Raw genomic sequence first — 72,089 nt, forward strand, 5'->3', positions numbered from 1 at the left:
CTCCAGGAAGAGACTGTAGCCTAATTGGATACAATGTGCCTGCTGACTGTGATGTAGAGGGTCAAAATTGACCCTAATGGTGCACTATGGGGGCAAACCGAACTTCCAGAAAAGTTTGCGTTACATGGCGATTGCAGTTTTTCACAGCTCATCCGTGACACTTGGGACTGATAAGGCCTTTGAATTTATTTTTAATAGATGTCAGTCACTACAGATATATATAAAGATACAGTGCTTCCCATAATTATTCATACCTCTGGCAAATTTTGACTTAAAGGAATCATCAGGGGGAAAAAAAATCAGCTTTACTCACCTAGGGCTTTCTCCAGCCCCTTGCAACCGACTGCCCCACAGTGACTGCTCCGCTCTCCGCCACTGTCTTGGGCTCCTCGCACAGTGCAGAGGACAACCTCGAGGTCGTCCATACTGCGCCTGTGTGAAGCGCCGCTGTCAATCATGGCCATGTTGTCCACGACGCACTGTTTTAACAGGAAGTAGTGTGAAGCCCTTACAGATCGGAACCTCCGGCGGTGAATGGAGGTATGTAGAGCTGCCGCCGCTGCTGCCAGTGATAGATGCAAGAGGGGAACGCAGAGGGGATAGCCTGACCTGAGGGGGGACTGTCCCCCCTTCCCGCCGATGTACAATGCTCTCCCCTCTTGCTGTGACCCCTCCTGCCCCCCCACAACGGATCTGAGCGCCCCCCCCCCGCAGGCGCAGGGGCTGCTTCCTTTATTGTTACGTCCCTGTATATAAAAATGTGTACCACTGAGGCTTCATCAGAGCCTGGCAGAATATAGGGGAGGACATCATAATATGGCAACAGGGGGAGCACTATTTTGTATCATGACGTGGTCAAATTATCCATGTCATGAGTGACACAAAATTCTGCTCCCCCCAATGGCATGTAAGGACATCCTTCACCATATCCCGGCCGCCTCTCTGATGAAGTCTCGGTGATATGTGTGAGGCCAGCCTGGGGTAAGGTTCTGATGCTCCATCTAGCGTGTCTGCCGCTTCCTCATCCAGGCAAGTCATATTGAGATTATTGTCCTCTCTTTAACCCTTCACATGATGTGGCTCTTCGCATTTATTTATTTTTTTTTTTTACAAATTAATCTTTAGTCACTGACATCTAGTCTCAGTTCATTTCAGCACTTGTTTCTATTGATTCACGTGGGCGCTGTTTCTTTCTTGTTTATTGTTGTGTTTTAATAGGTAAAGGCACTTTATTATTTTTTGACAATGAACAATTGAATATTGACCTTTATAGTGATTTGATTGTTTTATACGCTGCTTTTTGCCTTTTCAAAAGATTTTATAATTCTGTACCTAGCATTTATACAGTAATGGTTCTTTTTGATAGACTTTCTTTTTTATTCCTTTTGATATACTTACTATCATATCTTCCTGATATATGTTTTATATATATATTATATTTTTTTTCCCTGAGACATAATTATACATTATTGCTTGTTGGGATGGAGTTCCCTCTTTTTCTTTTTTAATTATCTTTTCTTCCAGTCCCTTGTTATCACCTTTGTTGTTTCTTTTTATACAGTAAGATAATCTCCATTTAAAGTGTATGGTTCATGAAAAGTATCGTGACGCGTGATGAAGTAGTTATGACAAACTCAATATCTGTATTTAATAGGAACTTGAATGCTCTCCTTACATTAAAGGGCTTCCATAGCTATAATTAGTAGATACAGGATGATGATACTTTGATCTAGTCCAGGAAAAAAATTACTCAAATGGATTTTCCTCTATCTGCATTAAGGTACAGTGAGGCTTCAGAGGTTTATCTTAATGGGCACATGTCTTTTAAATGTGTGGGTATGCATTTCTTTTAGAGCATATTGTTTACATTGCTCAAACCTCTAGCAATCAATCATATGCAGCTAATCACTTTCCAAGAAGTCAGAAAAACATATGACATGATAACAACATGATATCGGGCAAATGCAGCAAAACATCTTCAATGTTGAGATTATACTTCAGTCCTTCATTTACAAAATCTTTATTTAATCTGCATTACACATTGCCATGTATGAGCACCTAAATGTCTATTTAAATTGTCTTTGCTCTTTACTAGAAATGGATTAACTACTTGACCACTGAGGGTTTTTTTCCCCCTTGTGGACCAGAGCAATTTTCCCCTTCAGTGCTTCTCCCTTTTTTTCGCCAATAACTTAATCACTACTAATCACAGCAAAATGATCTATATCTTGTTTTTCTCATCACCAATTAGGCTTTCTTTGGGAGCACCACCTGCTAAGAATAATTTTATCCTACATGCATTTTAACTGGAATAATAAGAAAAAAATTGAAAAAATTCATTATTTCTCAGTTTTTGAACATTATAGTGTTAAAATAAAAAGTTCTACTGTGGATTAGCTCTGTTTTATCTTACGAACTTTTTCTTTCACGGTATTCATATTGCCCAGTAATATTGTTATGGATTAAGACGTACAGTCAACTCAGTAATGAAACATGGTGCCCAGTGTTCAGTTGACATAAATAGCTGGCCTTGCCACGTATCGCTGTGCCTTCGGCGCCATCTTGACTGCCCTTGTGAAGGGTATACCCCTGTGGCATCGTTTAAACTGGATCTATTATAATTTTCCATAAGATTCCATTTAATCTTAAAGGAATAAAACCTCTCTCCCCTCCCATACCGCCCTTCATTTTAGCTTAACCAATTAGCCCTACTGACCTAAGGTTACCCGCCAGGAGAACCCTCTCCTATACACTTCTAACCTTACAGACAGACTAGGGTATTTAATTTACAACGTGACATCCAGGTTAGCTTTTCCTTTAACTAAATGCTTGGCTTATAACCTTGGCATGCCACAGAGAGCTATATATATGTGTGTTACAGCCTCAATGGGGGTCACCAGCTTTTCCGCGCTGCTGTCAATCCCCATGTTGGGCTCTGGGTTTGCCTGTCCATCTTTATCTCGCTCTCCTCTCATTGAAGGCAACAGCACTACACAGATATGTTTTCTTAGCACTGTTAAAATTTTATCTATTAAAATTGTTAATGAAGTTTTAACCCTGTCTCAAGGGACGGAGGTCCCTCTTTCCTTCCATACCACCCCCCACCTCAAGGCGGGAAATTGTCTCATTACTCTAAGCGTGATGGTTATGCCTATCATAAACCTGTGTGTATACTGTAGCATCTCTTTTGCTGCCTCGCACCAAACAGGGAACCGGGTTGCCATTATACCTTAATTAATATATCCTGCACCCTGACCCTCGGGATTAGCACTATTGTGTGGAGGATTACTCCCCCCGAGAATTTACTCCCCTTAATAAAGATCTACAGCCCGATAAGTCAGGGGACTTATTTTGTACCATTGCTCTTTTATACCCGCTTCAAGTGGCAGGTCACTAATCCCCCGCTCTCCTTTCCTAGAGGTCATAGGGTGCTATGCTACTAAACCAAGATCCTTTAGGGCAAAGGCAGATCCCTATCTCATCCCCCCGGTCCACTGTTTGGTGCCCGGGCAAATCTTAGGGACAGTTACACAAATGCTATCTGAGCGACCTGACATGACACCAGCTCCGTAGCTGACATCAATAGCTACATTAGACTTCGTGCCACTGCGCGCCTGGAGCCATCTCAGGTTGCTCCCTAGAGGGGATGGCAGCTACATACATCCACTCTCACATAGCACTAATTGTATTCCGTGCGGATCAAACCTTCATCGTCACATCCTCCACAATCAGATGAACTGTGATATTGATATCTATGCTATGTCTCATAGTTCACACTGGTTAGTGCACCCGGGTACTCTCACATACTAGGTGTATAAGGTGAAGAACCTCAATATATTTCTCCCCCTTCGTGCCTCATACTCTAGGAATGCTACCGCATTCCGCCCCAGTTACAAGGCCACGCGACTGGCGGAGGCGACCCCCACTATGACTCCCACTACTGACCACGAGTCATGCTGGGAGACTCCTCCACGCTTACGTTCTCTTCCTCCACCTCGAGCCCAATCTCCTTACTCTCTCTTACCCCTCTCCCCTCTTTCTGCCTTATTCCTTTCTTACCTTCATTTTCCTGAGTCCTATGGAACCCTTCACAAAATCAGTAGCTACTTCTACCTTACAAATCACTATGTCGTCTAACCCACTCCGTTTTATATCACACAATGTCCAAGGGTTTGGTGTACCACAAAAGCGTTCAAAAGCCTTTCAATACTATAAATCTTGTCACGCGGATATAGTCATGCTACAAGAAACCAGGTTAACCTCATCTTCCTGCCCTAAATTCCTGAGTAAACATTTTCCTGACTTTTACACAGCATGCGCTCCGAACAAAACTAGAGGAGTTATTACCTGCTTTAGAAAAGGCCTCCCCTTTCAATGCGATAAAACAATTACCGACCCCGAGGGAAGATACTTACTATTGATTGGTCAACTATTTGACCAAGAATTAATAATTGTTAACTATTACGCCCCTAATTCCCGCCAGGAACAATTTTTCAGTCACCTCCTAGAAGTACTATCCCATCATAAACGGGGCACAGCTATAGTAACAGGAGATACTAATGTAGCCTTAAATCATACCCTAGACAGATACCGGCCGAATGCCCTACCTCATTTTACATCCCAACCCTCTGGAGCCAATATTATACAGCAATTCGCAACACATACACTCATAGACATCTGGAGAGATTTGCACCCCTTAGCACGTGATTATACTTTCTATTCCAACGCCCACGATAGCTTCAGCCGTATCGACCACTTCTTCATCCCTCAAGCCATTATACCTAACACCCTTGAGGCTAAAATCCTGACAGTTCCTTGGTCGGATCACTCCCCAATTTCATTAACATGCTCCTCTCTTATCCCAAGAGGGTCTGGCTACTCTTGGAGGCTGAACGATTCGCTCTTATCATACCAAGTTCACAAAGACCAGATCAGGCAAAATTTAACACATTTCCTGGCAGACAACCTAGGTTCAGTTTCTTCACCATTCATCCTCTGGGAAGCCCACAAGGCAACCATGAGAGGACACTTTATACATCTCGCCTCCTCTCTTAAAAAGAATAGACTCCAGAAAATTAAAATCGCTCAAGACAAGCTAGAAATAGCAGAGGCCCAATGGAAATCCCTTCCCTCCTCAACCAACAGGGCCCTAAGGAATAAAGCTAGATCGGAACTAGACCTTTTACTCAGTGAGCAGGTTGAAAAGCAACTGCGCTGGAGACGCCAGTTTTATTACTACAATGCTAACAAACCTATGACTCTGCTGGCCCGGAGACTTAAAAATAAACCCCCCGTTGTCCCTATCCATAGACTCCGCACACATTCAGGCATGGCCACGGCCAACCCTAAAACTATAACTGACACCTTTGCCTCTTTTCTTACCAAATTATACTCACAAGACAAACCCTTTCCCCGCGACACCGCGGACAAATTCTTCTCATCCCTACCACTACCTACACTCCCACAAAGCAGCATTGACGCTTTAAATCAAGAGATCTCACCCACAGACATCCTCCAGGCAATCAAAACTTTAAAGCCACATAAAACCCCAGGTCCGGACGGTTTCTCAGGCATATACTACCGCAAATTTGCAGACCTATTAGCTCCCATCTTGGCTTCCTGTTTCAATGCACTACGTGCAGGCCGAGAACCCCCCTCCACCATGTTACAAGTAGTGTTGGGCGAACAGTGTTCGCCACTGTTCGGGTTCTGCAGAACATCACCCTGTTCGGGTGATGTTCGAGTTCGGCCGAACATCTGATGGTGTTCGGCCAAACTGTTCGGCCATATGGCCGAACTAAGAGCGCATGGCCGAACGTTCCCCGAACGTTCGGCTAGCGCTGTGATTGGCCGAACAGGTCACGTGTAGTGTTGGGCGAACATCTAGATGTTCGGGTTCGGGCCGAACATGGTCGCGATGTTCGGGTGTTCGAGCCGAACTCCGAACATAATGGAACTCAATGGGGACCCGAACTTTCGGGCTTTGTAAAGCCTCCTTACATGCTACATACCCCAAATTTACAGGGTATGTGCACCTTGGGAGTGGGTACAAGAGGAAAAAAAATTTAGCAAAAAGAGCTTATAGTTTTTGAGAAAATCGATTTTAAAGTTTCAAAGGGAAAACTGTCTTTTAAATGCGGGAAATGTCTGTTTTCTTTGCACAGGTACCATGCTTTTTGTCGGCATGCAGTCATAAATGTAATACAGATAAGAGGTTCCAGGAAAAGGGACCGGTAACGCTAACCCAGCAGCAGCACACGTGATGGAACAGGAGGAGGGCGGCGCAGGAGGAGAAGGCCACGCTTTGAGACACAACAACCCAGGCCTTGCATGAGGACAAGAAGCGTGCGGATAGCAATTTGCATTTTGTCGCCATGCAGTCATAAATGTAATACAGATGAGAGGTTCAATAAACAATAAACAGTAATTGGTGTTGTCCAGAATGCGCACAATGCGTGGGTCACGTTCAATGCAGTCCTAGGCCGAAGAGGTCATAGCCTAGGGTCACAAAAACCTGTTTATTTGGGCAATTTCAATGGTGGCGAGTCTGACGTACATAAATCGCAGCAATGGCCGTTAGCAACGTCTGAATCTCACGAAATGTCTCATGCAGGTAGAAGACATATTGTTAGACTTGGGCTCCAAAGATGGGTTCCCTACATCTCTGCAAACCAGAGTTACAGGGCTCCAAATTTGGTAAAATCCCCCATAGGCTTTCATTGGGCCTCCTATTTACAGTTCCAAAATCTCACATCTTTTCAAAGGGCAATTGCTCAGCAGTGGCAATTTTTCTAGCATTGTAGGGACCCTTAGGGGGAACATGACTGGTGAGTTTCGGGCCCCTAGGCCAAAGAGGTCATAGCCTAGGGTCACAAAAACCTGTTTATTTGGGCTATTTCAATGGTAGTTATGCTGACGTACATAAATCTCAGCCATGGCCGTTAGCAACGTCTGAATTTCACGAAATGTCTCATGCAGGTAGAAGACATATTGTTAGACTTGGATTCCAAAGATGGGGTCCCTACATCTCTGCAAACCAGAGTTACAGGGGTCCAAAATTGGTAAAATCCCCCATAGGCTTTCATTGCCTCCCTATTTCACTTTCCAAAATCTCACATCTTTTCAAAGGGCAATTGCTCAGCAGTGGCAAATTTTCTAGCATTGTAGGGACCCTTAGGGGGAAACATGACTGGTGAGTTTCGGGCCCCTAGGCCAAAGAGGTCATAGCCTAGGGTCACAAAAACCTGTTTATTTGGGCAATTTCAATGGTAGTTATGCTGACGTACATAAATCTCAGCCATGGCCGTTAGCAACGTCTGAATTTCATGAAATGTCTCATTCAGGTAGAAGACATATTGTTAGACTTGGATTCCAAAGATGGGGTCCCTACATCTCTGCAAACCAGAGTTACAGGGGTCCAAAATTGGTAAAATCCCCCTTAGGCTTTCATTGCCTCCCTATTTCACTTTCCAAAATCTCACATCTTTTCAAAGGGCAATTGCTCAGCAGTGGCAAATTTTCTAGCATTGTAGGGACCCTTAGGGGGAACATGACTGGTGAGTTTCGGGCCCCTAGGCCAAAGAGGTCATAGCCTAGGGTCACAAAAACCTGTTTATTTGGGCAATTTCAATGGTAGTTATGCTGACGTACATAAATCTCAGCCATGGCCGTTAGCAACGTCTGAATTTCACGAAATGTCTCATGCAGGTAGAAGACATATTGTTAGACTTGGATTCCAAAGATGGGGTCCCTACATCTCTGCAAACCAGAGTTACAGGGGTCCAAAATTGGTAAAATCCCCCATAGGCTTTCATTGCCTCCCTATTTCACTTTCCAAAATCTCACATCTTTTCAAAGGGCAATGGCTCAGCAGTACCAAATTTTCTAGCATTGTAGGGACTCTTAGGGGGATCATGACTGGTAAATTTTTGCCACTGCTGAGCCAATGCCCTTTGAAATGGAGTGAGATTTTGGAACGGTAAATAGTTGGCCCAATGAAAGCCTATGGGGGATTTTACCAATTTTGGAGCCCTGTAACTCTGGTTTGCAGAGATGTAGGGACCCCATCTTTGGAATCCAAGTCTAACAATATGTCTTCTACCTGCATGAGACATTTCGTGAAATTCAGACGTTGCTAACGGCCATGGCTGAGATTTATGTACGTCAGCATCACTACCATTGAAATAGCCCAAATAAACAGGTTTTTGTGACCCTAGGCTATGACCTCTTTGGCCTAGGGGCCGAAACTCACCAGTCATGTTCCCCCTAAGGGTCCCTACAATGCTAGAAAATTTGCCACTGCTGAGCAATTGCCCTTTGAAAAGATGTGAGATTTTGGAAAGTGAAATAGGGAGGCAATGAAAGCCTATGGGGGATTTTACCAATTTTGGACCCCTGTAACTCTGGTTTGCAGAGATGTAGGGACCCCATCTTTAGAATCCAAGTCTAACAATATGTCTTCTACCTGCATGAGACATTTCGTGAAATTCAGACGTTGCTAACGGCCATGGCTGAGATTTATGTACGTCAGCATAACTACCATTGAAATTGCCCAAATAAACAGGTTTTTGTGACCCTAGGCTATGACCTCTTTGGCCTAGGGGCCCGAAACTCACCAGTCATGTTCCCCCTAAGGGTCCCTACAATGCTAGAAAATTTGCCACTGCTGAGCAATTGCCCTTTGAAAAGATGTGAGATTTTGGAAAGTGAAATAGGGAGGCAATGAAAGCCTATGGGGGATTTTACCAATTTTGGACCCCTGTAACTCTGGTTTGCAGAGATGTAGGGACCTTATCTTTGGAATCCAAGTCTAACAACATGTCTTCTACCTGCATGAGACATTTCGTGAAATTCAGACGTTGCTAATAGTGGTGCTCAGTAGAGCTCGAATATTCGAGTAGCTCGAATATTCGAGCTCTTTTTCAGCTATTCGAGCTCGGTATTCGAGCTCCGAATAGCTGGAGCTATTCGAATGGGCTATCCGAGTACACTCGAATAGCCCATTCACTATTCGAGCTATTCGAGCAAACCGGCGCTATTCGAGCTCGGTACCGAGCTCGAATAGCGTCATAGCCCAGATTGATGTCCTTAGAGCCAATCAGAGGGCTCCCAGGCCCTCTGACGGCAGCCAATCACAGAGGGGGACCCTGGCCAGCCCCTACCCTATAAATAGCGGCCGCCATTTTAGGTTTTTCCATGCTTGCCTGAGACTTGTACAGAGAGAGAGTTGCTCCTTTGTGCTTTGGCTTAGCAAGTGCTCTATTGTGGTCATTTACCTAGCGTTTTTGCTCACCTACACCTGCCATATACACCTATATTGTTGTTAGTTAGATAGACATTGTATTTTAGTTAGTAGCTTGTGTGTTACATTAGAGAACTGCAGGCAGCTGCTGCAAGCTTACAGGTTTAGGCCTCAGGGGGGCCTTGCCTCTGTGGGCAGCTGTCCTCTGTTTATTTCTCTCATCTATACCAGTATTTCTGCTGTCCTTTACTAATAGTATTGTAGTTATACTGTACTAGGAGTAGGACACTCACTGACTGTCACTGTTTATAGGCTACTAGCTAGCTCCTGCGTGTGTGCACTCACTCACTGTCTGTGTGTACACACACTCTATTTCCTTCTGATTACTGATTGATTATTGTTAGTTGTACTTACTTACTACTTACTCTTACTGTACCCGTAGGGACACTCACTGTCACTGTTCATATAGGCTACTAGCTCCTGCGTGTGCGCACTCACTGTCTGAGTGTACACACACAACACACACTCTATTTCCTTCTGATCGCTGATTGATTATTGTAATTAGTTAGTTCTACTTACTGTTATTACTTACTCTTACTGTACTAGGAGTCTAGGACACTCAGTCACTGTGTTCATAGGCTACTAGCTCCTGCGTGCGTGCACTCACTGTCTGAGTGTACACACACCCACACTCCATTTCCTTCTGATCGCTGATTGATTATTGTAATTAGTTAGTTCTACTTACTGTTATTACTTACTCTTACTGTACTAGGAGTCTAGGACACTCAGTCACTGTGTTCATAGGCTACTAGCTCCTGCGTGCGTGCACTCACTGTCTGAGTGTACACACACCCACACTCCATTTCCTTCTGATCGCTGATTGATTATTGTAATTAGTTAGTTCTACTTACTGGTGTTACTACTTACTCTTACTGTACTAGGAGTCTAGGACACTCAGTCACTGTGTTCATAGGCTACTAGCTCCTGCGTGCGTGCACTCACTGTCTGAGTGTACACACACCCACACTCCATTTCCTTCTGATCGCTGATTGATTATTGTAATTAGTTAGTTCTACTTACTGTTATTACTTACTCTTACTGTACTAGGAGTCTAGGACACTCAGTCACTGTGTTCATAGGCTACTAGCTCCTGCGTGCGTGCACTCACTGTCTGAGTGTACACACACCCACACTCCATTTCCTTCTGATCGCTGATTGATTATTGTAATTAGTTAGTTCTACTTACTGGTGTTACTACTTACTCTTACTGTACTAGGAGTCTAGGACACTCAGTCACTGTGTTCATAGGCTACTAGCTCCTGCGTGCGTGCACTCACTGTCTGAGTGTACAAACACCCACACTCCATTTCCTTCTGATCGCTGATTGATTATTGTAATTAGTTAGTTCTACTTACTGTTATTACTTACTCTTACTGTACTAGGAGTCTAGGACACTCAGTCACTGTGTTCATAGGCTACTAGCTCCTGCGTGCGTGCACTCACTGTCTGAGTGTACACACACCCACACTCCATTTCCTTCTGATCGCTGATTGATTATTGTAATTAGTTAGTTCTACTTACTGGTGTTACTACTTACTCTTACTGTACTAGGAGTCTAGGACACTCAGTCACTGTGTTCATAGGCTACTAGCTCCTGCGTGCGTGCACTCACTGTCTGAGTGTACACACACCCACACTCCATTTCCTTCTGATCGCTGATTGATTATTGTAATTAGTTAGTTCTACTTACTGTTATTACTTACTCTTACTGTACTAGGAGTCTAGGACACTCAGTCACTGTGTTCATAGGCTACTAGCTCCTGCGTGCGTGCACTCACTGTCTGAGTGTACACACACCCACACTCCATTTCCTTCTGATCGCTGATTGATTATTGTAATTAGTTAGTTCTACTTACTGGTGTTACTACTTACTCGTACTGTACTAGGAGTCTAGGACACTCAGTCACTGTGTTCATAGGCTACTAGCTCCTGCCTGCGTGCACTCACTGTCTGAGTGTACACACACCCACACTCCATTTCCTTCTGATCGCTGATTGATTATTGTAATTAGTTAGTTCTACTTACTGTTACTACTTACTCTTACTGTACTAGGAGTCTAGGACACTCAGTCACTGTGTTCATAGGCTACTAGCTCCTGCCTGCGTGCACTCACTGTCTGAGTGTACACACACCCACACTCCATTTCCTTCTGATCGCTGATTGATTATTGTAATTAGTTAGTTCTACTTACTGTTATTACTTACTCTTACTGTACTAGGAGTCTAGGACACTCAGTCACTGTGTTCATAGGCTACTAGCTCCTGCGTGCGTGCACTCACTGTCTGAGTGTACACACACCCACACTCCATTTCCTTCTGATCGCTGATTGATTATTGTAATTAGTTAGTTCTACTTACTGGTGTTACTACTTACTCTTACTGTACTAGGAGTCTAGGACACTCAGTCACTGTGTTCATAGGCTACTAGCTCCTGCCTGCGTGCACTCACTGTCTGAGTGTACACACACCCACACTCCATTTCCTTCTGATCGCTGATTGATTATTGTAATTAGTTAGTTCTACTTACTGTTACTACTTACTCTTACTGTACTAGGAGTCTAGGACACTCAGTCACTGTGTTCATAGGCTACTAGCTCCTGCCTGCGTGCACTCACTGTCTGAGTGTACACACACCCACACTCCATTTCCTTCTGATCGCTGATTGATTATTGTAATTAGTTAGTTCTACTTACTGTTACTACTTACTCTTACTGTACTAGTAGTCTAGGACACTTAGTCACTGTGTTCATAGGCTACTAGCTCCTGCCTGCGTGCACTCACTGTCTGAGTGTACACACACCCACACTCCATTTCCTTCTGATCGCTGATTGATTATTGTAATTAGTTAGTTCTACTTACTGGTGTTACTACTTACTCTTACTGTACTAGGAGTCTAGGACACTCAGTCACTGTGTTCATAGGCTACTAGCTCCTGCCTGCGTGCACTGACTGTCTGAGTGTACACACACTAAATTTACTTGTGATTACTACTGATTATTGTAACTGCTAGTTGTACTTCCTGACTGTTACTACTTACTTACTGTACTAGGGGACACTCACTCAGTCACCTCACCAACCAACCCACTCCATTAAAGTACCCCACTTTTCACCCGCCCTTTTAAAAAACTTTTGTCTATACGCCCAAAACATTGAAGATGTCTGGAAGTGGCAGCCAGCGCGGTTTGGGCAAGGGGAAGGGCAGCAAGGGAATCAGGAGGAGAGGGAGCAGCATTGTGGCAAGCCGCGGCCGCGGGCGCGCCACCATGCACAGTTCCGCAGCAGCAGCAGCAGCGTCAGTGGCTAACATTCCTCCCATAGCCACTGGCCGTGGACGCCTTGGGCGCCGCCCAGCAGGAGCATCTGCAACTCACGCTGCAGAGACAGCAGCAGCAGCGTGTAGCACCTGCTCCGATTTTCCTCCAGCCGGGTCGGAAACGTCCCATTGAGGAAAAGGATGCAGACACTGTGGTGCAACTCATGACGGAGGATGAGCAGCCCGCCATCAGCTCTGCATCCGAGGCCTCCACCCTCACCACCACCACCACCACCACCACCACCACCCCTGTTCGCAGCAGCCGCCCAGCAGGGTCTGGGGAGGAGGCCAGTTCACCGTCAGTCGCCGACCTGTCATTCAGCACTCTTTTGACCCCAGGCATGATGAGTCAATTGTCTGCTGTTGTTGGCGATTTTGAGGAGGAGATGCTGATGGGCACTTTGGGGGATGAGGGATTGGACAGCAAGACTGTGGCGACAGTCAAGCAGCCCATCCATGCATCAGGAGAGGAGTTTGGGGGGTCATCATCCCAGCAGGACATGTTTCAGGAGGGGGAGGATGATGGTGATGACCCGGTGACAGACAGAGACTGGGTGCCACCACCTCCAGGGGATGTCGTCCTCAGCAGCTCGGAGGAGGAGGAGGATGCGCTTGTGGGCCTTGCAAGGAGGCGCATCATTGCAAGCATTGGCAGCGTCCCACAGCCTGCTGGTGTCTCAGGCTCAGCAGCAGCAGCAGCAGCAGCAGCCAGTACCACCACCAGCCGCACCCAAGCCCCCCCCCCAACCACCACAGGGAGACAGGCAGCAGCGCTTCCATGCCGTAGGGGGATGTTTCTGTCACCAATCTGGCGCTTTTTCACCATGCCCACTGTGTACAGCAAGTACGCCACTTGCAACCACTGTCAGCGGAAGTTGAGCAGAGGTGCAGACCCCTTAAAGTTCAGCACCAGCTCGCTCATCAACCACCTTGCGGCTAAACATTTCCACCAGCATGAGGAGTTCCAGAGGCTGAAGGCATCTGGTGCTGGCAGTGGCACCACACCCATCACTGCACAGCCTTCAGCAGCAGCAGCAGCAACAGCAGCCACCCGCCCTCCTGCTCCTCCAGCAGCACCAGCAGGAGTGCGGAAACGCACTGCTCCTCCCCCCTCTGCAACTCCTGCCGCCGACACTGAGGCCTGTTCTGGCAGCCAGTCCTCAGTGGCCTCCTCCGCTGTGTCTGCTGATTCCCGTGTCAGCAAAAGGCCACGCCAGAGCCTTTTGAGCGAGTCCTTCCAGGGGGTGGTTAGGGCTCTGCCTCCCAGCAGCCGTCGCGTGCGGCAGCTGAACGGCTTGCTGGCACGGGCCATGTGCTCCCAACTCCTGCCGTACACGCTCTTGCAGGAGGGGAGCGACATGCGGGCGCTGCTTGCTTGCGCAGCCCCAGACTGGCTGCTCCCCAGCAGACACTTCTTCGCCCGCAAGGCCATTCCTGCACTGCACCGCTTTGTGATGGCCAATGTGGAGCGAGGGCTGGAGCACGCGGTTGGTGAAAGGGTCCACGTCACCATGGACTCCTGGAGCAGCCGCTTCGGGACAGGCCGCTACCTGTCCTTCACTGTCCACTGGGTCAGCTTGGTGGAAGGGGGTGAGGATGGGAGAGCAGCAGCGGGCACAGCAGCAGCAGCAGCAACACAGTGGGTGGTGCCACCCCGCAGGGTCAGGGGAACTGCAGCGGGTTCCTCCGATCCTCTGCCATCCTCCGCCACACCTGGCCAAACCCCCCGCCTCAGCAGCAGCGTGAAGGCCCGCCACTGCCAAGCGCTGCTGCACTTGGTCAGCCTTGGCAAGACCAAGCTGACGGCAGCCCACGTGTTGGCCAAACTCCAGGAGCAGGAGAGGATTTGGCTGACCCCCAGAGGCCTCAGAGTCGGAGAGGTGGTGTCCGACAATGGGGCCAATCTGGTTGCTGCCATAGACAGGGGAAGCCTGACCCACATCCCCTGTCTTGCCCACGTGCTGAACCTGGTGGTGCAGAAGTTCCTGCGCACCTACCAGGGGATGGGCGAACTGCTGGAAACGGCAAGGAATGTTGTGCGTCACTTCCGGCGCTCGGCTGCAGCCTGTGCGAGCCTGGAAGACGTGCAAAAGGAGCTGGATCTGCCACGCCATCGGCTGATCATTGACGTTCCGACTCGCTGGAACTCCACCCTGGCGATGTTGGAGGGTCTGGTTGAACAGAGGCACGCTGTCAACCAGTACCTTGCCCTGGCCACTGTTTCCGCAGCTCAGAGAAGGGACAAGACCAGCAACATCCCGTCCATCGTCCCCGATGATGACTGGAGGCACATGCAGCAGGTGTGCTTTGTGCTGGCTCCCTTCCTGCAGGCCACAAACATGGTGAGCAGGGACCATGCTATGGTCTGCGAGTGGGTGCCCCTGGTTTCTCTGCTGAACAGGGCCCTCGATGCTTTGCTGGAACAGGGAGCGGCAGCCTTGGACCAGCAGGAGCGGCAACCAGCTGCGCAGTCCACCTCTGAGGGGGAGGAGGAGGAGGACTTGGTGGAGGTCCCTGACCTGGCTGCTGATGAGGGGGATCAGCACAGCGCAGCTGAGTTGGTGCGGGGGTGGAGAGAGGATGAGGCGGCAGAGGAGGAGGATGAGGACAGCACTGACGTCGATGTGCCAGCAGACGTGGCCCGCCTCTTCCCAATGGCAGCGCACATGCTGACGTGCCTGCGCAGGGACCCCAGGGTGATCCAGATGAAGCAGAGGGAGGACATCTGGATCAGCATGATGTTGGACCCACGCCTCAAGGGGAAGTTGAGCCAGTTCCTGCCGCCTGCAGGAGGAGACCCAGCGCAACAAATAAGGAGCTTGCAGCAGGCCCTTGTTGAGCGCTTGGAGGAAGCCTTCCCCCAGCCTTCCACCCCCACTGTCCAGCAGCCAGCACAGAGGCAGCAGCAGGTGCCTGCATCCAGCAGCAGCAAGCGCCCCACAGACCTGCTGTCTCTCAGCCACGAGCTCTACAGGACTGTAGAGGCTCCGGCAGCAGTGACTAGAGAGGAGATGCATGCAGCAGCATCCTCCTCCGGTCACAGCCAGCGCCTGACCCGCATGGTGGCTGACTACATGGGGTCGTACAGCGGGCTTGACAGCGATGCCCCTGTTGATCCCATGGAGTATTGGGTCAAGCGCATGGAGATCTGGAGCGAGCTAGCGCAGTACGCCCTGGAAGTGCTGTCCTGCCCCCCTTCCAGCGTGCTGTCCGAGCGCTGCTTCAGTGCAGCTGGTGGCGTGGTCACCGAGAAACGCTCACGTCTGTCTCACAAGTCTGTGGACAGACTGACGTTTCTGAAGATGAACCAGGCGTGGGTGGAAGGCGAGTTCCTGGCCCCTGTTGTCGGCGAGAGGGGGACATGAACTGGCTGCCGGAACCATCGTTAATGTGCCTTACCACCCTTTACCACCTCCTGGCTCCTGCTCACTAAGCCAGCCTGGTTCACTTTGACTATTACGTCGCCTGCAGCCACACATTTTACACCTACAGTGGGCTGCTGTGTACTGCCCTTCTGCTGTCTGTCTGTGTTTCCCACTGCCAGGGTACACAGAATTACCTTCTTCTGCTGCCACTCTGCCACCAGCTATTACGTCAAACAATAGCTATATTGGTTGCAAAACCAAAACCAAACAAACCATTAAAAAAAAAAAAGGTTTAATTTTTCTGAGGTGCCCGGGTTGAAAACTGTGTTGTTCCAGTTGTGTATTGGACACAATGTGGGCTGCACGACCGCTGTCTGGGACCTCCTGTTGTGTTTATTTACAGCCCTGGTATCACCGCTAGGTACCAGGGCTATTATGTCACGCTGCCTACCTGCTGCCACACTCACACTGCTCCTCCATACCTCCTGCTGCTGCTGCTGCTGCTGTCTGTCTGTGTTTCCCACTGCCAGGGTACACAGATGATTTACCTTCTGCTGCCACTCTGCCACCAGCTATTACGTCAAACAATAGCTGCTCGCCTACTCCTCCATTCCTCCTCCTGCTGCTGCTGTCTGTCTGTGTTTCCCACTGCCAGGGTACACAGAATTACCTTCTTCTGCTGCCACTCTGCCACCAGCTATTACGTCAAAAAATAGCTAAATTGGTTGTAAAACCAAAAACCAAAAAACCATAAAAAAAAAAAGGTTTAATTTTTCTGAGGTGCCCGGGTTGAAAACTGTGTTGTCCCAGTTGTGTATTGGACACAATGTGGGCTGCACGACCGCTGTCTGGGACCTCCTGTTGTGTTTATTTACAGCCCTGGTATCACCGCTAGGTACCAGGGCTATTATGTCACGCTGCCTACCTGCTGCCACACTCACACTACTCCTCCATTCCTCCTGCTGCTGCTGTCTGTCTGTGTTTCCCACTGCCAGGGTACACAGAATTACCTTCTGCTGCCACACTGCCACCAGCTATTACGTCAAACAATAGCTGCTCACATAATTACTCCTCCATTCCTCCTCCTGCTGCTGCTGCTGTCTGTCTGTGTTTCCCACCGCCAGGGTACACAGATTTACCTTCTGCTGCCACTCTGCCACCAGCTATTACGTCAAACAATAGCTATATATCTGTGTAATTGGTTGTAAAACCAAAACTACAAAACCATTACAAAAAAAGGTTTAATTTTTCTGAGGTGCCCGGGTTGAAAACTGTGTTGTCCCAGTTGTGTATTGGACACAATGTGGGCTGCACGACCGCTGTCTGGGACCTCCTGTTGTATTTATTTACGGCCTGGTATCACCGCTAGGTACCAGGGCTATTATGTCACGCTGCCTACCTGCTGCCACACTCACACTACTCCTCCATTCCTCCTGCTGCTGCTGTCTGTCTGTGTTTCCCACTGCCAGGGTACACAGAATTACCTTCTGCTGCCACACTGCCACCAGCTATTACGTCAAACAATAGCTGCTCACATAATTACTCCTCCATTCCTCCTCCTGCTGCTGCTGCTGTCTGTCTGTGTTTCCCACCGCCAGGGTACACAGATTTACCTTCTGCTGCCACTCTGCCACCAGCTATTACGTCAAAAAATAGCTATATATCTGTGTAATTGGTTGTAAAACCAAAACTACAAAACCATTACAAAAAAAGGTTTAATTTTTCTGAGGTGCCCGGGTTGAAAACTGTGTTGTCCCAGTTGTGTATTGGACACAATGTGGGCTGCACGACCGCTGTCTGGGACCTCCTGTTGTATTTATTTACGGCCTGGTATCACCGCTAGGTACCAGGGCTATTATGTCACGCTGCCTACCTGCTGCCACACTCACACTACTCCTCCATTCCTCCTGCTGCTGCTTTCTGTCTGTGTTTCCCACTGCCAGGGTACACAGAATTACCTTCTGCTGCCACACTGCAGTGCCACCAGCTAATACGTCAAACAATAGCTGCTCACATAATTACTCCTCCATTCCTCCTCCTGCTGCTGCTGCTGTCTGTCTGTGTTTCCCACCGCCAGGGTACACAGATTTACCTTCTGCTGCCACTCTGCCACCAGCTATTACGTCAAACAATAGCTATATATCTGTGTAATTGGTTGTAAAACCAAAAACCAAAAAACCATAAAAAAAAAAAAGGTTTAATTTTTCTGAGGTGCCCGGGTTGAAAACTGTGTTGTCCCAGTTGTGTATTGGACACAATGTGGGCTGCACGACCGCTGTCTGGGACCTCCTGTTGTGTTTATTTACAGCCCTGGTATCACCGCTAGGTACCAGGGCTATTATGTCACGCTGCCTGCCTCATTGACTGCATGCTGCCACACACTCATCCTCCTCCTCCTGCTGCTGAATTTACCTCCTGCTGTCTGTGTGTTTCCACTGCCAGGGAGCACATACAATGGCGCTTCCAACATGCATGCGCCACCAGCTATTTGTTGTTACGCTCAAAAATAGCTGCATTTCTTTAAAAAAAAAAAATGAAAAGAGAAATAAGTGAAGAAGAAGACGATATAGAAGAAGATGAAGAAGAAGAAGATGAAGAAGAAGAAGATGAAGATGAAGAAGAAGAAGAAGAAGAAGAAGAAGAAGAAGAAGAAGAAGAAGAAGAAGAAGAAGAAGAAGAAGAAGAAGAAGAAGAAGAAGAAGAAGAAGAAGAAGAAGAAGAAGAAGAAGAAGAAGAAGAAGAAGAAGAAGATGAAGATGATGAAGAAGAAGATGAAGAAGATGAAGAAGAAGATGAAGAAGATGAAGATGAAGAAGATGAAGAAGAAGATGAAGAAGATGAAGATGAAGAAGATGAAGAAGATGAAGAAGAAGATGAAGAAGATGAAGATGAAGAAGATGAAGATGAAGAAGATGAAGATGAAGAAGATGAAGAAGAAGAAGAAGAAGATGAAGAAGAAGAAGATGAAGAAGAAGAAGAAGATATAGAAGAAGAAGAAGAAGATATAGAAGATAAAGAAGAAGAAGAAGAAGAAGAAGAAGTATATACAGTACTGAACAAAATTCTGGACACAACTTCTCTTTTCACCTTTTTTTTTTTTAAAGGAACATCCCCACATAATCACTTGCTGTTGTTACTTGGAAAAAAATATGTTTCTTGCATCATTCACCCTCAAAACAAGTGTTGGGAAGCTATTTAAGGCCAATTCGAATAGTCAGCTCGAATAATGAGCTCGAATACCGACTCGAATAGTGAGCTCGAAGTCCGAGGTCGAATCGAATAGTAAAATTTATTCGACTCGAATATTCGACTGACCTCGAATAATTTACTATTCGAATTCGACCAAACTCGAATTTTAAAAAGGGGTATTTGAGCACCACTGGTTGCTAACGGCCATGGCTGAGATTTATGTACGTCAGCATAACTACCATTGAAAATGCCCAAATAAACAGGTTTTTGTGACCCTAGGCTATGACCTCTTTGGCCTAGGGGCCAGAAACTCACCAGTCATGTTCACCCTAAGGGTCCCTACAATACTAGAAAATTTGCCACTGCTGAGCAATTGCCCTTTGAAAAGATGTGAGATTTTGGAACTGTAAATAGGAGGCCCAATGAAAGCCTATGGGGGATTTTACCAAATTTGGAGCCCTGTAACTCTGGTTTGCAGAGATGTAGGGAACCCATCTTTGGAGCCCAAGTCTAACAATATGTCTTCTACCTGCATGAGACATTTCGTGAGATTCAGACGTTGCTAACGGCCATTGCTGCGATTTATGTACGTCAGACTCGCCACCATTGAAATTGCCCAAATAAACAGGTTTTTGTGACCCTAGGCTATAACCTCTTCGGCCTAGGACTGCATTGAACGCGACCCACGCATTGTGCACATTCTGGACAACACCAATTACTGTTTATTGTTTATTGAACCTCTCATCTGTATTACATTTATGACTGCATGGCGACAAAATGCAAATTGCTATCCGCACGCTTCTTGTCCTCATGCAAGGCCTGGGTTGTTGTTTCTCAAAGTGTGGCCTTCTCCTCCTGCGCCGCCCTCCTCCTGTTCCATCACGTGTGCTGCTGCTGCATTAGCGTTACCAGTCCCTTTTCCTGGAACCTCTTATCTGAATTACATTTATGACTGCATGCCGACAAAAAGCATGTTACCTGTGCAAAGAAAACAGACATTTCCCGCATTTAAAAGACAGTTTTCCCTTTGAAACTTTAAAATCGATTTTCTCAAAAACTATAAGCTCTTTTTGCTAAAAAAAAATTTCCTCTTGTACCCACTCCCAAGGTGCACATACCCTGTAAATTTGGGGTATGTAGCATGTAAGGAGGCTTTACAAAGCACGAAAGTTCAGGTCCCCATTGACTTCCATTATGTTCGGAGTTCGGCTCGAACACCCGAACATCGCGGCCATGTTCGGCCTGTTCGGCCCGAACCCGAACATCTAGATGTTCGCCCAACACTAGTTACAAGCTACAGTCTCCATGATCCCTAAATCTGACCAGCCAATCCTACAACCCCAACAATTTCGCCCCATCTCACTCATCAATACTGACCTTAAAATTCTGGGCAAAATTCTAGCACAAAGACTTAATACATTTCTCCCCCAGGGTTTACACAGGGACCAGGTTGGCTTCGTCCCCGGTAGGCAAGCCAGTGATAACACTAGACGTGCCATGCATCTCATACACTCCCTCCGAACGCGACGCATACCTGGGCTCCTTCTCTCACTAGACATCTACAAAGCGTTCGATACGCTTTCATGGAACTACTTAGAATACACACTTACAAAATGGGGTTTTGGCCCATTCTTCCTTAATTGGATCAGAATGCTTTATTCCTCTCCCACGGCCAAAGTTAAATATTCAGGCTTTGCTTCTGCCCCTTTCCATATACAAAGAGGTACGAGGCAGGGCTGCCCCCTTTCTCCTATCTTGTTTATTTTAGCCTTAGAGCCCTTAGCTATAGCAATCAGGCAGCACGAGAGTATTTCGGGACTGGAATCTGCAGGGATCCACCACAAAATTCTGATGTTCGCAGATGATATGCTTCTAACAGTTACTCAACCCTTAGTTTCCATTCCCAATCTTTTAGCTCTGCTTTCTGGGTTCTCTAATATCTCAGGTCTCACAATAAACGACCAGAAATCCCTTGCCCTCAATATTTCCCTAGATCCCATAAGCAAGGAGGAGATATCCTCTATCTTAAACTTTCAATGGTCCAACTCAATTCCTTATCTCGGAATTACATTAACTTCCCAATTAGATACTTTATTCAACAAAAACTACCCTCCCCTATTAAAGCAAATCTCCGCCTTAATGGCCTCCTGGGCTAACATACCCCTATCTATATTCGGTAGAATAAATACAGTTAAAATGTCTATTCTCCCTAAGATCCTATACCTTTTTCGCACGCTCTCAATCCCCATCCCAGCCCACTTCATGCGTATACTCCAACATAAAATACAATCCTTTATTTGGGCTGGTAAGAGACCTCGAATCAGTAAAGCTACCCTGTTAGCACATAAATATGACGGCGGATTTGGGGTACCCAACCTATCCCTGTATCACAAAGCCGCCGTGGCCTCTCGTCTCCTAGCCCTATATAAATCCCATGATGCCCCCCTTTGGACTTTTCTAGAGATCCCAGGTAGTCATCCCATCAAACTCCACACACTTCTCTGGATTCCCAAACAAACTAGGCCCAAGCACCTTAGCCCCCTTATCATCTCGGATTTAGCCACATGGGACTCATTTAGATACTCGGGAGGCCTCCAATCCTCCCACTTACCGCTATGCCCCATCCTTTGTAATCCCCTTTTCCCACCTGGCTTTGACAACCCAAACACCTTCAAATGGTGGTCTGACCACCAATTCCTGTTAGTCAAAAATTTCCTCACTGGCAGAGGACTTCTTTCATGGGAGGAGATTAAGGGAAAACACAACCCCCCTACATCAGAATATTTTAAATTCATACAAATAAAACATTGGATCTCTACTCTAATACGAGGCAAAGAATTTCCCCTGCTTCCCACCTTTTTCGAGAACATGTGCCTGGGAAACCCGTCCGGACCGGGTGCAATTTCTGTAATATACTCTAGAATATCCTGCCCTGACTCCTCGAGATCACACCCTTATATCCAGAAATGGGAAGGGGAACTCGGACAACACAAAGAGCTGGAGGATTGGGTTGATTGCTGGCAACGGGTAACCAGTTGTTCAACTAATGTAATTGCCATGGAATCAGCGTATAAAGTTTTAACCCGTTGGTATCTGGTCCCAACCAAGCTACATAAACTGTCCCCCACCCTTGACTCCAAATGCTTTAGAGGCTGTGGAAGGGAAGGCACCATGTTCCACATCTGGTGGCAATGTCCTCGGCTTTCTCGCTTTTGGAGCAGAACATTCGGCCTTTTACAATCTCTTTTTCATATCACCATACGAAAAGATCCATGGATAGTCCTCTTCCATGGCAAGATCAATGGACTCACAGAGAATCAAAACAAATTAGCCTCCTTCCTCTTTCTCTCCGCCAAAATGACGGTGGCAAAGAATTGGAAGAAGACACCCACCAATTTCTCAGAAGTTAAAACACGCATGTCTGATTTTATGATTAACGAAAAACTGACGAGCGTTCTCCGTAACGCCCATAAGAAATTTCTACGTATATGGCAGCCCTGGATCGACCTGGAATTTCCGGGTTTAGACACTGATTTGTATACGACATGTTGAACTCGTTTGTGTCCCTCCATAGGACTCTCTCTCTCTCTCCCTCTTCTCCTTTCCCCCTTTCTTCTTCTTATCTTCCCCCCCCTGCTCCCTATACCCTCTCTCACCTGCTCCCCCTGGGCAAGAGGTGGGGGCATATAGGGTGAAGTCGGAAAGATTTTCCTCTTCCCCTTCCAATAGCCTTTTTCAGGACTACGGGGTCTCGTCTCTGGTCGTCGAGAATCCCCTCAGGTTTGAACGTTTATGTTTTAAATGTTTCATGTTTATGCTTTAATTTGTACATGCTCATACTTCTGGTTGTGACTCTCCGGTACATGATGCCGTGCGCTGCCGGATGATCTCACAACCACGATTCAGTTCACCAATGTGTTCCCCATGGCGGGATACATCATGTACAACTGTTTGAACTGTTTTGTATGTTAAAATTTTCAATAAAAATATTGAAAACAAAAAGCCACACATTTTATTTGCCCATTTGCCCCGGTTATTGCAACGTTTAAAAAATTTCCCTAGTACAATGTATGGCGCAATATTTTATTTGGAAATAAAGGTGCATTTTTTCAGTTTTGCGTCTATCACTAGTTACAAGCCCGTAAATTAAACATTAATACTACGGTAATATACCCTCTTGACATAAATATTAAAGTTTAGTCCCTAAGGTAACTACTTATATATATATTTTTTTCTGTACTTTTTTTTTCCTATACAAAAAAAAAGTTTGGGTACTATGGGAGGGAAATAGTTAATTATAAAACTCAGTGTTGGGATTTTTATTAAATAAAAATGAATTTTGGTGTAATTTACTATTTGGCCATAAGATGTCCTCAGTCATCATTTCCAATTCACGTATGTAAGCACGTGAGTCGGAAGTAATGCGTGGCACTTAACAACAGGAAGTTACAATGAATGCAGGTGTCTCATACATGCCGGCATTCATTGAATTGGGGACTTAGATTAATGAATGGGAACTGCGTTCCCATTCATTCATCTCCCCGCTAACCCGCGGTAACGGAGGTGTGCGTGTATGCTCTCAGGAGCGAGCGGTGGCCGCACACTGCTGCAGACTTGTATTCATGACCCTGGTGCACCCGGCGACCTTTTCCAGGCCGTGAATATACTGCAAAGGGTACTCAAAGTGACATGTGACATGATGAGATAGACATGGGTATGTACAGAGCCTATGGGTAGACCGATTGTATCGGCAGTAGACTTCTTGCTGGAACCATTCGGGATCTATGTAGACACCAAGTTGCAATCAATAGTGAAGGCAGATGAAAAATGTTTAAAGGACACCACCCATTTTCTTAATATGCTTGATTAGATCAGAGCAGATGAGGTAGATTTTCTAATGAGTATGGATGTGGTGAACCTTTACAATAACATTATCCATAGTGAGGCCCTTACATCAGTTTGAGATCGTTTACAGGGTGACAGTAGAGTATCAAATGAGATGCTTGTCTTTGTTATGTCAGTGCTGGAATTTAGCCTTTCCCACTCCTATTTTAGGTTTGGTAATGATTTTTTCCTGCAGACCCTCGGCGTGCCAATGGGGGCGCCTTATGCACCTAGTGTAGCCAACATTGTTATGTCTGATTTTGAGAGGACACATTTTCTTGGTGCGGAGGCCCCCGTTGGCATCCGAGGTTACTGCAGGTTCATTGATGACCTTTTTTTCAAATGGTCAGGCATTGAGGAGGATTTGTGTCAGTTTTTCAGGGCAGTTAATGAAAAACACGAGACTATCACATTTAAAATGGAATATAATGCCCACACCTTGCATTTTTTGGATGTAGAGGTGAGGAAAAGAGCGGGATATCTGTACAAAAAAGAAACTGATAAGAATAGCTATCTACTTACCAGCAGTTGCCATCCCAGGCCATTAATTAATGGGCTCCCTAAGAGCCAATATGTCAGAATAAGGAGGATTACATCCTCTGATGAACTGTACTGGAAGCATGCGCAACTCCTCACGTAGTATTTTATAAAAAGAGGCTACAGTGAGAAAAAATGTGAGGAAATAGCAGCAGAGGTGGGAGGATTAACAAGGGAAGCATTTAGAGTGTACAACAGAGACAAACAGGAGAATATGAATGATGTAAGATTTGTTACTACTTTTTGCAGAGAATCCTCTGTTTTACGAGACTCGATTTTGAAGTTCTGGCCGGTGATTGAGGCAGATCCCCAGTTGTCTACTATCTGCAGGACCCCACCTAGAATTTTGTATAGAAGGAGTAAGTCGATTAAGGACCATCTGGTCCGAGCCGACATTGGGAGATCTAGGAGACCCACACAGAGGTTCTTGGGACCACCGAGAGTGGGCACCTTTCCCTGTTTACATTGCCAACACTGCAATAACATTATTAGAGGTCCAGAGATCCGACACCCACGACAGGGTACTCCAATACCTCTAAAGGATTTTGCCACATGCGACACTAAGGGGGTAGTCTATTGTATTAAATGCCCCTGCGGGTTGGCCTGTGTAGGCCAGACTAAAAGAGATATTAAATCCCGACTAAATGAACACAGTAATAACATACAGAGCCCCAATAAAACCAAAAGTGGGGATGGGGAAATCAATCGGGATCCCCCTTTAGCAAGACACTTTAGGGAAAATAACCACAGTGTCAGTCAGTTAAGGTGGTTAATTCTGGAGGTAGTGCAATTTCGGGAGGGTAGTGATCGTAGAACCACCTTACTTAGACGTGAGGCCTGGTGGATGGAGAAGCTGGGGACTCAGTCACCTCATGACCTGAATGAAGATTTCAGTCTTAGATGCTTCCTCTGATTTCATGCTCTCTAGCGTTTTTAAGGTTAATGTACTTTTAAGCATGTGCCCGCCCCCCAATCGTTTCGGTGTGGTGTGTAAGTTCAATTTTATATATTCACATGGTTTTTCCAGATAACTTGAGTACTTGAGAAAGGGCTTTCGCCCAAAACGTTGTGCTTTCTTGTATGCTGTATCACCGCTATGGATTAATCCCACTGTATTCTACACTTTGGAGGGTTGAGTCCTATGTGGAAGTTGGAACTATATGTACAGAGCCTAGCACAAAAACAACTAGGCTGTGTTCCCTTTTTTCTTTCTCTGCCTGAAAGAGTAAAATATCAGGTATGTAAGTGGCTGACTTAGTCCTGACTCAGACAGGAAGTGACTACAGTGTGACCCTCACTGATAAGAAATTCCAACTATAAAACACTTTCCTAGCAGAAAAGGGCTTCTGAGAGCAGGGAAAGAGATACAAAGAGTCAATAGTTCATAGATTTCAGCTCTGGCATACTTCAATGAATGTGTCATTGATCAAAAACAATAAAAACAGTTAAAACTTAAAAAATAGATATAAACATAAAATAAAACTGTGTAATAGCTTAAAAGTCATTTTTAGGAAAAGGAAGATAGATACAATCGTTTATTTCAGTCGTTTATTTTCTCCTTGGGTGTCCTTTAAGATGTAATAGGGCCATAGGCAAAGTAGTAGATTTTGGTAAGCTGAAGTGGAAAGAGGTCAAAGAAGGTGACAGGGGGGCCCCTTGACATGTACTAGGCCCCAAGCACCTGCCTAGGATTCCTGGTGGATGATCCTGCTCTACCATCTTTCCAATAGAACACAGAAGTACAATACTGGATTTCTGGAAAGGTTTCATAGGTCCAGGTCTAGGGTGGCTGGACATGGAGGAGGAGTTGCTGTTAATCAGGGATATCCAACTCCGGTCCTCAAGGGTTATATCCATGCCAGTGTTTAAGATGAACCGAGAAATGGAGAAATGTGTTTTAGTTGATGAACCACACCCCTCATGATTCATTCCCATCAATGAATTTGGGCTGTGCCAAAAGTGTATGAGGACCTTGGCCCTTGAGGATGAGCTGGACATACCCACTGTAACTGAAAAAGGAAGCTACAAATGGGAAACAACATGTGGAATAGGGGGGCTGTACATGAAAGAGAGAGGCTAGTACTGTACATGGATATTACACGGGAAGAGGAGGCTGTTCATGTCATGGGAGCAGGGCTGCTGCACACGGAAGGGGAGCCAGAAAAAAAGTTGGCCTAGTGACAAAAAATATATAAATCTGGCCTTGAAGAAGTAAAGAGATTGGTGGCCTGTTTCTGATTGCCTGAATATACAGCAGATTATGACGTGTATATACACTTTAAAAAAATAATAATAGAGGTACAGACTAACCAGCAAGCTCATAGTGACCCAGAACTCATTGGAGTGTGTTAGGGGCTACAATGGTCCTAAAAGCCCCCTTACTAAAATGCTATGGAAAACAAAAGTTTGCTTTCTTACAACAGAAAGAATTTGTGATAATTCAGGTTGGAGTGAGCTCCGAGATGTCTCCCAGTGCATCACTGCTGAATATATACAAATTAACCATTGTTGCCCTTAGAAGCTAAGCACACCTTCAGAACCGCTCGAATGCAATGATGTGTCAGCTTGTTAATTTGTACAGAGCCATAATAATCTAACATGCATACAGACTGTTTCAGATTAGTTGATCCTCATCAGTGCATGACATGGATTAATTTGGCTCTATGTAGTAGGGCTTGAAACACCCAGAGGTACAGACTAACCAGCAAGCTCATGGTGACCCAGAACTCATTGGAGTGTGTAAGGGGCTACAATCAGTGGTGCTCATCCGGATTTCGCATATCCGGGTACCAAAATTTTTTTCAGCTATCCGATTTGGATTCGGATTCTGGATTTTTTTCAAAATCCAAATTGCACTATATGGATATTTGGTCGCATAACCGGATATCTGCGGATATCCGCGGATATCAGCAAAAATCCAACTACTGAGATACCGTAACTAAGAAGATGAAGTCCATGACGTCATTGAGCCAGTCAGAGGGCTCCCAGCAGAAGCCCTAGCAACCAATCACAGAAGGGAACCTTGGCCAGCCCCACCTGACCTCATTGAGCTTATCAGAGGGCTCCCAGCCTAAGCCCTAGCTCCCAATCACAGAAAGGAACCCAGGCCAGGCCCCCCTGTATAATAAGGAGGGCTGCCATGATGAGAAATATCGTCCTTGCTTGTCACTGCTTACTAAGAGACATGCTCCAGTGCTGCTGGCCTAGCAAGTGCTGTATACAGTGATAAACCTAAAGCTGTTCAGTGATTAACCCCTTCACTATCACTACACTATTGTTGTATCGTTAATTAGGTAGCTAGCTTGATTTCATTCAGTGACAGTCAGAGTGTGTGCTGCAGGGCTGCTGCAGGCAGCTGCTATGTGTCTCTGTGTGTGCTGTGCACAGACCAGGCCAGCTGCTGCCTGCTGGCCTGGTATTAGCCTTAGCTACAGTATAGGTTAGGCTAGGGAATAGGATTACTGTGTTATTGTGTAGTTAGTACTGTAGTAATGCAGTCAGTGCTAGTAAGTTAGAGTAGTAGTTGCTTGTTGTTGTTAGCTTACTACAGAACTGCTGTGCTGCTGAGCAGTGCCAGTGTGACAGTTAGTGTGCACTAGTGTCTTCTCCTCTGCTGTATGACTGTCACTCGGCACGTGGCACATGGCACTTGGCACTTGGCATGTGGCAGTTGGCAGTTTGCACTTGACACTTTGCACGTGGCACTTGGCACTTTGCACTTGACACTTTGCACGTGGCACTTTGCACGTGGCACTTTGCACTAGGCACTTTGCACATGGCACATGGCACGTTGCACGTGGCACTTGGCACGTGGCACTTGGGGAGGGGGGGAATTTAAGTCCCCACATCATCAATTAGTGTTTTCCATTAAAAAACATGATGCTACATGCCTCATTTACCCTAAAAAAATGTTTTAAAAGCAATTTAAAGGCCACTTCCGGTTTTCTATCTGGATATCCGAATCCGGGCGGATATCTCGGATACTGGGTTCGGATATCCGATTCTATTTGGATATCTGAACGTTCGGATTCGGATATCCAATCCGGATCCAGATATCTGGGTATCTGGATTCGGATCAATTCGGATTTTGAAAAGGGGTATCTGAGCACCCCTGGCTACAATGGTCCTAAAAGCCCCCTTACTAAAATGCTATGGAAAACAAAAATAATTTGCGATAATTCAGGTTGGAGTGAGCTTGAGATGTCTCCCAGTGCATCACTGCTGAATATATGCAAATTAACCATTGTTGCCCTTAGAAGCTAAACACACCTAGTAAGGGGGGCTTTTAGGACTATTGTAGCCCCTTCCTCACTCCAACCTGAATTATCGCAAATTCTTTCTGTTTTAAGAAAGCAAACTTTTGTTTTAAAAAAAATAGAAGATATTTGCAGTTATTCAGGTTGGAGTGAGCATATGAGGTCTCCCATAATGCACCAGTGCTGAATATGCAAATTTCCCTTCTTGTCCCTGTTTTAGGAAGGCAAATTTCTGTTTTGCATAGTGTTTTTAGTAAGAGGACTTTTTGTCCCTTTTTAGCGAACACGCTGAAACCAGCGCATGAGATTTGGGTGCAGCCGGCGCCACCATAGGCTGTAATAGGAACTACGGCTATAGCAGGCACAGAGAGTAACTTCAGCGCCGTCAGGAGATGACGCTGAAGTTACTTTTAAAACATAATAATTCGGCTTCCAGCAATTGCTGGAAGCCGAATTATTTCATTCCCCACTATCCATGGCGGCCTGGAGGGGGAATAGTATTTAATATGGCCAGGACTTGTGCAGCAGCAGGATCAGCCATATACCGGCTGAATCCTGCGCCCAAGTCTCCAGCGCCATTATCTCTCGTACACCTTTTTAGCCCCTTATATACTCTTTGTACTTCTGGTTCACCATGAGCTTCCCGAGCAATCTGTAACCCTGGATATTTCAAGTCTTACCTCATAGAGTCATATTAACCTCCCTGGCGTTCTGGATGAGCTAGGCTCGTCCAGAGATGCCGGAGGTCACTGCTCAGGCCCCGCCGGGCCGATTTTAATAATTTTTTTTCTCTAAACACATAGCAAGCACTTTGCTTGCTGCGTGTCCTACCTGATCGCCGCTGCTCACCGACGATTCGCCGCTACCTGCCGCGATACAGAGCCCCTCCCCGAGACCCCGTGCGCTGCCTGGCCAATCAGTGCCAGGCAGCGCTGAGGGGTGGATCGGGACTCCCTGTGACGTCATGACGTCGATGACGTCAATGACAACACGACGTTCGTCGCCATGGCGACGGGGGAAGCCCTCAAGGAAATCCCGTTCAGAACGGGATTTCCGGACGGGCATAAGCGCCGGGGGCGATCGAAGGACAGGGAGGGACGCCGCAGGGAGGGGGAATCATGTAGCTGGCGCTAGGCTAGCTACATGATAAAAAGAAAATGTGCAAAAAAACATTCCCGCGGGAATCAGAACGCCAGGCAGGTTAATCCATGCCTTGCACTGATAAGGATCAACCAGTCTGAAACAGTCTGTACACATGTTGGTTTAGTGTGGCTCTGTGAAATTATGCTGACACATCATTGCATTCTAGCAGTTCTGGAGGTGTGTTTAGCTTTCAGGAGACAATTTGCAATTCAGCAGTGATGCATTGTGGGACACCTCATATGCTCATTCCAACCTGAATAATCATACATACCTTATGTATTAAGAAGGAACATTTCTGTTTTCTATAGCACTTTTTCTTTAACCTATGATTAGAAACGATGTTAGCATTAAAATGATGTCTACACTCAATATAGGTCTTCAAGTTCTTGACTTTCCCCTACCAGCACCTATTACTGTTTACAACTTGTCCACAGACTAGTGAGGACAACTGAAAGAATAAGGATATATTAAGGTTTTCCACCCTAAATAGTTATCTTTCATGTTTAATCATGTGTCCATATTAACAGGGGATGTGTACCCTTCCAACAGGGATATGAGATATAAGTGGCCTTAGGCCCCTTTCACACTAAATCCGTTGCTTTGCATCACAATAATGCAACGATATTCCTATGGAGCTTTCACATCAAGGGCTTGATTCACTAAACCGTGATAACGCATATCAAGGCCGTGCTAGCGTTTTTGCATGCAATCGCGAATTTCCCCGCGCAATTGTGAATTTTTGCACGAAATCGTGAACAATTGTGCGTGAAAATGTGTGATTGCGCGCGAAAACGCTAGCACAGCTGTGATATGAGTTATCACGGTTTAGTGAATCAAGCCCTAAGTGTGGATGGACACAGTGTGGCATGTTTCAGTGCAGTAACGCACAGCAGGAATCCATGTAGAAAATACATCAACTGCTTTAAAGTATACCTGTATATGCATTTTTTTTGCATACACAGGTCAATTTTTAATGTGAACCAGAGATGAAAATATGAGATAATTGTATTTATCTTCCTACTCCTAAAAATGACTTTTTAAAAGCTATCCCATGGTTTTATTTTGTATTAAACATTTACAAAGTAGATTAAATGTTTTGTTGTCTTTGCTCAGTGGCAGCCTATTAAGTGTCCCTAAATGAAAATACATGAACTATTGACCTTTTTCTATTTTCCTGTGCTGTCAGAAGTTGTATTGCACCAGGAAAACTTTTATAGCTGTAATTTGCTTATTAGTGATAGATATATTCCGGACACATTGCCAACAAGACAGAAGCTGTCACTTTGATGCCTAAAAATTAACTTTTTCGTGCAGCAAAGTAAAACAGCTTGGTTATTAATATGTTTTGCGCTGTATACTGAATCAAGCCCCATGTGTGATAATATGACTAAGAGAGCTCTGATTGGCTGTTTTCTCACAGATATGGAATCTGTCTGTAAGTAACCTATTTACTGTATCTTTCATAATATAAGACACACTTTTTTCTCTCTCCAAAATGGGAAGAAAAAGTTACTGCGTCTTATATTCCAAATGCAGGGAGTCCCTCTGACTTGCCCGCCAATAAGAACCGACGACCCAATGCAATGTTGGAGACTCCCTGTATTGTCACCATGTCTCCTTCGCTCCCCCTGAATAAATGAGAGCAGCAGCAGCATAGCTCATCTGATCCATCAGAGACCTCTCCTATCTCTCACTGTTCCCCTAGCGCCGGCTTCTGCTGATGATGCAATAAGGAGACACTGGCACTAGGGGAGCAGTAAGGGAGAGGTCACCGCAGGATCACCGCAGTATCCGATAGATTTGGCGAGCTGTGCTGCTGCTGTTTTCATTTATTCAGGGGAAGCGGAGAAGAACATGGGGAGGCAGAGGAGACATGGGGGACAGAAGAGGGAGAAAAGGGGACACTTGGGGGAGAAGAGGACACATGGGGACAGAAGGGGACACGGAGATATGGGGGACAAATCTTTTTATTTTTTTGCATAAAAAACAAAACATTTAAACACAACACAACCCAGAGGTTGTTTAGGTTAGGCATGCACACTTACCAAGGCCCACAGGGATTGGGAAATCTTCCCTTGGGCAAAAGCTCAAGGCCAAGTCCTGTGCAGATACCCACTAGCCTGTTACTATAGAGGTAACAGAAGAGGAAGGTTGAAGTGATGATGATGATGATGATGATGATTATTATTATACAAAAAATACATAATACAAAGTATGACAGATGTAACGTAACAAGGTTATACAACATAGGACAAAGTTAACCATTTCCGGACCAAGCTGATAGAGATCTACGCCCTGTTTTGATGGGCTCCTGGCTGGCAGGGCGTAGATCTCTATCACCGGCGCCGCCGCTCCCCGCCGCGATCGTGCGCACCAAACTGGCTGCACTTAGCTGTCTTATGACAGCTAAGGCTTCCGGGTATCGGCAGGAGCCGTCACTGATTGGCTCCCTGCCGTGTGATCGCTGTAAGCCAATCACAGCGATCACCCTCCGAAAGGCAACATAGTTGCTGTTCCGCCTCCCTCTCCGCCTCCCTCTCCCTGTCACTGTGGATCTTGTGTGACAGGGAGAGACGCACAGCCTGCAGCCGTGACAGGCTGTGCGATTTTAGTGTAAAAAAACACTTTTTTATCCAGATCTCCCCCCCATGTATCCCTTGATCCCCTCCCAACCACCTATATATAGATCTATATATATATAGATCTATATATATATAGATCTATATATATATCTATCTATATATATATATATATATATATATAGATCTATATATATAGATCTATATATATATATATATATATATATATATATATATATATATATATATATATATATAGACCTATATATATATATATAAAAGTATATATATATATATATATATATATATATATATATTTTACTGGATTGTGATTTTAACCACTTGCCGACCGCCCCTAACTAGGGGCGGCGGCAAAGTGGAGCCCGCAACGACCGCAATACGCCGATCGGCGGCGGCTCGTTGCGGACTAGCTGGCCTGGGATCGCACGCTGGATGTGCCCACCCGCGACGTCAACCCGCCAGCCAATTAGCAGCGGCGGCAGGTTGTTAACCCCCGATCTGCCGCATGTAAAGCGGATAATACGCTTTGTAATGTATACAAAGCGTATTATACAGGCTGCCTCCTGCCCTGGTGGTCCCAGTGATTAAGGGGAACACCAGGGCAGGTTGCAGCCCTCCTAGTAAGTACCCAAGCACACTGATCCTGCCTTCTGATCGCCCACTGCACCCATCAAACCCCCCCTGCCCACCCCTCAGACACCTGTTTGCACCTAATCACCCCCCCTAATCACCCATTAATCACTCCCTGTCACTATCTCAACGCTATTTTTTAGATTAGGTCCTAAACTGCCCCCTGGGGGCTCCTGAAAACCCCCCCCCACACCCTCAGATCCTCCCTAGACCCTCCCCCCTGTGTACTGTATACATCTATTCTTCCCTATAATCACCCACTGATCACCTGTCAATCACCCATCAATCACCCCCTGTCACCACCTGTCACTGCCACCCATCAGATCAGACCCTAACCTGCCTTTTGTGGGCACCTGATCACCCACCCACACCCTCAGATTGCGTGCAGACCCACCCATCAATCACCCATCAATCACCCCGTCACCACCTGTCACTGCTACCCATCAGATCAGACACTAATCTGCCCCTTGCGGGCACCCAATCACCCGCCCACACCCTCAATTAGCCCCCCAGACCCCCTCTGATCAACTCGCCAGTGCATTGCTTGCATATATTCTCCTCTGTAATCACCTACTGATCACCTATCAACCACCCCGTCACCCCCTGTCACCACCTGTCACTGCTACCCATCAGATCAGGCCCTAATATGCCCCCTGTGGGCTTCTGATTACCCGGCCAAACCCTCACCCGCCCCACCGCAGTGACAGAAATTTTTTTTCTGATCACTGCTGGTACGACTTATTTTCCATGTCCAGGTCTCGATTTGAGAACATTCCTGCACTTCAGTGCCAATACAACCTGTCATCTAAGAAGCCACCCTGCTTATGACCGGTTCCACAAAATTCGGCCCCTCAGACCACCTGTCATCAAACTTTGCAGATGCTTATACCCCTGAACAGTAATTTTGAGGCATTTGGTTTCCAGACTACTCCTCGTGGTTTTGGGCCCCTAAAATGCCAGGGCAGTATAGGAACCCCACAAGTGAACCCATTTTAGAAAGAAGATACCCCAAGGTATTCCGTTAGGTGTATGACGAGTTCATAGAAGATTTTATTTTTTGTCAAAAGTTAGCGGAAATTGATTTGTATTGTTTTTTTTTCACAAAGTGTCATTTTCCACTAACTTGTGACAAAAAATAAAATCTTCTATGAACTCACCATACACCTAACGGAATACCTTGGGGTGTCTTCTTTCTAAAATGGGGTCACTTGTGGGGTTTCTATACTGCCCTGGCATTTTAGGGGCCCTAAACCGTGAGGAGTAGTCTAGAAACCAAATGCCTCAAAATGACCTGTGAATAGGGCGTTGGGCCCCTTAGCGCACCTAGGCTGCAAAAAAGTGTCACACATGTGATATCGCCGTACTCAGGAGAAGTAGTATAATGTGTTTTGGTGTGTATTTTTACACATACCCATGCTAGGTGGGAGAAATATCTCTGTAAAGGGACAATTGTGTGTAAAAAAAAATCAAAACATTTTAATTTACAGAGATATTTCTCCAACCCAGCATGGGTATGTGTAAAAATACACCCCAAAACACATTATACTACTTCTCCTAAATACGGCGATACCACATGTGTGACACTTTTTTGCAACCTAGGTGCGCTAAGAGGCTCAACGTCCTATGAGTACCTTTAGAATTTCACAGTCATTTTGAGGCATTTGGTTTCTAGACTATGCCTCACGGTTTAGGGCCTCTAAAATGCCAGGGCATTATAGGAACCCCACAAGTGACCCCATTTTAGAAAGAAGACACCCCAAGGTATTTAATTAGGTGTATGGGGAATTCATAGAAGATTTTATTTTTTGTCACAAGTTAGTGGAAAATGACACTTTGTGAAAAAAACAATAAAAATCAATTTCCGCTAACTTGTGAAAAAAAATGAAATCTTCTATGAACTCCCCATACTACTAACGGAATACCTTGGGGTGTCTTCTTTCTAAAATGGGGTCACTTGTAGGGTTCCTATACTGTCCTGGCATTTTAGGGGCCCTAAACCGTGAGGAGTAGTCTAGAAAATAAATGCCTCAAAATGACCTGTGAAATCCTAAAGGTACTCATAGGACTTTGGGCCCCTTAGCGCAGTTAGGGTGCAAAAAAGTGTCACACATGTGGTATCACCGTACTCAGGAGAAGTAGTATAATGTGTTTTGGGGTGTATTTTTACACATACCCATGCTGGGTGGGAGAAATATCTCTGTAAATGGACAATTGTGTGCAAAAAAAACAAAAGAAATCTCATTTACAGAGATATTTCTCCCACCCATCATGGGTATGTGTAAAAATACACCCCAAAACACATTATACTATTTCTCCTGAGTAAGGGGATACCACATGTGTGACATTTCTTTTGCAGTCTAGGTGCGCTAAGGGGCCCAAACTCCTATGAGCACCTTTAGGCTTTACAGGGGTGCTTACAATTTAGCACCCCCCAAAATGCCAGGACAGTAAACACACCCCACAAATGACCCCATTTTGGAAACTAGACACTTCAAGGTATTCAGAGAGGGGCACGGTGAGTCCGTGGCAGATTTCATTTTTTTTTGTCACCAGTTAGCAGAAATGGAAACTTTTATTTATTTTATTTTTTTGTCACAAAGTGTCATTTTCCGCTAACTTGTGACAAAAGATAAAATCTTCTATGAACTCACCATGCCTCTTAGTGAATACTTTGGGGTGTCTTCTTTCCAAAATGGAGTCATTTGGGGGGTATTTATACTATCCTGGGATTCTAGCACCTCATGAAACCTGACAGGTGCTCAGAAATGAGAGAGATGCTTCAAAATGGGAAAATTCAATTTTTGCACCATAGTTTGTAAACGCCATAACTTTTACCCAAACCAATAAATATACACTGAATGGGTTTTTTTTTAATCAAAAACATGTTTGTCCACATTTTTCGCGCTGCATGTATATGTTACGGCCAGAACCCGAAGTTTGGCCACTTCTAGTTCTGGCCGGCCACTTCGGGTTCTGGCCGGCCAATGCGCGAAGTGGCCGCTGCGCTGCGGCCAATGTTAGAAATGGAATGATTCCTTTGACATTAATATATCTTCTGGCCGCAGCGCAGCAGCCAAACGTAGAACAACTTAGTTCATTTAATGCAATTCAGCCAGGGGCAATGTAACAATTCAAGCCGCCGGCTTTTTCTCTGCCTCTCTCTCCTCCTCTTATGGGCAGCGGGCGGGGGACACGCGTGTCCCCGAGTCGTTCGTCGCACCAGGAAAGCAGAGCGGGGAGGCTGCAGACATCGCTTCTGCCAGCACCCGCCCTGCAAGAACGGCAGGATTCCCCTGCCGCGACGAACGACTCCGGGGGGGACATGAGTGTCCCCGCCCGGCTGCCCATAGGAGAGAGCGAGAGAGGCGGGGGAGGGGGGGAGAAGGAGAGAGAGAGAGGCAGAAAAAAAGCCGGCGGCTTAAATTGTTACATTGCCGCCGGCTGAATTGCATTAAATGAACTAAGTTGTTCTACGTTTGGCCGCTGCGCTGCGGCCAGAAGATACATTAATGTCAGAGGAATCATTCCATTTCTAACATTGGCCGCAGCGCAGCGGCCACTTCGCGCATTGGCCGGCCAGAACCCGAAGTGGCCGGCCAGAACTAGAAGTGGCCAAACTTCGGGTTCTGGCCGTAACATATACAGAAATTTCACTTTATTTGAAAAATGTCAGCACAGAAAGTTAAAAAAAAATCATTTTTTTGCCAAAATTCATGTCTTTTTTGATGAATATAATAAAAAGTAAAAATTGCAGCAGCAATCAAATAGCACCAAAAGAAAGCTGTATTAGTGACAAGAAAAGGAGGTAAAATTCATTTAGATGGTAGCTTGTATGACTGAGCAATAAACTATTAAAGCTGCAGTGGTCTAAATGGAAAAAAGGCTCTGGTCCTTAAGGGGTGAAAAGACTGCGGTCCTTAAGTGGTTAAACAAGGCAAACACGGTACAAAATACATGTTTATGGGATTTGGGCTGGTTAGATAGGCCCAGTAATACAAGTACAGGGGGGGTCATGGTAAAGGAGCACACAATCATGTAGAGTACACTAGGGAAGGGAGAACCCTGCCAAAGGCTTACAATCTAAGGGGAGGGGAGATGGACACACTAGGTAGGGCTGTAGAATAAGTATTCAATAGAGTGTTACTGTGTGGTAGGGGATGGGTAGGCCATCTTGAAAAGGTGGGTTTTGAGGACTTGTTTGAATGTGTTGAAGCTGAGGGCAAGTCTGATGGGCAGTGGAAGGGTGGGAGTGGTTCTTGAGAAATTCTGCAGACACGCAGGGGAGTGCGAAATGCGCTGGGCAGTTAGGCAAAGGTTGTTGGAGGGCTGGAGGGAGGTAGCCTGGTACATACCTGTAAACAAGCTCTGAGATGTAGGTAGGGATGGTTTTGTGCACAAATTTATAAGCCAGGCATAGAATCTTGAAACTAATTCTGAATCGCATAGGGAGCCAGTGCAGAGATTTAGAGAAGGGAGATGTGGAATGTGGAGCTTTGAGAAGAATGGATGAGTCTGGCAGCCGCGTTCATAATTGATTGAAGAGGGGCAATGCGGTTCAAGGTGAAGCCAGATAGAGGGAGTTGCAGTAATCAAGGCAGGAGATAATGAGGGCATTGATGAGCAACTTGGTAGTGACCGGGGTCAGAAAAGGGTTGATCTTGTAGATATTATGGAGCTGGAAATTGCAGGTTCTGGTGACATTTTGGATGTGGAGGATGAAGGAAAGGGCAGAGTCCAGGGTGACGCCCAGGCAGGCAACGAGCCTTTGAGGTAGGGCGAATGTCATGGTCGAAATTGTGGCATATATAAGAGGGTGGTTTCCAGTGGGAGGGGTAAGGAGGAGATCAATGCACTTAGCCAAGATGACACAGCATTCTGAATCTCTTAGGGACGCATCAGGGAGGCTGTACACATGCTAGATTTCCTGCAGAGATGGCCCTGTCTGGTTGCCTCGGGCAAGAACCCTCTGGCAATAGTTAAATGACTAGAACTTTTCAGAAATGATCTGATAAGGTTTATGCTTTCTTAGGGCGTGTGGAGATACTTAAATATTTGTATGTATATAAAATGATTGAAGTTCTTCCCTGTGCGATCCTTTATGTCATGTTGAAGAGCTAATTAGGAAGGAACGATATAAAAGGAATATCTTGCAATAGAAATCTTGATAACTAGCAAAGGGGTTCTCCTTGTAAAACATGAGTCATGAGCTCTTAAGTATCAGCTTCTACTATCTATAATTGCAACAATTAAGGTGGTTGCACTTATTAGTGGAAAGGGGCCCTTGCAGCAAATGTGGCGAAACACAGATGTTTTATGTCTAATGTTATTGGAATATTTAGTTATTCTGAGTGCCAAGTGCTGACCAGATCTTTTACGCCCCACACATCCGCTGCCCAAGTCTATTTTCAGCTTCCTTCTGCTCTTTCCTCTTCTGACTCATCTTCTGATTGAATCTGCTCTCAGCATGTGACTCCCTCCACCTCTACCTATGCTGGCTCCTATTTTCCTGAGGCCTGTAATCTCCTTTTATTGTTATTATTAGAAATAAGACATTTGTACCTTGTCAGCATCTTTAAAGGGGCACTATGGCAAAAAAATGTAACATGTAAAATATGTGCAAAAATAAACAAATAAGAAGTATGTTTTTTCTAAAGTAAAGTGATCCATAAATTACTTTTCTCCTATGTTGATATCAGTTACAGTAGGTAGTAGAAATCTGACAGAAGCGACAGGTTTTGAACTAGTCCATCTCTTTGTGGGGGGTTCTCAGGGATTTATTTATTTCAAAAGCACTTAGTGAACAGCATTTGCTCTGTCCAACTGCCAAAAAACTGTGTAGGGAGCAGGGAAGCTGGCGAGCATCATTGTTTAAATGCTTTTTTAGGGAATATCTTTATAAAGAATAAAAGCCTTGCTGAGAATCCCCTATGAAGAGATGGACTAGTCCAAAACCTGTCGCTTCTGTCAGATTTTTACTACCTACTGTAAGTGACAGCAACATAGGAGAAAAGTAATGTATGGCTCATTTTACTCTGGAAAAAATGTACTTCTTATTTGTCTATGTTTGCACATATTTTAAATTTTACAATTTTTGGCCATAGTGCCCCTTTAAGAAATGGACCTACATGGGTATGGTGTCACTAAGCATTAGAAGTTTAACACAATAGTCAGGGAAACCTGCAGGTGCTTTAGCTAATACGGTTCCTAGAATAAACTGCCTTGGGATCCTATACATTTTTTCCTGATTGCCATGTTATCAGTGTTCCTGATTTCCCATTCATAACTTCAGCTTTTCTCCCGTTTCCAACTGCTATCTGTCCCCAGCTCTTTTTTTTTTTTCTTTGTATCTCTCTGCCAACTTCTGATTTATTACCAGGGCCAAATTTAACATTCGACACTATAGGAAGATGCCTAGAAGCACTGCTAATGAATGGTGCTGAGGTGAGACATTTTACAGTTTTTAAAATAAAATAACAGAATACAGTAGAATCTTGTTATAGTAAACTCTAATATGGTAAACCTCTGGCTATAGTAAATTCCATGCGTCTGTATAAATATGCAATGTATGATGAATTCTGATATAGTAATTACTTGGCCAAATCCCTTGAAATTTACTATACCGTAAGGGGATTCTACCGTATAGATACAGTATGTTAATAGTGCAAATATGGAAAACTATGCTCAAATTGTTTACCTGATATGTAACCTATGCGGCTTGGCTTATGCTGTGTATTGATGAGTGAGGTTTAAAAGGATCCCGAGGTGAGAGACATATGGAAGCTGGCATATTTATTTGCTTTTAAACAATACCAGTGGCCTGGCAGTTCTGCTGATCTTTCTGATATCAGTAATGTCTGAATCACACATCTGAAACAAGCATGCAGACAATCTTGTCAGATTTATTATAAATATCTGAATTGCATGCTTGTTCAAGGTCTATGGCTTAAAGTATTAGAGGTAGAGTATTAGCAGGATAGCCAGGCAATGTGCATTATTTAAAATAAAATAAACATGTCAGCCTCCATATCCCTCTCACCTCAGGTTCCCTTTAAGGTGCTTGACTATTATGTTATGGTGTTATGCTTTGCTTCAGCCTACAGCCAGGCACAAACCAAGTGGAAAAAATGTGCTATGCTGCAAAGTTTGTGGTGACCATGATACTTCACTAGCGTAGTAGCGGCCACACTGAAATAATTAACTCACGCGGTACTTCAAAGGACACATCATATGCTGCCCTAGGGACAAGGGGGTTGTGCAGGTCAGGGGAGCCCCATATTTGCAACAACCAGCTGACTGAGAATCTAGGCACACAGACAAGGTGGGAAACTAGCCGAGGTAACACAGCATTGTATTGTTACATTCCAGATATTGTACAATGAAAAGTACATTTCCAAGACATGATTCCTCAATGTCGTCAGTGAAAACAATGGAAGACTTTGCAATATTTCTTACATTCGCTTTCAAATGCCTAATATCTGTATGGCTGAATAGATCAATAGACAAAAAAAAAGCTTTAACAGTGTTTATTATGAAAATAGCTTAACAACATAGCCTTGTTCTCCCTAAATATGCATTTGCTATTCATTTTGTTAAGACTCACAAAGAACAAACAAATACTGCAATTGCTTGCCTGGTATCTTCTCCTGTCTCCATTGAAAAATGCATTAAAGCACTTTGTTTGGTAGGTCTCAAAGTGCATTTATAAAAAGAAAAATAGCAGAAAAAATATCCAAGCGTTGAAATCAACTAAAGTCTTTTAACATCTCCAAACAAGGTTATAGCAAACAGACAGGAAAGGAGTACAGAAATTGGGTTGGTGGCCTCTAGCGATGTGGGGAACTCACAAAATAACTGTTAACATGGTTGTCTGCCCTCTTTTCTGTCTGTTTGCTGTAAACTTAGCATTAGTTTGTTGCTTGGATCTTTGTCTTCAGTTTGTTTTCTTCTGAGGATACAAACCTATGGCATAGTCTTCTTACAATCTACGTGCTACCCTGACATTCAATACCTACAACTCTCTTCTGATACAAGAGGCTGACAAAAAATTGCCCTAATATACATTTTGCATTTATACCTAGCCTGTTCCAATTCTATACTGTCCTTTGGTCAGTCAAATCAAATAAAAAATAGCGTTATTGGCATGACCGAGATATATACAGGCCAGGCATTACCAAAGCAAGGAAAAATGGGGGACATGAAAGGGGGATGAGTCCTGGAGGTTTGGGGTGGATAGAGATACAATGGGTAAGCAGTCTGTGGACATGTTTAGGTTTACAGTTCATTTATTCTCCTCTCAGCCTGTGGCATGCTGTGTGTAGCGGTTGTATTCCTCTTCTAGTAGAATGTAGAGTTTTCTTCTTCCACTAATGGAGGTCTGGAAATAGGTCCATGAGTTTCTTAAAGAAGGTGTCCCTGGTTGCAGTGTATTTGGAGCAGTGCAGCAGGAAGTGAGCCTCATCCTCAGGGTCATCTGATTGCAGTGTTGGCGTAGTCTATTCTCCCTGAGTTTGAATGTCTGTGTGCGTCTACCAAGCCTTGATTTCCAGGTTGTGAGCACTCAGCCTTTAGACACTCAGGATTTGCTTATCTTGAGAGTTTTTGAGATTTTACAAGTATGGGGCCAATTTATATTCTCTCTGTAGGGACAGCTATATGGTTAGTTTTTATTTCTCTCCTCCATTTATCCACATAGTCTCCTTTGCTCTATTGTGTTTTATATGGGCTTTCGCAGGAGAGTAACTAGAAATCACTGGGCCCCCTGCAAAACTTTGGATGCCCCCCCTTCCACCAGTCTGGGCTCCATCCTCATACACAGGGCTGGCGCTACCATTAAGGCAAAGGAGGCAGCTGCCCCAGGGCCCCAGAGCTTGTAGGGGCCCCCAGTGGCTACAAGAGGAAAATTTTTTTTTCAAATCGGCCTTATAGTTTTTGAGAAAATCGATTTTAAAGTTTCAAAGGAAAAAAAAAATACACATTTCAAAACCTGCCGAATTTAATGGTTAATAGCAAATCCACCTTAAATGCTAGAAACCCTAAATTTGAAGGATATGTTAAGGAGATCATTAGGAATAAGAGGAAAAAACAATTTTTCAAAAAGACCTTATAGTTTTTGAGAAAATCGATTTTAAAGTTTTGAAGGAAAAAAGAATACTTTTAAATGCGGTAAATGTCACTTTTAGTAGCAAACCTAACGGTAGTGTAATTTTACATGCATCAAACGAAAGCGCAATAAATTTTCTGATGGGGTTTCCAGGGGGTCTATACGCAGCCGCAGCGCTTTGGCCAGGGATCGCTATACAGCCGCAATATGGCTGTATGAAGATCCCTGGCATTTTTTCCTATCTTCCCAATTTTTTTTTTTTATGTTTAGAGTGTGGGAATTTAAAAAAAATAAAAAATTATGTGGGGTCCCCCCTCCTGAAACTTTTTAACCCCTTGTCCCCCATGCAGGCTGGGATAGCCAGAATGTGGAGCTCCGACCGATTGGGACTTCACACCCTGACTATACCAGCTGCAAAAAAGGCCCCCTAATGCCGATTTTTGTTCCGGGGTATATGTTGGGAGGGCCCCCCATTTTTATTTTGCCCTGGGGCCCCATTGTTGCTTAAACCGGCCCTGCTCATACACATGCCCCACGTGGTTGCCTGTGCAGCATGGTCAGGGTGTGACATCACAAATGCTCCCACGTATACGTCGGCAACCACATGGGGCATGTATGAGGACAGGGCTAGCGACGGACAGGTAAAGTATAGAGCACTATGGGTAGAACATTTTACATCAATGGGGACAGTGCAGGGGTGGGGGGGGGGGGACTTGAGGTGGTGTCATAAGGCCAATTGCTGAGAAACGTCATGCTGAAACCGATCGGGAATAGGCCTGTGGTGTATGGGCAGCCAACAGAGCTCTCTCTAAGCAAAGAGAGATCTGTCTCTAGGTTGATCTGCCCATGCATCTTCTGATGTATGGGCATCTTAAGAAACAGATCAAATCTGCTGCGATGAAGGGGAGCTTTTTTTTTTCTTGGACTGCCAGAAAGTTTACAGTACTTCTAGACAGCTCTGCTCTCTGGGCCCATCAATAGGCTTCTCCCTTCAGGCCTCCTCATCCCTTGCAAAGTCTATTGTTACACCACTGGGCTCTTGTTAGGGCCTGCTAATGTGGATTTGGAGGGGAGCATAGAGCTGACCACTTCTTTCAGGGCACATGGTTTTTCTTAGGCTTCATCATGCATCATGGCTTTATAGTGGCGGGCATCAGGACTGCTGTTCTGTAGGAGGGTTCAGGAGGACAGCACTCTCTTCTGTATCTCAAGCAGTAATGGGTATCTACCCAGATCAGTTATGCAGGCAATGTTGGAGGTACTCCGATGGACATGGAAGAGGTATTTGCAGACTGCAGAGTTCTAAATGGAATATTTATGTTGGGCTAAATTCCCATTGTAGCTGAGTAGCTGATTGGGCCCCATACTCCTCTTCCATAGAGAAGAATTAGAGTGATGACACTGTCAAAGACCCAGGGGCGTAGCTTGGGGTGGGCGGAGTAGGACATGTGCCCCCGGGCGCTGGGTCCCTAAGGGCGCCCTGCTGTGCGTCTTTTTTTTTTGTCATTTCCCTAAGTACTTTGCTGGGCTTGCTCGCTGGCCGGGGTCATCCTATGAGCTCAGTGACGTCAGTCCCCAGTGGAACGCTGCGCAGAGCCTGATTCACTGCGGGGTGTGAGGAGGAGGAGGAGCCGAGCTAATGAGGCAGGAAGGCATGGACAAGTTCATCTGTGAAGCTGGAGTTCAGAGTGAGCTGAGCCAACGAGCCAGCAACAGCCAAATCCAACTTGTCTCTGCTACAAATGCAGAGACAAGAAGAAATGTAACAGTTAAAGCTCCTCCGAGTCTGCCCGGCACCCCCAGGTAAAGAATGATGTTCCGGAGCAGTCTTAAGTATTCAAAGACAGGCGGGGCGGGCAGCAGTGTCTGCTTATAGTCAGCTCTCATGATCTGTTTAGTGTCTCTGCGCTTATCAGCCTGTACTCCGGCCAACACAGGTCAGTGATTATTGCTGGTCAACTATCGTCCCCTTCTCCCCCACTAGCGGAGGGACATAGACATTTTTTTAACTATGTGGGTCAGATCTCTGCACATGTAACTCCTTTCACACTCTCCCCCCTCCTCCTCCATATCAGCTGTGCTTCTTCTTGTGTGTCATCTATCTCTCCCTCCCCCATTGATTTTTATCTTTCCTCTCCTTTTTCATTTTGTTTCAGTTTCTCTCTTTCTGTCTCTTTCTCTCCCGGAGCAGTGCTTTTCAGCGCTGCTAGATTTGGGCGCAGCTGGCGCCTCCATAGACTACAATAGGATTTATTCCTATTGCAGCGCTCAGTGAGTAACGTCGGCTCCGTCAGAAGACGGAGCCGAGGTTGCTTGAAAACATAATAATTCGGCCTCCAGCAATCGCTGGAAGTCGAATTATTTAATTCTCCCACTATCCATGGCGGCCTGGAGGGGGAATAGTAATTAAAACGGCCCGGACTTGTGCAGAAGCAGGATCAGCCATATACCGCTGTATCCTGCGCCCAAGTTTACCGGCGCCGATTTCAAATGTACTCTTCTCTCCCTCCTTTGTCTTTTCACCTTCACAGCTTTGTCCATCTCTTTCCCACATTCCTGCCACCTCCCATCTATCTCATGGAGCAGGTTGGTATTTGCTGGTTTTAAAGCACAGTACTTTCAGTGCACATATCTTTTGGCAACAACATGTGGCCAAAATTATTGCTGATAATCTTGGCATCAATATATGTACACATATTGCTTGAAGGTGGCATGTTGTCAGTGTGCCTAAACAGTTAGAAAAGGGTGCACAGCATGCCTTATTATTTGGGTGCTGCAATAGGTCATGACATACTGTAGAATGACTATGGTAATGCTGACAAGGTAATTTGGGCACTGAAATCTGTCTAGTAGTGGTTGGGTGTTGGAGTTAGCAGCGGCTATGAGGTCTCCAGTTCCAGTTAGCAGTGGCCATTTTGCGACGTTGAATCCAAGCATAGAGTTAGCAGACGGTAAGGTCGGCTGATCTACTACAATGTTAGGTGGGATGATACTATTGGCTTCTTCCGGAGCCCAAGTGCCACCATGTGCACCTGTACCCTTGCAATGTTGCAGTCCCTGGCTTGAATCTCAGGCTGCATGCAATATCTATTTATCTGTGTGGGTTTCCTCAAGGCAATCTGGTTTACTCACACATTCAAAAAAATATTCTGATCCCACCAAAATAAATACATAGAAATGGCCTAGACTATTGTAGGAAATTAGAATATGATTATGGTAGGATTAGATTGTGAGCTCCTCTGAGATCAGTCATTGACATGACTATGTACTCTGTAAAGTGCTGCAGGAGATGTCAGTGCTATATAAATTCATAATAATAATATGGTAGGACATTAGACTATGACTATGGTAGGATTAGATTGTGAGCTCCTCTGTGATCAGTCATTGACATCACTATGTACACTGTACAGTGCTGCAGAAGATGTCAGTGCTATATAAATACATGACAATAATATGGTAGGACATTAGACTATGACTATGGTAGGATTAGATTGTGAGCTCCTCTGAGGACAGTCAGTGACATAGCTATGTACTCTGTAGAGTTCTGCAGAAGATGTCAGTGCTATATACTGTAAATGCATAATAATAATATGGTAGGACATTAGACTATGACTATGGTAGAATTAGATTGTGAGCGCCTCTGAGGACAGTCAGTGACATGACTATGTATTCTGTAAATTGCTGCAGAAGATGTCAGTGCTATATAAATACATAAAAGTAATATAGTAGGAGATATGACTATGGTAGGATTAGATTGTGAGCTCCTCTGAGGACAGTCAGTGACACGACTATGTACTCTGTAAAGTGCTGCAGAAGATGTCAGTGCTATATAAATACACAATAGTAATATAGTAGGAGATTAGACTATGCCTATGGTAGGATTAGATTGTGAGCACAGTTTAATGTTATAACCTCATAGTTCAGCAACATTTGTTTGCATTTCAGAATCTTCCTCTCTGCTGCATTGCAACTTCATGTACATTTGGCTCTATTGCGCGTCATAAGAGTCTATTGGGGGCGCAAAAACTTTCTTTGTCCCCGGCGCTTAAGTACCTAGCTACGCCTCTGCAAATACCCTCACCCAGACCTTTACTGGTGGTTTGAGGTGGTATAGTTCCTTCTGATGGCATAGACCTATTAGCATGCTTTGGCTTTAATTTCCACCACTCTTGACGCCGAGATATCAGAGGAGGAGATCCTAGACTCAATTCTATCCTTCTCCCCCCCCCCCCCCCCCCAATCTCCTGACCCGGACGGTATTCCCATTGAATTTTATAAGAGACATATGCATACCCTGGCCCCCCATTTAAAGCTAACTTACAATGATTGCTTGAGTAGTGGAGAATTGCCCACCACCTTCTCACAGGCACATGTCATTCTCATCCTAAAACAGGACAAGGATCCCTTGGACTGCAGCTCCTATAGGCCTATCTCCCTTCTCAACAATGACTTAAAAATTCTAACTAAAATACTAACTACCCGAATTAATCAATATATCATAGATATTATTGACCCAGACCAGACAGGCTTCATGCCCCACAAGACTACTGACATTAATCTGAGGCGCATATATACCCACATTCAGATTTCGGAAAATATTGCCTCCCCCGGGCGTTGGCGTTTTTAGATATTCAGAAGGCCCTTGATTCAGTGGAGTGGGAATACCTGTGGGCTGCTCTCTCTAGAATTGGTTTTGGCCCTAAATTAATCTCTTGGCTTCAAACTATATACAGACACCCTTGCACTAACATCAAGATTGGGGTAGAGTTGTCTAGAGACATTCATCTGAAAAGAGGCACTAGACAGGGTTGCCCCCTCTCCCCGGCCCTCTTCGCGTTGGCCATGGAACCCATTGCTGCTGCTTTACGCCAACACCCTGGTATCTGTGGCTTTCGTGTGGGGGGGTTGGACGAGAGGGTGTCCCTATATGCGGATGACCTGGTGATATATTTAGAAGACCCCACAGAGTCCATTAAAGGAGTCTTGGAATTTTTTAAACTGTTTTCCCCGTACACTGGTCTAAATGTAAATTGGGGAAAGTCTAAGCTACTTCCTTTGAACCATGCTCTTTCAGTACAAACTCCACTAGAAATTGTCTCTAGAACAAAATACCTTGGCATTATCATTTCGAACAATTCGGCTGATTACTTTTCAGATAATATACTCCCTTTGATACAACACACCAAAAAGAGGCTACAGGGAAGGCCAGGGGCTCCCACTCTCTTTGATTGGGAGAATTAATCTTATTAAAATGAAAGTCCTCCCTAAATACCTGTATTTCTTTCGAAATTCCCCAACCTGGCTACACAAAAGCTTTTTCAAACAACTAAATTCACTCTTATCCAGCTTCATCTGGTACAATAAAACTCCGAAACTCAGTCTTAAAAAGCTCCAGAGACCCTGGACAGAGGGGGGCCTTGCCTTCCCGGAACTCTATAAATATTTCATTGCTAGCCAGCTTGTTACTGCTCAATGGTGGCTCATTCAGGACAAGTCAAATGCATCGATGATTTTAGATGCGGCTCTCCTGGGTTCATATGAGGCACTTGCTCAAATACTTTATAGAGGAGTACGAGCACCGTATTCTCTAACAGTTAATATGAAAGCGGTTATATCTGCTTGGAGTATGGTTCAAGGTTGGTTCTCCCCCTCTTGTAATACCTTATCCCCGAGGCTCCCACTCTGGAACAACCCTACCTTACCCCACTTCTTCAGAATTCCTGACCCTATCATATGGATCAGGAAGGGGGTAACATGCCTAGACCATATAATACTAAACAGGGAATTAATAGATTTCAATACCCTCAAAAACACCTTCTCACTACCTAATAACTATTTCTTTAGGTATCTACAGCTGAGGCACGCATTCGCGGCGCAGTTTGGGTGGGAGCCGGTCAAGTTGCTTCCCTCTGCTACAGAGGACATAATAGCTAATGAGAATCTTACCAAAGCTCTCTCAGCAATTTATCAAAGCATAGTCCTGATCACTGAACCTCATGTAACGGTCTATAAACAACCCTGGCTCACAATGATACCTACCTTAGATGACGAAGATTGGGAAGATGTATGGATTAAGCCCTTTGAATACTTAATTTCAACAAGAGATAAATTAATCCAATTTAAAATTATTCACCAGGCCTACTTAACCCCGAATACAAATTAAGTTAATTTGACAGAGATAGCTCCGGTGCATGCTGGCGCTGCGGTGCGGCCAAGGCTGACTTTACACATATTCTTTGGGAATGTCACTTGATTGTTGATGCGTGGAAAGAAATCTGTGCATTTGTTGAATCTATAACAAAGACCCATATTACTCCTGAACCATTGACCTGTTTACTCGGTAATGTACACACCCTTGCCCCAACTAGATCACAAATATACCTAATAGGTCTGCTACTATTTTATTTTAGAAAAGCGATTGTATTACACTGGAAGCAGCCTGTCCCACCAACTTGCCTTTATTGGAAAAAGCTAGTTAATAACTCCCTCCATTTATATAAAGCTGCATACATAGCAAGGGGATGTCCATCTAAATTCAAAAAGGTATGGGGACCCGGGACCTCCAACAAAGATACTACGTAATCCTATAGGCTTAAATACTGTAGACCTTTGGGTGATTTGAATGAACTTGCTCTCAAACTCCTTACTCTGATCTTAAAGCTGTTTTCCTCCTCCTTTAGAACACACTAGTACCAACTACTCGCTCTGATTCTTCTCTATAAATACGAAATGCTGTTTGGCTCCTGGAAAATGAATAAACATGATAAGGGATCGGATATCAGGTCCCCACATATCTCTCCTGTTTTCTAAACATGTGATTTTCACTGAGGTTTTATGTGCTGTGTATAATATTTAGATTATCTACTCTTGTGGTGTTTTACTTCCCTCTCTCCTCACCTGCGTGTGGTGGAGCTCAGGGCTGTTACGTTAATGTTTGTAACTGTTTTTGTTTAACATGAAAATTAATAAAAAGAATCTTCAAAAAAAAACAAAAACATGCTTTGGCTTTTAGGCCCTCTATGGCTGGCTTAAGGCTTCCAGATACTCTCTGGTTGTGGCTATTGGCTAAAAGGAGGAAGATCCTGCTCCCTCTACATAATCTGCAGACCTTAAAGAGACTCTGTAACCTCAAAAACATCCCCTGGGGGGTACTCACCTCGGGTGGGGGAAGCCTCCGGATCCTAATGAGGCTTCCCACGCCGTCCTCTGTCCCACAGGGGTCTCGCTGCAGCCCTCCGAACAGCCGGCGACAGACCCGACTGTAAATTCAATATTTACCTTTGCTGGCTCCAGCGGGGGCGCTGCGGCTGCTTTCGGCTCCGAACTACATGGAAATACCCGATCTCAGTCGGGTCCGCTTTACTGCGCAGGCGCCAGAAACTTGCACCTGCGCAGTAGAGCAGACCCGACGGCGATCGGGTATTTCCACCTACTTCGGAGCCGACAGCCATCAGAGCGCCTGCGCAGGAGCCGGGAAGGTAAATATTGACGTCATCTTTCACGGAGGGCTGCAGCGAGACCCCTGAGGGACGTAGGATGGCGTATGAAGCCTCATTAGGATCTGGAGGCTTCCCCCACCCGAGGTGAGTACCCCCCAGGGGACGTTTTGACATTACAGATCCTCTTTAAAGGAATACTGTAGGGGGGTCAGGAGAAAATGAGTTGAACTTACCCGGGGCTTCTATTGGTCCCCTTCAGACATCCTGTGCCCGGCGGGGCCACTCACAGATGCTCTGGCCCCGCCTCCGGATCACTTCTGGAATTTCAGACTTTAAAGCCTGAAAACTACTATGCCTGCTTTGCCGTGTCCTCGCTCCCGCTGACGTCACCAGGAGCATACTGGACAGGCGCAGACCATACTGGGCCCGCGTAATACACTCCTGGTGACGTCAGCGGGAGCGAGGACACGGCAACGCAGACGCAGTGGTTTTCAGACTTTAAAGTCTGAAATTCTAGAAGTGAACCGGAGGCGGGGCCGGAGCATCGGTGAGTGGCTGCGCGGGCACAGGATGTCTTCGGGGGACCAATAGAAGCCCGGGTAAGTTCAACTCATTTTCTCCCGAACCCCCTACAGTATTCCTTTAAACTTTACAAGATTTTATGCATTGGTACTCCCCCATCAACTGTACAAAATAGCCCACATAGCCATAAAAAGATAGTCTAAGAACCGTTTGGCAGACCTCAAGATGCTGCTCACAAGGCGTGTGTACCTGTTCTCAAAACTCATTCAAAGCTCACAAAGAGAGTTTTTGAGTGAGTTTGATTACCCTTTTACTCCAGCTAACTAAGCATTTCAGGGCAGGTGTTAGGAGATAAATCCAGTGCAGGCTTACTCCACTGCTCAAGGACCATAAACAAAAGCCCACGGCATCCAGTGAAGTTGAGGAGGTGGTAAGGGATGGTGACGGAAGACAGAATTCTAACCTACACTTTGACCAGTTTTACAAGTTGTAGTTTGGAGTCATAGATTATAGCGTAGGACATGTCTACTCTAATCTACAGCATGTTCAGACAACAAATGCAGATTCTGAAACAATTATATATGGTAAGGTAGGGTGCTATGCGGCAGCCTGCTGAAAACTGTACTATATAATTTCTGTGCTGGGAGATACACTATTAGCTGAGCTGCTTTCCTAGCTGTGGAACCATGTAACCTCAAAGATGTGCCCCCAGAGGAGGAGGGGGGAGGCTCTGAAAATGTTATTTCTGTGCTATTATTCTGTATATCTGTAATGCAATAGGGGAAAAGAGGAACTGTTTGAGGAGAATTGATGTCTAGCTTTTGTTCAGATTGAAATCTAATAACTTTGCATAGCATTTCAAGCAGCATGTAAATGCGTTAAAACACTTAAATGATGTCATTCAAATGATTGCCTTAATATAATTCTGGGAAATTAAGGTTTGCGTTATTACTGTCCATTATGTGTTCCAGCTCACTTCAAAAACATCTGCAGTTAATGCGTAGTAAATATGGAACAATATTTTCACAAGCCATTCTTACTTTCACATTCTAGAGGTTTGTGGGGTAAACACTGTGTCTGTCCCTAGCTCCAGCCTCCAGCTCCTTTCCCATACAGACAATTGATTCTCAGCAAAAGGAATGCTTCGTAAATTCCAAACATATAATCCATTTGTAGCTTCAGTCTGATTCGCTTTACCGTAGAGCTGTGACTAGAATATCAACAATGTGGTATGAATCTCAGCATTTTCTCTTTACTCTAAAAGATCATTTACAGCATAAACTCTACTACCACAAAAAATATTGTAGTAGAACAGCATTCAAATAGAAAAACACAGCACTTTGTTCTTCAGTGGAATGCTCCTTGCTTCATTGGGCAGCTTTTGGCTATAACATTAGCTTTTGTTTACATTCCTCTGTCAGATACATTTAGTAAACATTAGCAAAGTGCAGCAACTGAGCTCCCTGTGCTTCTAGTATGTGTGCAACTGAGAAGTGTGCAACTGAGAAGTGATCACTAGATAGATCTTAATATATAAATACAGCAGCTATGCAATTAAATGCAATGGCAGCTTTAGGAGCAAATAAACTGTACTTTGGGAATTTGTAATTTGTAGACAGACAATATTACTTGTCTACAAAAGCAAATATGATAACTGTATGGGTAATAAAAAGTAGGAAAACATATTTTTATTGAATGTTATGTCAGAGTTTTATCCTACCTTAAGAAAATAGTAAAGAGAACCTGAGGTAAACTTTGGGTAAGAAAACACATACTTACCAAAAAAGAAGGAAACCTCTGGATACTGTAGAGGCTTCCTGTAGACTTACTGCTACTGCCACTGCTTGCAAAAACCCTTCATAAAATTCAGTTCGCTTTCCTCTACATGCACAAGCGCCGCCAAGCTGCACCCGTGTGGGCACAGCTGCACCTGCGCAGTAGCACGGACCCACTCATGAACGAGCATCTACGGCTTATTGCGCAGGCATGGCCATACTCTTGCTGGTGCAGTACAGCCATGCTTGTTCCTTAACCTCCTTAGCGGTAACCCCGTGAGTGACACGGGGTAAGCCGCCGGAGGGTGCCGCTCAGGCCCTGCTGGGCCGATTTAAATAATTTTTTTTTTGCTGGACGCAGCTAGCACTTTGCTAGCTGCGCCAGCACCCCGATCGCCGCCGCCGCGCGCCCGATCGCCGCTATCCGGTGCGGCGCGCGCCCCCCCCCCCCCCAGACCCCTGCGCTGCCTGGCCAATCAGTGCCAGGCAGCGCCAAGGGGTGGATCGGGTCTCCCAATGACGTCCCGACGTCGCTGACGTGGCCATGGCGACGGGGGAAGCCCTCCAGGAAATCCCGTTCTTTGAACGGGATTTCCTGATCGCCTATCGCCGGAGGCAATCGGCGGGGCTGGGGGGATGCCGCTGAGCAGCGGCTACCATGTAGCGAGCCCTGGGCTCGCTACATGATTTAAAAATTTTTTTTTTTTAAAAACTGCTGCGCTGCCCCCTGGCGGTATTTTTCATACCGCCAAGGGGGTTAAAAGGAGCATGACCTTGATTTTCAATCCAACAAGTACTTGTTTGATTTATTCAAAGAGTCCAAGAGTGGTAACGGAGGTCAGAAGAAGGACAGCGGGGGAGGCCTGTACAGTAGGGGTGTCAAACTCAGTCAAGTAAGGGGCCAAAATCTAAAACATAGTCTAAGTCTCAGCCCAAATTGTTTATTACCATCTAACATGAATTAAACAGTCTCAAACTAAGTGGCATAACTATAACGGCCGCAGGGGCTGCTTCTATTCCTTCTGCAGAGTAGCGCAGTGGAGCAGTTTAATATTTACTTGCTCCAGTGCTTCTCCGGGGTCTCCTCTGATCTTCCTCACAGTCACATGCTCTATGCTGCATACCTCTACTAAGGTTTGAGCATCCATTTTATCCAAAGCCATTCTTGCATTGAAATTTGCATTTTCACTACATTTTTTCAAAACTATAAAATAATTTTTACCGTATACACCAGGGGTCGGGAACCTATGGCTAGCTAGCTATATATGGCTCTTTTCACCTCTGCATGTGGCTCTCTGGCTCACTAAAGTATGTGTGACGGAGCGGCCAGAGAGCCTGTGTTTACTTTTAAGTCAGCGCGCTCAGTGGCGAAACTAAGGAGCTATGGGCCCCGATGCAAGTTTTACAATGGGGCCCCTCAGGCACAATTTATACAGCACACTAAAACCTGCCAATGGCAACTACAGTGTCAGAAGTGCAAGAAGGGGATGGGGAGCAGCTTGTTAATGATTACCACTATTCAAAGTATCTATAGAAGTGATTATTATGAGCACAGGACCAATAAAGAGCTAACACTGAAGTTCAGGGAGGTCCCTACGGGGCCCCTTTGGCCCAAGGGCCCCGATGCGGTCGCAACCTCTGCACCTCCTATTGCTATGCCCCTGAGCGCGCTACCTCCATGCCCCGCCTTTATATTTGCATGCATGCCTCCTTCATCGGCACCACATCCCACCTCCCCACACATTGCATGCTGAGCGCCACCTCCTCCAGCCGCCGCGGCCAGCGTACTGTAGCTCCGCCCCCATGGTGACTGGAGGCCTGAGAGTGTTGCGGCCAGTAACATCAGCCGAGCCCGCGCTTTGGAACTCTGCGGTGAAGCTGACTGGAAGCTGCCTGGCCTGGTAAGTGGGGACCGCTGTCTGTAATTTTGTGCATTTACTGGTGAAAAGCTGTCTCTTATGTGCATTTACTGGGGAAAGGCTGTCTGTCATTTCATGCATTTACTGGTGAACAGCTGTCTCTTATGTGCATTTACTGGGGAACCTCTGTCTGTCATTATGTGCATTACCTGGTGAAAAGCTGTCTCTTATGTGCATTTTTAAAATTCCAATCAAACAGCACAACGGGTTTTTTTTTAACCAAAGTTTTTCCTTTTTATGTAATTTATTCTTTCTTTTTAATCTCTCCAGATCATGGACAAAGCATGTAGATACAAAGGCCAGTTTTCCACTTCACATAAAAAGATAGCCTGACACGTGTTTCACTGCCAACAACCGCTTCCTCAGAGGCACATCGAATACAAACATCCGAGAGTCAGCGTAAAACAGTCCCACAATCTGGAGCCTAAAACGAAAACTGCACTCAGCAACGATGCTGGATCAATTGAATAGTCTTTTATGTGAAGTGGAAAACTGGCCTTTGTATCTACATGCTTTGTCCATGATCTGGAGAGATTAAAAAGAAAGAATAAATTACATAAAAAGGAAAAACTTTGGTTCAAAAAACCCTGTTGTGCTGTTTGATTGGAATTGAAATATTGATATTAGGGGTGAACCGTACTGTACTTTTTTATCTTGTTCATGATCTTATGTGCATTTACTGGGAAAAGGCTGTCTGTCATTTCGTGCATTTACTGGTTAAAAGCTGTCTCTTATGTGCATTTACTGGCGAAAGGCTGTCTGTCATTTCGTGCATTTACTGGTGAAAAGCTGTCTCTTATGTGCATTTACTGGGGAACCGCTGTCTTTAATTTTGTGCATTTACTGGTGAAAAGCTGTCTCTTATGTGCATTTACTGGGGAAAGGTTGTCTGTCATTTCGTACATTTACTAGTGAAAAGCTGTCTCTTATGTGCACTTACTGGGGAACCGCTGTCTGTCATTTCGTGCATTTACTGGTAAACAGCTTTCTCTTATGTACATTTACCGGGGAACCGCTGTCTGTCATTATGTGCATTACCTGGTGAAAAGCTCTCTTATGTGCATATACTGGTGAAAGGCTGTCTGTCATTTCGTGCATTTACTGGTGAAAAGCTATCTCTTATGCGCATTTACTGGGGAAAGGCTGTCTGTCATTTCATGCATTTACTGGTGAAAAGCTGTCTCTTACTGGGGAAAGGCTGTCTGTCATTTCGTGCATTTACTGGTGAACAGCTGTCTCTTATGTGCATTTACTGGGGAATTGCTGTCTGTCATTTCGTGCATTTACTGGTGAACAGCTGTCTCTTATGTGCTTTTACTGGGGAACCGCTGTCTGTCATTGTGTGCATTACCTGGTGAAAAGCTGTCTTTTATGTGCATTTACTGGTGAAAGGCTGTCTGTCATTTCGTGCATTTACTGGTGAAAAGCTGTCTCTTATGTGCATTTGCAGGTGACATATTGTATGGCTCTCACGGAATTTCATTTTAAACTTTGTCGTGTTTATGGCTCTCTCAGCCAAAAAGTTTCCCTACCCCTGGTATACACATTCTTTTTGCAAAAATAAGAACTTTCTTAAAAATGTGCTCTCTCTTGTCCATTGACTTTAACCTGTTAACTCAAACTGGACTTTTTTATCCATCCAGTGCTAATTCAAAAAGGATATACAATCAGTAGTGGGTACGCACGCTACCGCCACTCATTCATGGTGGGACTTACACTTGGGAGATTGGTGAACAGGAATATATGTTCGCTGAGCCAGTCAAAGTGCCTGTCTATGAATAATCATAACTCCAATCAGTAAAAATCAGTGAAAGTAAAAAGTGTACTAAAGAAAAACGATCAGACACTTCCTGATGTATAGCGCCATCTTGTGGTAAAAAGTACAATTAAAAATAAAAATACATTTTTTTTTTAAATATAGCTATTAGTCCTTTCATCCCCCCTCCTCCCAGTTACCAAAATAAAACATTTGCCAAAAAAACCCTTAGGGACTCGACTTTTTAAATATTTTTAATATGCATGTCATGAGGACATATCACTGTTATTTTAGCAAATAAGGGCTTGTAATTATTGAGAAGTTGCAAAAAACACAATACAACTTTGCAAATAATATATTGTTGCCATACATTGTAATATAAACATAATTTAAGTGTTGTAGTAGCTGGGATAAATGGGCATATCAAATGTGAGGGTTTTATCTATAGTAGCATTGTTTATTTTAAAACTATAGGAGATGAAACTGGAGAAATACCTTATTAACTCGTGTATACGCCTAATTTTTCATCACCAAAAATGTGCTGAAAAGTTACCCGTCGGCTTATAAGCGAGTCAGTGGAGCAGAACAGATGGTGGAACAGGTTTTGTTACTGCAGAAGAGTGTAAGGATCTTGCACTAGTGATCCCACTCTTGCCAGCTGGCACCCTGCTCTGTCTGTGCCCCCCAGCCCCTGCAACACGGTATGCAGAGTGTGCTGCTTAAGTCTACCTGTGTCACATGACTTGTGGAGCAGAGCATGCAAGCAACCTGGCAGCGGTGCAATGATCTGGGATTCTTCCTAAGTGGGAATCGCTGTGTCTCATATCTATGACGTCATCTAGTGGCGTCTTGAGAATGAGAAACAGCTGCATAATCCTTGGGGCATATCTGGCTATGGGAAAAAGATATGACTTGTACTAAGGGCACATCAGGCTACTGTGGAAGGTGCTGCTATACTGGAGAGGGGGCCTATACGTAAGTCAATCACTTTTTCATGGCTTCTGAGTAGGGATGGTTGGAAATGCTGATTTCCAATTCTGCAGAAATTCCGATTTCCGCCAATGCCAATTACCGATTCCGCGGATTTCCGATTGGTTTTCCGATTTTGAAGTTCGGATTTCTGTTTTTTTTTGGGGGGGGGAGGGGGTGTCATTTTTTGCATTCTTTGCTTGGCCAAATACTTCCGAGTTGACTCTGCATTTTCTGATTGGTCCAATACTTCCGAGTTCTGTGATTGGGCTAAAATTACCGAGTTGTGGTAATGTAGTATTTCCACAGAAATCTGTTTTCCGAATTCGAATTTCCGATTTGCAAGTAGTGTTTTTTTGGTCATTTTTTTGCATTGTCTGATTGGCCAAATAGTTATGAGTTGTCTCTGCATTCTCTGATTGGTCCATTGCTTCCGAGTTCTGTGATTGGGCTAAATTTACCGATTTGCAGTAATGCAGTATTTCCACAGAAATCCAATTTCCGAGTTCCAATTTTCAATCGGAAATTCAGAAATATCAATTCCGCAAAATCCGAATGAGCATCCCTACTTCTGAGGGAAAAGTGGGTACCACAGCTTATGCAAGGGTTGGCTTATATGCAAGTATATACGGAAATGTGTTTTTTCATCTTTTTTTTTCTTTTTTCCCCGAAAATCAAGTAAATCAACAACAAGATATAGATCAGTGATCAAGTCCCGAGTGAACGTGGGTGGACAACATCCACCTACTTTTTCTAGAGGCGGGATGTCGTCCACCCTAGCAGGACACATGCTACAGCTGTGCTTAACTCCCTCCATTGTAGCTGTTCCTGTGCAGGAAGGCTCCGGTCCGCTTTGCTTCTCTCCCTCCCTTCTTCAAATGTAGCATACAGCGGAACTTACTTCCTCCCCGTCCCGCTGGCGGCGGCTGTGGTCCGCACTTTACTGGCAGTGTTCTTCTGTGCTGTGTCTTTAAGGGCCCTCGCTTGTTGATGAGGTCATCAGTGAGAACCCTTACAAACAATGCAGGGTAGTGCTGCTGGTATATTGCAGATCACAGCCGCCGCCAGCGGGACGGGGAGGAAGTAAGTGCCGCTACACCTGCTGCATAGTACATTCTGTCATCTACCAGGGAGGGAGAGGAGCAGACCGGAGCACTCCTGCATAGAATGGGGGCCCTGCAATGCAAGGAGGAGAGCGCAGTGGTAATGTTAGTCAAGAGGGGGACATTCATGGACACCTGCAAAGAAAGTGGGGAGGAGAAGGGCATGGGAAAATGTTTATCACAGGAAGCAGAAGAAACAAGAGAGTGTGATGCTGTGGTGAAGTTTTTCTTTTCTTTTACCTTGCTGTCTGAATGCCTGGTGGGGGAGGGAAAGGGGGAGCAGGGGTGTGTGTGTGTGTGCCTTGTGGTGTGTCTGGGACTTATAGTGCTGTGTGTAGTGTGTCTGGTACTTGTAGTGCTGTGTGTGGTGTGTCTGGGACTTGTAGTGCTGTGTGTGGTGTGTCTGGTACTTGTAGTGCTGTGTGTGGTGTGTCTCGCCCTTGTAGTGCTGTGTGTCTGGGCCTGGGACTGTGTTTGCTGTTTATAAGCACTATTTGTTTCCCTGCATGTTAAGTTATTTTGTTCTACTGTTCTACTTTGTTCTTATTTTGTTCTACATGTTACTTTTTGGATATCTTCCACTTTTTTTAACAGTTAAAATTTTTAATGATTTTTTTTAGAAAAAAAAGAAGAAGAAAGAATACAGCATAGTATACATTTAGCTGAGAAAAACAGCTGTGCGTTAACATAATGTGGCAAGTCATCACGTAACTTCATGATACATGAATCTCCAATAGTCAATATTAGGCATACATACAAATTATGCAATCAGACTGTAATTCTAAGTTACATTGGCAGGAAGTGAAGATACTATGCTGTAGGCAGGGCCGGATTACCAACCAGGCAACAAAAGCAGTTGCTTGGGGCCCCATTCAGAGTCAAAGGGGCCCCATCAGCACATAAACCAGCCCTCGCCATCCTGTCAGCTGTGGCTGGATGGTATAATGGTTAAAGGGACTCTAAGCAGTGCAGTAACTATGGAAAGATGCATATCATTTTAAAGCTCTCTTTCTCCTCTTTCCAATGATATATAAACCACCCTATGCCTTTTTCGCGATTGAAATTGCGGCCATGGCAATTTTGATCGCAAAAATAGCGAAAACTAAAAGGTGTAGGGTTGCAGTTTATCTATCATTGGAAAGAGGAGAAAGAGAGCTTCAAAATAATATGCATCTTTCCATAGTTACATTGTATTACACAGGACGACTTTTCTCCAAAGTCGGCAGCACGATTCAGCAAAATGCAATGAAATATAAGGAACTCAGGGGGATATAATTACAAACATCATGCTGGTAGGTGTGAGGATGTAATTAATTAGTTGTGGGTATGCTTAAAGGCACTGCTCGGAGTCCCTTTAAGGGCTCTGCCTCTGACACAGGAAACCAGGGTTAGAATCTCGGCTCTGCCTGTTCAGTAAGCCAGCACCTATTCAGTAGGAGACCTTAGGCAAGTCTCTCTAACACTGCTACTGCCTATAGGGCGTGTCCTAGTGGCTGCAGCTCTGGTGCTTTGAGTCCGCCAGGAGAAAAGCGCAATATAAATGTTATTTGTCTTGTCTTGTCAAATGATGCCGTGCGCTGCTGATTGTCTTCAGAGCCAGGCTCTCCTCCTAGGTCCCCCTCCTGCTACTGTGCGCTCTGCCGCTGCCCACTCCTCCCTCCCTTCCCACAGAGAACCACAGCTGCAGCAAGAATGATAGCAGCAGATGGCAAACGCTCACTCACCTATCCATGATCCAAGTGATAAAGATCCCGTCATCTGAAACCCATCTGTCTCTTCTACAGTGCAGCTGCTCGCTCTAAACTTCCTGATTCTCAGATCAGACAGGAAGTAGGAAGTAGTAATAGTAGTAGTAACAGAGCGGCAGCACTCTAGAGGAGACAGATGGGCTCCGGATGACGGGACCTCTATTGCTTGGATCGTAATAGGTGAATGTGAGTCATCTGGTGCTGTCATTCTCCCCTGCTGCGGCTGCCTTCTCTGCTGGACTATCATACTCACTGGGATGGAGGCTGCATGGTGGCTGTCTAGTTTGGGAGGAAATAGGTGGTGGGGGTGGTTATGTAATTCTGTCTGGGGAACGGCTTCCGGTTTGGCGGTGTCCAGAGATTTCTGCTATTGCCAGGCTGGAGATGCAGGGGGAAAGTGCTGCTGCTGTGATATCTGGCGCCCTCTTCACAGGGGTGCCCCAGCCCCTGAGTGCAAATGTCCCAGCCATTAATCTCTCACTTTGCATTTTGCCGCTGCTATTCCCTGCATTGTGCACCCACAGAGGAAAGCGGGCTGTTGCCCGTAGCAACCAGTAGCTAGGCTGCCCCGGTGTGTGCGGCATGTTGCTGTGCAGCTGCATCTTCTGATTCTATTACGACATGACGGGGGGGGGGCAAATCAGTTACTTTGCTCAGGGCCCCATTTAGCCTTAATCCGGCTCTGGCTGTAGGTGAAGAAGAAGGAAAGAAAAAAAGGAAGAGGAAAGGTTGACCGCCAACTCCTAAGATCCCCCCACCCCCCGCCTCAAAGCAAGTCCATAAAGGAAGAGTATTATTCCACAATCGGAATAAAGTCAGAGTATGTAGGATCCATGATTTTGTTTTCCCACACTCCCCAAACTTTATAGTATTTTTTGGACATCACCTGTTCATGTACAGTATGTAGTTTTGTACAGTGGAAGAGAACAGTTGATAGATTTGGCCCACAGTCCCAACGTTGGGATGGAAGATTTCTTCCAAAACTTAAGGATTTATTTTCTAGCTTGGAAACAGAGGGTTCTAACCAGTATCTGTTTGTGTTTAGTAAGGGTGTCTTCCTCTATTCTCCCCAAAAGCATGAGACCTGGATCTAGAGGAAGGGTAGTTCTCAACAATTTATTAATTATTGACAATATATCCCTCCAGAAAGAGGCAATCAGGGGACACGGCCAAAATATATGCACAAACGACCCAAGCTCCGTATGGCATCTCCAACATCTATCTGAAATGGATTGGTCCATTCTGTGCATACGTTCCGGCGTATAGTAAGCATTGTGTAGGAATTTAGTCTGTATTAATTGATCCCTGGCAGAAAAGACCGAGGTGGGGAAAAGTTCTAGGATTTCATCCCAGTTGTCCCTCTCTAAATCTGTCATCACCAGCTGCCATTTTTGTAGACATTTATCTAATCTGTCATTGTTTAGTGTTAAAGGGAACCTTAACTGAGAGGAATATGAATGTTTCCTTTTGAACAATACCAGTTGCCTGGCAGCCTGCTGATCTCTTTGGCTACAGAAGTGGCTGAACCACACACCTGAAACAAGCATGCAGCTAATCCAGTCTGACTTCAGTCAGAGCACCTGATCTGCATGCTTGTTAGGGATGCTCGGAAAATTCCGTGATTCCGGCCGGAATTAGGTTAATTCCGATTCCGGTAGTCAAATCGGAATTCCTATAACTCTCAAACGGAATTCCGCGGAAATTTTATAATTCCGACGGAATTTTCCGCAATAACACTCTAACTCTCTCTCTCTCTCTCTCTCTCTCTCTCTCTCTCTCTCTCTCTCTCTCTCTCTCTCTCTCTCTCTCTCTCTCTCTCTCTCTCATCCATCCATCCCATGCAGTAGGGAATTGCAGATTTTCAAAACAGCTTATATACCATAGCTGGGATTTGAACCCAGAACCTACTGTGTAGTAGGTATGTGTCTTACCCTCTAGACCATGACCCACACTGCATGCTAAAGCTGCCGGTAGCATGAACCATACTTCCATTATGATCAATTCGATAGAAAAAGTAGCATGATTAAGGATTTGTACTTTTTGAAAAGCATGCTTATTTATATACCATAGCTGGGATTTGAACCCAGAACCTAGTGTGTAGTAGGTATCTGTCTTACCCTCTAGACCATGACCCACACTGCATGCTAAAGCTGCCGGTAGCATGAACCATACTTCCATTATGATCAATTCGATAGAAAAAGTAGCATGATTAAGGATTTGTACTTTTTGAAAAGCATGCTTATTTATATACCATAGCTGGGATTTGAACCCAGAACCTAGTGTGTAGTAGGTATGTGTCTTACCCTCTAGACCATGACCCACACTGCATGCTAAAGCTGCCGGTAGCATGAACCATACTTCCATTATGATCAATTTGATAGAAAAAGTAGCATGATTAAGGATTTGTACTTTTTGAAAAGCATGCTTATTTATATACCATAGCTGGGATTTGAACCCAGAACCTAGTGTGTAGTAGGTATGTGTCTTACCCTCTAGACCATGACCCACACTGCATGCTAAAGCTGCCGCTACTACACAGTAGGTTCTGGGTTCAAATCCCAGCTATGGTATATAAGCTGTTTTGAAAATCTGCAATTCCCTACTGCATGGGATGGATGGATGGATGGATGAGAGAGAGAGAGAGAGAGAGAGAGAGAGAGAGAGAGAGAGAGAGAGAGAGAGAGAGAGAGAGAGAGAGAGAGAGAGAGAGAGAGAGAGAGAGATTTTAAAATTTTTCCGACGGAATTCCGTGTAAATCGGAATTCCGCGGAACTGACCCGGTATACTGTCGGAATGGAACGGTAACGGAATTTCTATATGTCGGAATGCGGAATTGTGCCGGAAACGGAAATCGGCTATTCCGACCATGCCTGATGCTTGTTGAGGGGCTGTGGCTAAAAGTATTAGAAACACAGGAGAGTGAAGCGACTGGTATTATTTTAAAAGGAAAATCCCCATCCTTCTCAGTTTAGGTTCCCTTTAAGAGCGTCAGGCAGTGGTGCTCAAATACCCCTTTTTAAAATTCGAGTTTGGTCGAATTCGAATAGTAAATTATTCGAGGTCAGTCGAATATTCGAGTCGAATAATTTTTACTATTCGATTCGACCTCGGACTTCGAGCTCACTATTCGAGTCGGTATTCGAGCTCATTATTCGAGCTGACTATTCGAATTGGCCTTAAATAGCTTCCAACACTTGTTTTGAGGGTGAATGATGCAAGAAACATCTTTTTTTCCAAGTAACAACAGCAAGTGATTATGTGGGGATGTTCCTTTAAAAAAAAAAAGGTGGAAAGAGAAGTTGTGTCCAGAATTTTGTTCAGTACTGTATATACTTCTTCTTCTTCTTCTTCTTCTTTATCTTCTATATCTTCTTCTTCTTCTTCTATATCTTCTTCTATATCTTCTTCTTCTATATCTTCTTCTATATCTTCTTCTTCTTCTTCTTCTTCATCTTCTTCATCTTCTTCATCATCATCTACTTCTTCTTCTTCATCTTCTTCTTCTTCATCTTCTTCTTCTTCATCTTCTTCATCTTCTTCTTCTTCATCTTCTTCTTCTTCATCTTCTTCTTCTTCATCTTCTTCTTCATCTTCTTCATCTTCTTCTTCTTCATCTTCTTCTTCTTCTTCTTCTTCTTCTTCTTCTTCTTCTTCTTCTTCTTCTTCTTCTTCTTCTTCTTCTTCTTCTTCTTCTTCTTCTTCTTCTTCATCATCTTCTTCATCTTCTTCTTCTTCTTCTTCTTCATCTTCTTCATCTTCTTCTTATTCATCTTCTCCATCTTCTTCTTCTTCATCTTCTTCTTCTTGATCTTCTTCATCTTCTTCTTCATCTTCTTCATCTTCTTCTTCTTCATCTTCTTCATCTTCTCCATCTTCTTCTTCTTCATCTTCTTCATCTTCTTCTTCTTCTTCTTCTTCTTCTTCTTCTTCTTCTTCTTCTTCTTCTTCATCATCTTCTTCTTCTTCTCCTTCTTCTTCATCATCTTCTTCTTCTCCTTCTTCTTCTTCTCCTTCTTTTTCTATATCGTCTTCTTCTTCTTCACTTATTTCTCTTTTCAATTTTTTTTTTAAAGAAATGCAGCTATTTTTGAGCGTAACAAATAGCTGGTGGCGCACGCATGTTGGAAGCGCCATTGTATGTGCTCCCTGGCAGTGGAAACACACAGACAGCAGGAGGTAAATTCAGCAGCAGGAGGAGGAGGATGAGTGTGTGGCAGCAGGCAGTCAATGAGGCAGGCAGCGTGACATAATAGCCCTGGTACCTAGCGGTGATACCAGGGCTGTAAATAAACACAGCAGGCAGGAGGTCCCAGACAGCGGTCGTGCAGCCCACATCGTGTCCAATACACAACTGGGACAACACAGTTTTCAACCCGGGCACCTCTGAAAAATTAAACCTTTTTTTTTTTTATGGTTTTTTGGTTTTGTTTGTAAAACAAATTACACAGATATATAGCTATTTTTTGACGTAATAGCTGGTGGCAGAGTGGCAGCAGAATGTAATTCTGTGTACCCTGGCAGTGGGAAACACAGACCGACAGCAGCAGCAGCAGGAGGAATGGAGGAGTAATGTGAGCAGCTATTGTTTGACGTAATAGCTGGTGGCAGAGTGGCAGCAGAATGTAATTCTGTGTACCCTGGCAGTGGGAAACACAGACAGACAGCAGCAGCAGGAGGAATGGAGGAGTAGTGTGAGTGTGGCAGCAGGCAGGCAGCGTGACATAATAGCCCTGGTACCTAGCGGGTGATATCAGGGCTGTAAATAAACACAACAGGAGGTCCCAGACAACGGTCGTGCAGCCCACATCGTGTCCAATACACAACTGGGACAACACAGTTTTCAACCCGGGCACCTCAGAAAAATTAAACCTTTTTTTTTTTTATGGTTTTGTAGGTTTGGTTTTACAACCAATTACACAGATATAGCTATTTTTTGACGTAATAGCTGGTGGCAGAGTGGCAGCAGAATGTAATTCTGTGTACCCTGGCAGTGGGAAACACAGACAGACAGCAGCAGCAGCAGGAGGAATGGAGGAGTAGTGTGAGTGTGGCAGCAGGCAGGCAGCGTGACATAATAGCCCTGGTACCTAGCGGGTGATACCAGGGCTGTAAATAAACACAACAGGAGGTCCCAGACAGCGGTCGTGCAGCCCACATCGTGTCCAATACACAACTGGGACAACACAGTTTTCAACCCGGGCACCTCTGAAAAATTAAACCTTTTTTTTTATGGTTTTTTGGTTTTGTTTGTAAAACAAATTACACAGATATATAGCTATTTTTTGACGTAATAGCTGGTGGCAGAGTGGCAGCAGAATGTAATTCTGTGTACCCTGGCAGTGGGAAACACAGACCGACAGCAGCAGCAGCAGGAGGAATGGAGGAGTAATGTGAGCAGCTATTGTTTGACGTAATAGCTGGTGGCAGAGTGGCAGCAGAATGTAATTCTGTGTACCCTGGCAGTGGGAAACACAGGCAGACAGCAGCAGCAGCAGGAGGAATGGAGGAGTAGTGTGAGTGTGGCAGCAGGCAGGCAGCGTGACATAATAGCCCTGGTACCTAGCGGGTGATACCAGGGCTGTAAATAAACACAACAGGAGGTCCCAGACAGCGGTCGTGCAGCCCACATCGTGTCCAATACACAACTGGGACAACACAGTTTTCAACCCGGGCACCTCTGAAAAATTAAACCTTTTTTTTTTTTTATGGTTTTGTAGTTTTGGTTTTACAACCAATTACACAGATATAGCTATTTTTTGACGTAATAGCTGGTGGCAGAGTGGCAGCAGAATGTAATTCTGTGTACCCTGGCAGTGGGAAACACAGACAGACAGCAGCAGCAGCAGGAGGAATGGAGGAGTAGTGTGAGTGTGGCAGCAGGCAGGCAGCGTGACATAATAGCCCTGGTACCTAGCGGGTGATACCAGGGCTGTAAATAAACACAACAGGAGGTCCCAGACAGCGGTCGTGCAGCCCACATCGTGTCCAATACACAACTGGGACAACACAGTTTTCAACCCGGGCACCTCTGAAAAATTAAACCTTTTTTTTTTTTTTATGGTTTTTTGGTTTTGTTTGTAAAACAAATTACACAGATATATAGCTATTTTTTGACGTAATAGCTGGTGGCAGAGTGGCAGCAGAATGTAATTCTGTGTACCCTGGCAGTGGGAAACACAGACCGACAGCAGCAGCAGCAGGAGGAATGGAGGAGTAATGTGAGCAGCTATTGTTTGACGTAATAGCTGGTGGCAGAGTGGCAGCAGAATGTAATTCTGTGTACCCTGGCAGTGGGAAACACAGGCAGACAGCAGCAGCAGCAGGAGGAATGGAGGAGTAGTGTGAGTGTGGCAGCAGGCAGGCAGCGTGACATAATAGCCCTGGTACCTAGCGGGTGATACCAGGGCTGTAAATAAACACAACAGGAGGTCCCAGACAGCGGTCGAGCAGCCCACATCGTGTCCAATACACAACTGGGACAACACAGTTTTCAACCCGGGCACCTCTGAAAAATTAAACCTTTTTTTTTTTTTTATGGTTTTTTGGTTTTGTTTGTAAAACAAATTACACAGATATATAGCTATTTTTTGACGTAATAGCTGGTGGCAGAGTGGCAGCAGAATGTAATTCTGTGTACCCTGGCAGTGGGAAACACAGACCGACAGCAGCAGCAGCAGGAGGAATGGAGGAGTAATGTGAGCAGCTATTGTTTGACGTAATAGCTGGTGGCAGAGTGGCAGCAGAATGTAATTCTGTGTACCCTGGCAGTGGGAAACACAGGCAGACAGCAGCAGCAGCAGAGGGAATGGAGGAGTAGTGTGAGTGTGGCAGCAGGCAGGCAGCGTGACATAATAGCCCTGGTACCTAGCGGGTGATACCAGGGCTGTAAATAAACACAACAGGAGGTCCCAGACAGCGGTCGTGCAGCCCACATCGTGTCCAATACACAACTGGGACAACACAGTTTTCAACCCGGGCACCTCAGAAAAATTAAACCTTTTTTTTTTTTTATGGTTTTGTAGTTTTGGTTTTACAACCAATTACACAGATATAGCTATTTTTTGACGTAATATCTGGTGGCAGAGTGGCAGCAGAATGTAAATCTGTGTACCCTGGCAGTGGGAAACACAGACAGACAGCAGAAGGGCAGTACACAGCAGCCCACTGTAGTTGTAAAATGTGTGGCTGCAGGCGACGTAATAGTCAAAGTGAACCAGGCTGGCTTAGTGAGTAGGAGCCAGGAGGTGGTAAAGGGTGGTAAGGCACATTAACGATGGTTCTAAGTTCCGGCAGCCAGTTCATGTCCCCCTCTCGCCGACAACAGGGGTCAGGAACTCGCCTTCCACCCACGCCTGGTTCATCTTGAGAAACGTCAGTCTGTCCACAGACTTGTGAGACAGACGTGAGCGTTTCTCGGTGACCACGCCACCTGCTGCACTGAAGCAGCGCTCGGACAGCACGCTGGAAGGGGGGCAGGACAGCACTTCCAGGGCGTACTGCGCCAGCTCGCTCCAGATCTCCAGGCGCTTGACCCAATACTCCATGGGATCAACAGGGGCATCGCTGTCAAGCCCGCTGTAGGACCCCATGTAATCAGCCACCATGCGGGTCAGGCGCTGGCTGTGACCGGAGGAGGATGCTGCTGCATGCACCTCCTCTCTAGTCACTGCTGCCGGAGCCTCTACAGTCCTGTAGAGCTCGTGGCTGAGAGACAGCAGGTCTGTGGGGCGCTTGCTGCTGGATGCAGGCACCTGCTGCTGCCTCTGTGCTGGCTGCTGGACAGTGGGGGTGGAAGGCTGGGGGAAGGCTTCCTCCAAGCGCTCAACAAGGGCCTGCTGCAAGCTCCTTATTTGTTGCGCTGGGTCTCCTCCTGCAGGCGGCAGGAACTGGCTCAACTTCCCCTTGAGGCGTGGGTCCAACATCATGCTGATCCAGATGTCCTCCCTCTGCTTCATCTGGATCACCCTGGGGTCCTTGCGCAGGCACGCCAGCATGTGCGCTGCCATTGGGAATAGGCGGGCCACGTGTGCTGGCACATCGATGGCAGTGCTGTCCTCATCCTCCTCCTCTGCCTCGTCAGCCTCATCCTCTCTCCACCCCCGCACCAACTCAGCTGCACTGTGCTGCTCCCCCTCATCAGCAGCAAGGTCAGGGACCTCCACCAAGTCCTCCTCCTCCTCCCCCTCAGAGGTGGACTGTGCAGCTGCTTGCCGCTCCTGCTGGTCCAAGGCTGCCGCTCCCTGTTCCAGCAAAGCATCGAGGGCCCTGTTCAGCAGACAAACCAGGGGCACCCACTCGCAGACCATAGCATGGTCCCTGCTCACCATGTTTGTGGCCTGCAGAAAGGGAGCCAGCACTAAGCACACCTGCTGCATGTGCCTCCAGTCATCATCGGGGACAATGGACGGGATGTTGCTGGTCTTGTCCCTTCTCTGAGCGGCGGAAACAGTGGCCAGGGCAAGGTACTGGTTGACAGCGTGCTTCTGTTCAACCAGACGCTCCAACATCGCCAGGGTGGAGTTCCAGCGAGTCGGAACGTCAAGGATCAGCCGATGGCGTGGCAGCTCCAGCTCCTTTTGCACGTCTTCCAGGCTCGCACAGGCTGCAGCCGAGCGCCGGAAGTGACGCACAACGTTCCTTGCCGTTTCCAGCAGTTCGCCCATCCCCTGGTAGGTGCGCAAGAACTTCTGCATCACCAGGTTCAGCACGTGGGCAAGACAGGGGATGTGGGTCAGGTTTCCCCTGTCTATTGCGGCAACCAGATTGGCCCTATTGTCGGCCACCACCTCTCCGACTCTGAGGCCTCTGGGGGTCAGCCAAATCCTCTCCTGCTCCTGGAGTTTGGCCAACACATGGGTTGCCGTCAGCTTGGTCTTCCCAAGGCTGACCAAGTGCAGCAGCGGTTGGCAGTGGCGGGCCTTCACGCTGCTGCTGAGGCGGGGGGTTTAGCCAGGTGTGCCGGAGGATGGCAGAGGATCGGAGGAACCTGCTGCAGTTCCCTCGACCCTGTGGGGTGGCACCACCCACTGTGTTGCTGCTGCTGCTGTGCCCGCTGCTGCTCTCCCATCCTCACCCCCTTCCACCAAGCTGACCCAGTGGACAGTGAAGGACAGGTAGCGGCCTGTCCCGAAGCGGCTGCTCCAGGAGTCCATGGTGACGTGGACCCTTTCACCAACCGCGTGCTCCAGCCCTCGCTCCACATTGGCCATCACAAAGCGGTGCAGTGCAGGAATGGCCTTGCGGGCGAAGAAGTGTCTGCTGGGGAGCTGCCAGTCTGGGGCTGCACAAGCAAGCAGCGCACGAATGTCGCTCCCCTCCTGCACGAGCGTGTACGGCAGGAGTTGGGAGCACATGGCCCGTGCCAGCAAGCCGTTCAACTGCCGCACGCGACGGCTGCTGGTAGGCAGAGCCCTAACCACCCCTTGGAAGGACTCGCTCAAAAGGCTCTGGCGTGGCCTTTTGCTGGCACGGGAATCAGCAGACACAGCAGAGGAGGCCACTGAGGACTGGCTGCCAGAACAGGCCTCAGTGTCGGCGGCAGGAGTTGCAGAGGGGGGAGGAGCAGTGCGTTTCCGCACTCCTGCTGGTGCTGCTGGAGGAGCAGGAGGGCGGGTGGCTGCTGATGCTGCTGCTGCTGCTGAAGGCTGTGCAGTGATGGGTGTGGTGCCACTGCCAGCACCAGATGCCTTCAGCCTCTGGAACTCCTCATGCTGGTGGAAATGTTTCGCAGCAAGGTGGTTGATGAGCGAGCTGGTGCTGAACTTTAAGGGGTCTGCACCTCTGCTCAACTTCCGCTGACAGTGGTTGCAAGTGGCGTACTTGCTGTACACTGTGGGCATGGTGAAAAAGCGCCAGATTGGTGACAAAAACAACCCCCTACGGCATGGAACCGCTGCTGCCTGTCTCCCTGTGGTGGTTGGGGGGGGGGGGGGCTTGGGTGCGGCTGGTGGTGGTACTGGCAGATGCTGCTGCTGCTGCTGCTGAGCCTGAGACACCAGCAGGCTGGGGGACCTGCCTACTGCTGCCAATGCTTGCAATGATGCGCCTCCTTGCAAGGCCCACAAGCGCATCCTCCTCCTCCTCCTCAGAGCTGCTGATGACGACATCCCCTGGAGCTGGTGGCACCCAGTCTCTGTCTGTCACCGTGTCGTCATCATCCTCCCCCTCCTGAAACATGTCCTGCTGGGATGATGACCCCCCAAACTCCTCTCCTGATGCATGGATGGGCTGCTTGACTGTCGCCACAGTCTTGCTGTCCAATCCCTCATCCCCCAAAGTGCCCATCAGCATCTCCTCCTCCAAATCGCCAACAACAGCAGACAATTGACTCATCATGCCTGGGGTCAAAAGAGTGCTGAGTGACAGGTCGGCGACTGACGGTGAACTGGCCTCCTCCCCAGGCCCTGCTGGGCGGCTGCTGCAAACAGGGGTGGTGGTGGTGGTGGTGAGGGTGGAGGCCTCGGATGCAGAGCTGATGGCGGGCTGCTCATCCTCCGTCATGAGTTGCACCACAGTGTCTACATCCTTTTCCTCAATGGGACGTTTCCGACCCGGCTGGAGGAAAATCGGAGCAGGTGCTACACGCTGCTGCTGCTGTGTCTCTGCAGCGTGAGTTGCAGATGCTCCTGCTGGGCGGCACCCAAGGCGTCCACGGCCAGTGGCTATAGGAGGAATGTTAGCCACTGACGCTGCTGCTGCGGAACTGTGCATGGTGGCGCGGCCGCGCCCGCGGCTTGCCACAATGCTGCTCCCTCTCCTCCTGATTCCCTTGCTGCCCTTCCCCTTGCCCAAACCGCGCTGGCTGCCACTTCCAGACATCTTCGATGTTTTGGGCGTAAACACAAAAGTTTTTTAAAAGGGCGGGTGAAAAGTGGGGTACTTTAATGGAGTGGGTTGGTGGGCGAGGTGACTGAGTGAGTGTCTAGTACAGTAAGTAAGTAGTAACAGAGTCAGTAAGTACAACTAGAAGTTACAATAATCAGTTGTAATAATCACAAGGAAATAGAGTGTGTGTACACAGACAGTGAGTGAGTGCACGCACACGCAGGAGCTAGCCTATGAACAGTGACTGAGTGTCCCTACTAGTACAGTAAGTAGTAACAGTAAGTACAACCAGAAATTACAATAATCAATCAGTAATCAGAAGGAAATAGAGTGTGTGTACAGTACACAGACAGTGAGTGCACGCACATGCAGGAGCTAGTAGCCTATGAACAGTGACAGTGAGTGTCCTAGTACAGTTACAGTATATAACTATTCAGAAGGAAATAGAGTGTGTGTACACTACAGTACACAGACAGTGAGTGCACGCACACGCAGGAGCTAGTAGCCTATGAACAGTGACAGTGAGTGTCCTAGTACAGTTACAGTATATAACTATTCAGAAGGAAATAGAGTGTGTGTACACTACAGTACACAGACAGTGAGTGCACGCACACGCAGGAGCTAGTAGCCTATGAACAGTGTCAGTGAGTGAGTGTCCTAGTACAGTTACAGTATATAACTATTCAGAAGGAAATAGAGTGTGTGTACAGTACACAGACAGTGAGTGCACGCACACGCAGGAGCTAGTAGCCTATGAACAGTGACAGTGAGTGTCCTAGTACAGTTACAGTATATAACTATTCAGAAGGAAATAGAGTGTGTGTACACTACAGTACACAGACAGTGAGTGCACGCACACGCAGGAGCTAGTAGCCTATAAACAGTGTCAGTAAGTGAGTGTCCTAGTACAGTTACAGTATATAACTATTCAGAAGGAAATAGAGTGTGTGTACAGTACACAGACAGTGAGTGCACGCACACGCAGGAGCTAGTAGCCTATGAACAGTGACAGTGAGTGTCCTAGTACAGTTACAGAATATAACTATTCAGAAGGAAATAGAGTGTGTGTACAGTACACAGACAGTGAGTGCACGCACACGCAGGAGCTAGTAGCCTATGAACAGTGACAGTGAGTGTCCTAGTACAGTTACAGTATATAACTATTCAGAAGGAAATAGAGTGTGTGTACAGTACACAGACAGTGAGTGCACGCACACGCAGGAGCTAGTAGCCTATGAACAGTGACAGTGAGTGTCCTAGTACAGTTACAGTATATAACTATTCAGAAGGAAATAGAGTGTGTGTACACTACAGTACACAGACAGTGAGTGCACGCACACGCAGGAGCTAGTAGCCTATGAACAGTGACAGTGAGTGTCCTAGTACAGTTACAGTATATAACTATTCAGAAGGAAATAGAGTGTGTGTACACTACAGTACACAGACAGTGAGTGCACGCACACGCAGGAGCTAGTAGCCTATGAACAGTGACAGTGAGTGTCCTAGTACAGTTACAGTATATAACTATTCAGAAGGAAATAGAGTGTGTGTACACTACAGTACACAGACAGTGAGTGCACGCACACGCAGGAGCTAGTAGCCTATGAACAGTGTCAGTGAGTGAGTGTCCTAGTACAGTTACAGTATATAACTATTCAGAAGGAAATAGAGTGTGTGTACAGTACACAGACAGTGAGTGCACGCACACGCAGGAGCT

This window comes from Hyperolius riggenbachi, chromosome 9 (genome assembly GCF_040937935.1).
Source record: "Hyperolius riggenbachi isolate aHypRig1 chromosome 9, aHypRig1.pri, whole genome shotgun sequence".
NCBI lineage: Eukaryota > Metazoa > Chordata > Amphibia > Anura > Hyperoliidae > Hyperolius > Hyperolius riggenbachi.